The following is a 72,089-nucleotide window of genomic DNA, read 5'->3' as shown; positions in this document are numbered from 1 at the left end:
TGATCCAGAGTAGTTGTTGTTGCTTTGCTGTCGTGAGTGGCTACCCCTCACTGAGTCTGTAGGTGCTCTGATACGTAACGGGATGAGAACTTTTGTGGCTATTTTCTATTCCTTACGTATTTGATTATGAATTTTTATGAATAAGTTGTTAACGGAATTTTATGAGATGTTTTGATGAGGCCTTCGTGCCAAGACTATTTTATGATGTTGAACTAAATCGCTGCGAAGTTTTGAACTAATATGTTGATATTTTTGGAAGGATAATTAGTTAATTATTCTATTTATGATTTTAAGAAGTGTAGCATTCCGTTCATGTGTTGAATACTTTGATATATGTTATGAAATTTTTAAGTTGGGAAAACGGGGTGTTACAATTGGTATCAGAGTCGTATCTTGTTGAGTAACAGTTTAATACTGTCTTTTGTTATTCTAATTGTTGTTTGTAGTGTAGATTTTTGAGATGGCTAGAAGAAATTATGCTGCTATTGCTGCTGCACTTGAGGCTGTAGCTCGAGCTGTAGAACAACATCCACAAGTTGGTGTTGGTAACGATGGAGTAAGAATGTTGGAAACTTTCTTGAGGAATCATCCACCAACATTCAAGGGAAGGTACGACCCTGATGGAGCTCAAAAGTGGCTCAAAGAGATTGAGAGGATCGTTAGAGTGATGCAGTGTAGCGAGGTGCAGAAGGTGCGGTTCGGCACGCACATGCTAGCTCAGGAAGCTGATGACTGGTGGATTAGTCTTCTACCTGTCCTAGAGCAAGATGGTGCTGTTGTTACTTGGGCTGTATTTAGGAGAGAGTTTTTTAGCAGATATTTTCTGGAGCTGAAGCAGGGATATATGTCAGTAACGGAGTATGCTGCAAGGTTTGTGGAGCTTGCTAAGTTTTATCCACATTACACCGCTGAGACTGCTGGGTTCTCCAAGTGCATAAAGTTCGAAAATGGTCTGCGTGCTGATATTAAGTGGGCCATTTGTTATCAGAAGATTCGTCAATTTTCTGAGTTGGTGAGTAGTTGTAAAATTTATGCGGATGATACCAAAGCCCATTATAAGGCTAGGGGTGAGCGGAGGAATAAGGATAAGAATCGTTCTAAGTCGTACAGTACCCCGGGTGAGCATAGGTTGAATGACGAGAGGAGGCCCAAGAGGGAAGAGAATCCTGTCGAAATAGTTTGTTACAGATGTGGTGAGAAAGGTCACAAGAGTAACACTTGTACTAGTAAAGTGAAACGGTGTTTCCGTTGCGGTGAAAAGGGTCATACTGAGGTAGATTGCAATCATAATGATATGGTTTGCTATAACTGTAAGGAAGAAGGTCATATTAGTTCGCAGTGCAAGAAGCCTAAGAAGGCCCAAACTGGTGGGAAGGTTTTTGCTTTGACTGGTACGTAGACGATGCATGACGAATCGCTTGATTAGAGGTATATTTTCGAGGACGAAAATTCTTTAAGTTGGGGAGAGTTGTAACGCCCCAATTTTATTTAATTATTATTGGTTGATTTAAAGTCTTTTTATAAATGATTTTAAATTATTATGTTGATTAAATGGTGTGTAGCTATTTTATTAAGTAGTATTATTTTATTATTTATTAGAATAAATCTTGATAATAGAATAAGATTAAGTGGTGGGGCTGTTTTGATATTTTAGAGAGTTTTGGGGGAAAAAGAGAAATAAGATATAAATAGGAGAAGACCTAGTTTAGAAAAGTTAGTACGTAGGACCAGTTTTGGAAAAGGAGAAAAGTCAAGAGAAGAGAGGAGAACCTTCAAGAGAGCTGCGATTTCGATTTTGCTAAGGTAAGGGTGAGACTAGCATTCAATCTTATTAAGTCTGTACTTCTGATGATTAATTTAACAAGTGTATGATTAATTTAAAGAAGTTGGAGAATTAGGTTAAAGTGAGGAATTGATGATTAATTGATGAAAAGTTGATAGATTGATGTAGATACTGTTTTTAGACCTTAGATAATCCATAGGGTGATTACCGGAATCAAATTTAAGGTTTAAACCATGTGATTAAGTGAATTTTCATAAAACCTGCACTTCTGCCCGAGCCAACATTCATTGCTCGCCTCCCGAGTGATGATCCTCGCCATAGCGAGGGATGATCTTCATCGCTCGCCTCGCGAGCCATGCCCTCCAGCTCGCCATAGCGAGCAGTTCGCTCGCCTAGTGAGTGTGACCAGAGAGTCAACATGATTTTGTAGTTTTGACCCTTAAATTGATAATTGGATGATTCTGAGTGCCTGAACATGTATATTAATGGATAGGCAAGTTTTTAGATTAAAATTGAATCTGAGAAAGTTTAAAGATGGAATTTTGAGTGAAGAATGTCAAACTCCCGAGAGCACCCTGTTTCAGTTCGCCATGGCGAGTTGTGAGTTCGCCATAGCGAGTGCCCATTTTTTCGGAACTCGCCATAGCGAGTAGAGGCTCTCGCCTCGCGAGTCCTTGTGAGACAGGATGCCTTGTTAGGTTAAATGTGACCTTTGTCGCACGAGTTGATGTGAGTTGATCTTAGAGGTAAGAAACTAAGTTGTTTATCCTGCTGTTATTGTTTCAGTAAGACTGATTTATATGAGTTGATGTTAATTATAATGTGATATAATTGTATATATATTACTTGAGTTATATGTGAATATTGAGATGTTGATGACTTGCATTTGATATTGTTATATCTTGAGATGTTTAAGTGTTGCCTATGTTGATGTTGTTGGTTATGTGAAATGTTCATATGCCTTATGTAGAAAATGTATGATGTTTAAGTTGTTGATGCTTTTCATTAATATTGTTATGTTGTGAATTTCTTGTACTGTTTCTGTTGCTGTTGCACATTGATCAAGTTGCAGGTGTTGGTCTAAGTTGTAAAGTTGTAAGTTGTCTTTCCAAAGTATTGGAATCTTAAGTTGTTAATGTTGTCTAAGTTGTTGAAGTCGTAGTTGAAGTTGTTGTTTTATAAGAGGTGGTGTACTCTTACGTTGTTGTTTTATAAGAGGTGATGTACTCTTACGTTGTTATTCTTTAAGAGGTGGTGTACTCTTACGTTGTTGTTTATAAGAGGTGGTGTACTCTTACATTATTGATCTTTAAGAGGTGGTGTACTCTTATGTTGTTATTCTTTAAGAGGTTGTGTACTCTTACGTGGTCGTATTATAAGAGGTGGTGTATTCTCACGTAGTGGTGTTGTCAGGTTGACGTTGTCGTTGATGAATCGTTGAAGTTGTTGATAAAGACAAAACATAGAATATTAATGATTATGTTGTTGCTTATGTTATTATAAGATGATTAATATGTTGTTGCTTATATTATTATAAGATGATGAATATGTTGTTGTTATATTATTATGAGATGATGATTATGCTATGTGTTAAAGATGATATTTATGATGTAATGATCTATGTTGGTTGAGTTATTAAGAATTATTACATGAAGAATTATTATTACTAATAGATGAAGTTATTTATGTTGTTAAATATAATTAATGAATTATATGCTTGATATTATTGTTTTGTGAAATCTCACTCCTTCTGCTTGGAAATGTTGCTCTTCGTATGAGTAACTTGCAGGTGATCCAGAGTAGTTGTTGTTGCTTTGCTGTCGTGAGTGGCTACCCCTCACTGAGTCTTTAGGTGCTCTGATACGTAACGGGATGAGAACTTTTGTGGCTATTTTCTATTCCTTACGTATTTGATTATGAATTTTTATGAATAAGTTGTTAACGGAATTTTATGAGATTTTTTAATGAGGCCTTCGTGTCAAGACTATTTTATGATGTTGAACTAAATCCGCTGCGAAGTTTTGAACTAATATGTTGATGATTTTTGGAAGGTTAATTAGTTAATTATTCTATTTATGATTTTAAGAAGTGTAGCATTCCGTTCATGTGTTGAAGACTCTGATATATGTTATGAAATTTTTTAGTTGGGAAAACGGGGTGTTACAGTAATGGTGTAATTATTACCAAGATAACAATAAAGATTTATATTTTAAAGATAAAATTTCTATTAAAGCATTCCTTAATCAATATCCTTACGACACTAGTTATCAAGAACTTCAAAAAATAAGAAAGAGTTGTTGTCGTTTTTTTTAAGGAATTGTTGTCGTTATTATGGGGATATCTCTATAAATTATTGCATGCAATAAAAGAAAAAAAAAATTAAAAAATTAAACATCAGTATCAAGCCAGCTCAATTATTGTAATAACAATGATTTTTTACTTTTCATTAACCAGAGACCGAATATTTATTTACTTTCACTAACCCATTTTTTATGTTCTTCTCAATTATCTTCTTATATATTAAAGTTAACCCGTAAACCCTAATTTTGACCTAAACCCTATTGCATAATTTTACTGTTTTAACCCTAATGCTCACACCTAATCTTCTATTTTCATGAACAACCTAATGCTCACACCTAATCTTCTTATCTTCTTATATATTAAAGTTAACCCGTAAGCCTTAATTTTAACCTAAACCCTATTGCATAATTTTACTGTTTTAACCCTAATGCTCACACCTAATCTCTTATTTTCATGAATAACCCTAATGCTCACACCTAATCTTCTTATCTTCTTATATATTAAAGTTAACCCATAAGCCCTAATTTTAACCTAAACCATATTGCATAATTTTACTGTTTTAACCTTAATACTCACACCTAATCTCCTATTTTCATGAACAACCCTAATGCTCAAACCTAATCTTCTTATATATTAAAGTTAATCCGTAAGCCCTAATTTTAACCTAAACCCTATTGCATAATTTTACTGTTTTAACCCTAATGCTCACACCTAATCTCCTATTTTCATGAACAACCCTAATGCTCACACCTAATCTTCTTATATATTAAAGTTAACCTGTAAGCCCTAATTTTAACCTAAACCCTATTGCATAATTTTACTGTTTTAACCCTAATGCTCACACGTAATCTCCTATTTTCATGAACAACCCTAATGCTCACACCTAATCTTCTCATATATTAAAGTTAACCCGTAAGCCCTAATTTTAACTTAAACCCTATTGCATAATTTTACTATTTTAACCCTAATGCTCACACCTAATCTCCTATTTTCATGAACAACCCTAATGCTCACACCTAACCTTCTTATATATTAAAGTTAACCCGTAAGCTCTAATTTTAACCTAAACCCTATTGCATAATTTTACTGTTTTAACCCTAATACTCACACCTAATCTCCTATTTTTATGAACAACCCTAATGCTCACACCTAATCTTCTTATATATTAAAGTTAACCCGTAAGCCCGAATTTTAACCTAAACCCTATTGCATAATTTTACTGTTTTAACCCTAATGCTCACACCTAATCTCCTATTTTCATGAACAACCCTAATTCTCACACCTAATCTCCTATTTTCATGAACAAAGCAAATCGGCATCGCTTTATTTCCCCTATTTCTTCAAAACAAATCGCCCTATTTCTTCAACAAAACAAATCGCCCTATTGGAATAAAAGGGTTTTGAAAGATTATAGCAACATTTTTTTTTGTTAATATTACACTTTTCATCCAAATTAGAACTTAACTCTCTTTGTTAAATATCTACCACAAAATGCACCAGAATTTTGCAATCTATATAAACAGGTAGAAGAAACATTTCAACAAACAGTTAAAGGGTATCATTTACGGTAAAGGCCAAATATTCGATAAAAGGAAAATTATTTAAATAAAACATTTTACATGTTGAGGTTAAGAATGAGCTGTTTTTAGGTACATAATATAATATTAACATATAATTTTTACAAAAGAATGAAGTAACATTTTGTCAAAAAAAAAAAAGATGAAGTAACAAACCAATAATATAACATTGACATATAATTTTAACAAAAGAATGAAGTAACACACAATTGATAAAAATTAATACTTTTAAGATGAATAAGTGTGGTGTCTGAGGTTCGAATTCCAACATCTGCATATATTTGGGACCACATATTTCATTCTCTTTGATATGCATTGAGATTTGTTTTTGTCTACTACATCTACAATGTATATGTCCGGTGCGATAGCACGGGTGGAAAGTCTAGTTATTTCTTTATTTTTCTTGGCTACATGCTCCTCAATTTATTAATGGAATAATTATATTTGTCCACCTTTTTCTTTTCATACATTGATTTATGTGATTTTTTCCATTATCTCTTTTCTTATAACATCAACAACATATTACATATATCATTTTACTCGCTTTGTTTCTTTCTCTCTCTTTTTTTTTTTTTGGTATATGTTTCTTTCTCTCTCTAACGTAGTATGATTTGAGTGTTCAAAAATTATTTTTCTTACTTAATTTTTTTTTTTTATCATTTGCTTTATTAATTAGACATGTCTTCAATTTGAAGAAGTAAAAAATTAAAGTAGAATTATTTCTGAAGTCCAAAAACTCTAGCTCAATTTACGAAATGTCAAAATAGTAAGAGCTTATTTCTTAAGTTTGTTCACATATTTAATTTTTTATTTTTGTAATTTTAAATTTATATTATATCAATATAATATATCAATTTGAATGAATGTTGTTTGTTATTTTTGTACAAAAATAAAAACTAATCAGATGTTGTAAGGGAGGCTCGAACCCACAAAAATACTCATTTGATTTATCTACCACAAAAATCAAGGGATTAACAAATAAATTACTTAATAGATGGTAGGGCTAGGCAATGACGATCCCATAGCATCCTTTTACTTTTGTTAATAAATGACGTGGCAACATATAAGAAATTCAATTTGAATAATAACAATAATTAAATAACAACGAAAAGGGGTAACAATAATGCATAATATATGCAAGATCATGGTTCAGACTTTACACTACTTGACGAAAAAAATAAAATAACAAGGGAACGTTTTTGTCGTTAATTTCAAGCTATCTCTATAAATTGTCGCATCCTATAATCAACTAATGCAAGTCGAAGCTAATATTCACAGAAAACAATTAAAGTTGTTCTTTCTTTCAATCAAACAATGGCTTCTGTTAAGCTTGCTTTGGCTGTCATCTTTCTTGCTGCATTCAGTTTGTATTTTAACTTTTCTTCTCACCAATATATACCATGCTCCATGCATTTTTTATTTTTCTATGTTAGAAACACATGAGAAATTAATCAAAATCAACTCCTAATTACTGAAGTAACATTTTAAATACTTTTATATTATGTACATAATATAGAAGTTGTTGTCACGAGTTCAAGTCCTGGAAACAGTTTCTTGTGTAAAAACAAGGTAAGGCTGTGTACAATACATCAAATAGTGGGATCCCTTCCCAAACCCTGTGTATGTGGAGGAAGCTTTAGCGTACCGGATTGTCCTTTTTTTTTTTATAGGGTTAATGGTGCTTTACCCTCCTGTAATATAGGTCATTTTTTGTTTTCCCCCTGTAAAATATTTTTTTTGATTTACCCCCTGTAAAATATATTTTTTTTGGAATACCCCCTAATAGGTCATAAAAAAACGACTTTATTATTTTACTTTTTTTAGAATTTTTTCATTTTTTTATGACCTATTAGGGGGTATTCCAAAAAAAAAAAAAATTTTACAGGAGTAAATCAAAAAAAATATTTTACAGGAGAGAAAACCAAAAATGACCTATATTACAGGGGGTAAAGCACCATTAACGTACATAATTAAACCATATCAATTGTCATATGTTGCATACAAGCATGTGTAAGTATGTGCTTGTATTTGTTCCAACTTAACTTTAACTGACTGACTCTCTCATTTTCAGTCATATTTCCGATGAAGAAGGTAGAAGCATGTTCAGGTGGCCTTTGTTCTGTATTTGACAAGAACTTCCCTCGTTGCGAAGAGAACCCAGATTGTCAATGTATCCCTTGGGGAATATTATACGGAAATTGCATATACCTTCCTACCAAGGAATCTATTGTAAAGGTGGTCGAAGAACACCCAAACCTATGTCAATCTCATGTCGAATGCACCAAAAAGGGAAGTGGGAGCTTCTGTGCTCGTTATCCCGATTCTAAAAATCATATCGGCTGGTGTTTTACCTCTAACGCTGAAGCAGAACGCTACTTCGAGGTTGGCTCTAACCCTGCAATAAACAACTTCTTCAAGAATATGATCTCTAACTCCAATGAAAAAGGATTCTTGAAGATGCCTGTAGAGATTTCCACTTGATATATCATGCATCAACATACTACTTTTAATAAAGGAATCTTTGTTTCCAACTAATCAGTTGGTTTTCTTAGATATCCATCTGAATTTAAATAAGTGTAGCATGTTCATGAGTGTGTGACTAATATATGTCATCACTGTGTAATATAAAGTAAGGTTACCATTCTCATTTCTCTTACTATAATTCTTACGTTGCCTACAAGAGTGCTTGAAAGAAAAAAATAGGAAAAAAAAAACAAAAGGGGGCTACTATTGTGTCAATAATATCTAGGCTTAATAGCAGTTTTACCCCCCTAATTTTTCCAAAGTTACGATTTTGGCCCCCTAAAAAAAACTACAAAACCGCTCCCTAAGTTTTGCATTTGTGGCAGTTTTGGCCTCCAATGCCAATTTTGACTCGGTCTACACTGATGTGGCACCCTAAGTGAGGTGCCACATGTTATTTTTTTTTACCAAAAATTGGGCTTGGGGGCCAAAACTGCTATAGTTGCAAAACTTAAGGGACAATTTTGTAGTTTTTTTTTCTTAGAGACCAAAATCACAACTTTAGACAAGTTAGAGGGCTAAAACTGCTATTAAACCTAATATCTAATATTGTTACTTACTACATTATCTTTAATATTTAATAACCAACACTTTAAAAAAATTAAAAATAAAGTACTACGGCGTAGCCTTTTAACAACACTGCAGCTAACTATTTGTACTGCATTGTACATTATATAAATATGTTACACTATTAGTAGGGGACATATAATGCACATTTGTAAGATGAAATTTTATAAAGGAAATTTCTCAGAGAAGTAAAACTTATCCCGGTGAGCTTAACTCAGTTGGTAGGGATATTGCATATTATATGCAGGAGTCGGGGTTCGAACCCCAGACACTCCACTTCTCCACAATTAAATTGTGTGAGCTTTAGCCAGTAGACTACTTGACCAAAACAAAAACAACTTAGACTTAGAGAGTTCAATCAAGGCATGCATCCGCAACGCAAGAAGAGTTTCCTATTTTGATGGTTTATTTAAAATACCCCAAACAAATCTCTCTCAGTTGTATGCAGTTTTCTACCGCACATTTCACTCCCTCCTTTGTGACATCGTTACAATTTTCAAGTAATAACTAGCTACAAACCCATCTTCGCACGGGTTGAATTACCTTTTTTCGAAAATTATTAATTAAGCATATTCTATAAAAATATGTAGTATTGTATTTGAAAATAATGTCAATATAATCTCTTACCAAAAATTCTGAGTTGAAGTATATAACTTGATGTTAATTACCAGCTATACTATTATGTTTATACACATCAACTTAGTTGTAAATAGAATACTACTAATATAGTAGTAACATTATAATAACATACCAAATTTACGATGTGTCCACCATGATGGTTAATTTAGAGTACAAAATATGGTTGGAAACTAAACCAAAATATTCAGATTTCGTGATCAAAACACAAGCTCTACAACACAGATTTTAAAGTACTCATGCATTACGGATTACGAAATTATATTTCCAAAACTACGTGATCATCTTCAATTCCAAAACTAACCACTCTCTCCTGTTGTTTACTAGATGCGGATATGCTTGACATACATTTTGGTCGGTGGATCCTCCAAATCAAAGATCAATAAGTCATTCTCCTGTAAGCCGCGGTCTATGACGAAGTCAAACCATTCACCACCCAAATTTTTCTCAGCATTCCTCCTGTCAGCAGTCCTAACCTTGCAATTATATGTCTTATGTGTCTCCACATCTTCCAAAGTCATCCTTAGATATTTCCTTTTCAAGACCCTTTTGGAAATTTGATTAGGAAAATGCTAGGTGGTTCATCAAAATATATTGCAGTGGAAAACATTCATTATTCAACGTAATGGCACAACGGCCTCAACATAAACAACTTATTAAAATTCCATTATAGGTGGTTCATCAACATAAAATCATAGAAATACGTAACACATGGAAAAAAGCAAGATCCTCATCCCGTTACGTATCAGAGCGACCCTAAGACGACGCGTGAGAGAGTCAACTCACTTTAACAGCTATTCCTGATTATCTGCACGTTACCCACGTAAAGGCAACATTCAAACAGAAGGGGTGAGATTTCACATTCAATAATAATAAGCATATAATTCATCAACATAATTTAACAACATAAACAACAACAATTAAACAATGTTAATGCTTCATATAATTTCTCAATAACAACTCATTAGTAATTGACAACTTGACAACAACGACAATGCAACAACAACGACATCAAGTCGACAATGCAACAACAACGACATCAAGTCGATAATGCAACAACAACGACTTAAACATGCATGTGGTACCAATCAGGGCATCAAGCCCCCAACTTGTAGAGCATAATAGGCTCACATGGCATAAAGCCCCCAACTTATAGAGCATAGGCTCTCAGGGCATCAAGTGTAACACCCCGTTATCCCAAAGCAATTAAATAATAAATAAACATCAGAGTATACCACCAAAACGGGCATGTCACGCTACTTTTCAAAATTTCTTAAATAGAATATAAAACTATTTAATGAACAACAAACTTTAATAGTTCACCAAACTTTAATAGTTTCACCAAAACCTTGCAGCGGAATATTTTCATTAAAAACAACAACAAACATCAACTATTTAATTCTCCAAAAAATCCTAGCAGAAAGCCTCATCAAAGTAATTCAAACAACAATAAAGGCTACATCAGCATGTTCCAAAAATTGATACATAGGAATGAAAATAAACAAGTAAATCCCACCACGTACGTATCAGAGCCCTAGACACTTGAGCCACCACCTACTACTCAGGATCACCTGCAAGTTACCCATAGGAAGGGCAACATTTTCAAGCAGAAGGGGTGAGATTCACAACAATAATATAGATATAAAAATTCATCAATTGAATCTAACACCCTAACATAATAATAATTATTCAATATAAATATATATTTCATGATCAACACATCAACAACAATGGTATTTACAACCAACAACAATGACTCATGCAACTATTCGACAACACCGCTAAGACTCCTCGACAATACGACAATGCATGTGGTACCAATTTACAGGGCAGAAGCCCTCACCGGATATTGAATGGTTAAAGCATTCATCAGGGCATAAGCCCTCACCGCTTTGAACAATTAAAGTGTTCCAGAACATGAGTCCTCCCGCTTTGAACGACAAGGCGTTCCAGGGCAAGAGTCCTCCCGCTTTATATGCTTATGCAACTGACTCCACTTGTGTATATCTACATACAACTTAACAATGCATATATGTATATATGACTCACAACTCCATAAGTAACAACATGTACGATTTATTTAAATATAACATACATCACAGTCATCCACAGATCATTATAATCAATCCAACAATTTAGAAAAAATGCACAATTAATCATAATCATGCTCATACATCAAGCTCAATCAACATTATTCAATTAAAGAACAAACAGCTCAGATACTGGGCAACTCGCCTCGCGAGTACATCTACTCGCTATGGCGAACACAAGAAAACGGGTTACTCGCTGTGGCGAACTCAAGGCAAATGAGAAAAAGATGCTCTCGGGAGTTTTGACATTTTTCTCACTAAATCTTCATTTTTAAGCTCCCCTATTCATCTTTTTAATCTAAAAATTGTCCCAGTCCTCTCTAAAATCATTTAGGCACTCAAAACTAACCAAAATACAGCTTATAACAACAATTCAAAAATCATGATCTCACAGGCACTTGCTCGCCATGGTGAGTGGTTCTGCTCTCGAGGTGAGCCATGAAGTTGCTCACTCGCGAGGCGAGACAAGCTACTCGTCGGGGCGAGCGATGAACATCAGCACGGGCAGAATGCAAGTTTCTCCCAAAAATCCCATTTTCCTCAAATTCACTCCCCAAATTAGTTTACAGATATAAAACTAAGTGTTGTATGCAACCAGAACCTATTTCTCACATCAAAACAACAATCTCTACACTCAATTCACTCAAAGACCCATTAATCCAACATAAACCCCAAAATTCCCAACTCTATCATAAACCTGTTAAACCCAAAATCAGAATTCAATAACTATACTACTGAAGCAAACCTCACCCTTACCTTAATTCAGAAGGACAAATGCACAGCAATTCAGGTTCACTTGGTTCTTCTCCCTTTTCTCCCAAAACTTTGTTTTCACGTAAAACTGCTTCTGACTTCTCTTTTCCTAACTCCCCAAAATATAACTCCCCTTTATTTCATTTACTCCCCCTTAATTCGATTAATTCCTAATTAACTCCCCAACCTCCAAAATAATATTAATTCACACATAATTCTAATTATATTAAAATAAACTATATAATAAAATAATACACACCACATAATCAATAATAATCATTTAAAATCATATAATAGACTCTAAATAAATCAAAATAAATAAAATAACGACTAGGGCGTTACAACTCTCCCCAACTTAGAAAAATTCGTCCTTGAAATATTACCTCAAGCAAACAACTCAGGATAAGACTCCTGCATCTTACTCTCCAGTTCCCAAGTCAAACTTTCACGAGTTACTCCACACCAAACAACCTTCACTAGAGGTATATCCTTGCCTCTCAACTTCTTCACCTCACGGTCTTCGATTCTCAACTGTAAGGTTGTCTCTAACCTGCACATCATCTCTCGGAATAACATGCGAAGGATCCGCTACATACTTCCGAAGTTGCGACACATGAAACACATCATGCAAATTCGAAAGATGTGGTGGCAAACCCACTCTATATGCCACTGTTCCAACCCTCTCAGATATCTGATACGGACCAATGAACTTTGGAGTCAACTTCTTAGACTTCAATGCACGTCCTACACCCGTCATAGGAGTAACTCTCAAAAACACATGATCTCCCTCTTGAAACTCAAGGGCCTTCCTACGCTTGTCATGGTAACTCTTTTGTCGACTCTGCGACACTTTCATTTTTTCTCTTATCATCTTGACTTTCTCTGTAGTCTGATGAATCAAATCCGGTCCCAACAACACTCTCTCCTGACTCGAACCAACACAAAGGAGTCCTGCACCTCCGACCATACAAAGCTTCGAACGGTGCCATACCAATACTCGAATGGTAACTGTTGTTGTACGTGAACTCTATCAACGGTAGGTGACTATCCCAAGCTCCACCTTGCTCAAGTACACACACTCTCAGCAAATCCTCTAATGATTGGATCGTCCTCTCCGACTGACCATCTGTCTGCGGATGATAAGCCGAACTCAACCTCAACTTCGAACCCAAGGCATCTTGCAAACTCTTCCAAAATCTAGAAGTGAACCTCGGATCTCTATCCGACACAATATTCGATGGTAAACCATGTAGCTTCACAATATTATGAATATAAATCTCCGCCAACTGAGCTACCGGATAACTAATATTGATCGGAATAAAGTGTGCCGACTTCGTCAATCTGTCGACAACCACCCAAATGGCATCATGCCGTCTCGAAGTGTTCGGTAAACTCGTCACAAAATCCATAGAAATGTTGTCCCACTTCCACTCCGGCACATCCAACGGTGTCAACAACCCTGCAGGCTTCTGATGCTCAACCTTAGACTTCTGACAAGTCAAACATGCATAGACAAACTAAGAAACATCACGTTTCAACCCAGACCACCAAAACAGCTTCTTCAAATCATGATACATTTTTGTAGCTCCCGGATGAATACTTAAGCTACTCTTGTGACTTTCCTCTAAAATCAACTTTTTCAAATCATCGTTATCAGGAATACAAATTCTTCCTCTGAACCTCAGCACACCCTGATCATCAACCTTGAAGTCACTATCTTCAGTGTCATTACCAACAACCATCAAATCAATAAACTTGACATCCACTTGTTGTGCTTCTCGGATACTATTCAAGAAATCACTGTTAATCTTCAACATACCCAACTGTACACTCTGAGGTGACAACTCACAGACAAGACTCAAGTCTCTAAACTGCTCTAGCAACTCAAATTCTTTTACCATCATAGCAGACATATGCAACGTCTTCCTGCTCAGAGCATCTGCAACCACATTAGCTTTACCCGGATGGTAATTCAAACCAAAATCATAATCCTTCAACAGCTCTAGCCATCTTCTCTGCCTCATATTCAATTCCTTCTGATCAAATAAATATTTCAGACTTTTGTGATCACTAAATACTTCAAATCTGGAATCGTACAAATAATGCCTCCAAATTTATAAAACAAAAATCACCGCAGCTAACTCTAAATCATGTGTAGGATAATTCTTTTCATGATTCCTCAACTGCCTAGAAGCATAAGCTACCACTTTACCATCTTGCATTAAAACACCACCTAAGCCCAACTTGGACGCATCACAATAAACAACAAAAGGTTCTTCCGGCTTCGGTAAAATCAAAATAGGAGCAGTTGTCAACCTTCGTTTCAATTCATTGAAAATACTCTGACACTGAGCATCCCACACAAAAGACTTACCCTTACAGGTCAACTGAGTCAACGGAAGTGCTAACTTCGAAAATCCCTCGATGAACCTGCGGTAATAACCAGCCAAACCCAAGAAACTTCTAATCTCAGTCACTGACTTCGGGGTCTCCCATTGTGATACTGCATCAATTTTCGATGGATCAACTGCAATACCACTACCAGAAATAATGTGGCCAAGAAAACTTACTTCACTTAACCAGAACTCACATTTTGACAACTTGGCATACAACTTCTTTTCTTTCAACACTTGCAAGACGATCTTCAGATGTTCTGCATGCTCTTCTTCAGTCTTAGAATAAATCAAGATGTCATCAATAAACACAACCACGAATTTATCCAGGTAAGCATGGAAAATTCGGTTCATATACTCCATAAACACACCAGGCGCATTAGTAACACCGAAAGGCATCACCTTATATTTGTAATGACCATATCGTGTCCTAAAGGTCGTCTTCTGCATATCCTCATCCTTCACCTTAATCTGATGGTAACCTGACCTCAAATCAATTTTGCTGAATACACGAGCACCCACTAACTGATCCATTAAGTCATCAATCCTCGGAAGTGGATACCTATTCTTTATCGTAACCTTGTTCAACTGACGATAATCAATGCATAACCTCATGCTGCCATCCTTCTTCTTAACCAACAACACCGGCGCTCCCCACGGTGAAACACTTGGTCTTACAAATTTCTTATCAAGCAAGTCCTCCAATTGTTTCTTCAATTCAGCTAACTCGGACGCCGACATACGATAAGGTGCCATCGACACCGGCTTCGTTCCTGGAACAAGGTCAATTGAAAATTCAACCTCTCTTTCTGGTGGCACATCTGGAATCTCATCAGGAAAAACTTCTGGAAATTCATTCACAACTGGCAACTTGTCAATCACAGCTTGATTTTCCAATGACAAGTATGCCATCAAAGAAAACATCAGAATTCCATCACGCTCCAACTGCTTCAACTGTTTAGTAGATAGGAACTCAGCTCCACTCTCTTCTTCAGCAGAAGAAAAATGCACCGTCTTGTTAAAGCAATTGATATGAACTCGGTTATACTCTAACTAGTTCATCCCAAAAATCACATCCATACCCGTCAACGGTAAACAAACTAGGTCGACTTCAAAGTCTCTACCAAACATAGACAACAGACACCTTAGACAAACAAGAGAAGTAGTTACTGAACCCTTAGCTGGAGTTTCAACAACCATTTCTCCTTTCATATCAGATACAACTAGACCCAACTTATATGCACAATCAACAGCAATGAAACAATGAGTATCACCAGTATCTATAATAGCAATTAAAGGAGTACTATTAAAGAAACAAGTACATCTGATAAGTCGGTCCTCATTAACTGTCTGCATACCAGTTAAAGCAAACACCTTACCACCTGTCCTAACCTTCTTCGGCTGCGTACACTGCGAACTGATATGACCTTCCTCATTGCAGTTATAACAAACGATGTCCCCACGCTTACAATCATCTAGAGTGTGTCCCTTCTGACCACACCTGAAGCACTTCTTCTCATCTCTATCACAAACGTTACTCTTGTGGCCTTTCTCACCACACTTGAAGCAAACTATGTCAGTAGGAGCATCTCTCCTCTTGGGCCTCCTCCCATCATTTAACCTCTGCTTACCCTTGTCAGCAGGAGCACTATACGGCGTCGGACGACTCTGCTGTCCCTTGCCTCTACGCTCACTCATCACCTTGTAATGAGCTTTCGTGTCCTCCGTCTCCGCAGTATAATGAGGGTAGAACTTAGCAAGTTCCACAAACTTCGCAGCATACTCCGTAACAGACATATCCCCCTGTTTCAGCTCCAGAAATTCAATCTTCTTCTTACCTCGGACATCCTCCGGAAAGTACCTATTCAGGAATTCTCTCCTGAACACAGCCCAGGTCACCACAGCACCATCCTACTCAAGCACAGGTAACAGACTTACCCACCAGCAATCAGCTTCCTCAGCTAACATGTGCGTACCGAACCGCACCTTCTGCACCTCTGACACTACATAACTCTGAAAATTCTTTCAACCTCCTTGAGCCACTTCTGAGCTCCGTCAGGGTCATACCTTCATTTGAAAGTTGGTGGATGATTTCTCAGGAAAGTCTCCAACATCCTAACACCATCGTTACCAGCACCAGCATTCGGTTGCTGTCCTACAGCTTGAGCAACAGCCTCAAGTGCAGCAGCTATAACAGCGTCATTTCTACCAGCCATCTCAAAGTTCTACATAAGAAACAACAATTCAGAACAACAACAAAGACAACATTAGAGATGACACTCTATCCTAGGTGGCTCAACACGACTCTACTACTTGGCCGGATGGACCAACCTGCTCTGATACCAATTGTAACACCTTGTTATCCCAAAGCAATTAAATAATAAATAAACATCAGAGTATACCACCAAAACGGGCATGTCACACTACTTTTCAAAATTTCTTAAATAGAATATAAAACTATTTAATGAACAACAAACTTTAATAGTTTCACCAAAACCTTGCAGCGGAATATTTTCATTAAAAACAACAACAAACATCAACTGTTTAATTCTCCATAAAATCCTAGCATGAAAGCCTCATCAAAGTAATTCAAACAACAATAAGGGCTACATCAGCATGTTCCAAAAATTGATACATAGGAATGAAAATAAACAAGTAAATCTCATCCCGTAAGTATCAGAGCCCTAGACACTTGAGCCACCACCTACTACTCAGGATCACCATCAAGTTACCCATAGGAAAGGCAACATTTCAAGCAGAAGGGGTGAGATTCACAACAATAATATAGATATAAAAATTCCTCAATTGAATCTAACACCCTAACATAATAATAATTATTCAATATAAATATATATTTCATGATCAACACATCAACAACAATGGTATTTACAACCAACAACAATGACTCATGCAACTATTCGACAACACCGCTAAGACTCCTCGACAATGCATGTGGTACCAATTTACAGGGCAGAAGCCCTCACCGGATATTGAATGGTTAAAGCATTCATCAGGGCATAAGCCCTCACCGCTTTGAACAATTAAAGTGTTCCAGGACATGAGTCCTTCCGCTTTAAAAGACAAGGCGTTCCAGGGCAAGAGCCCTCCCGCTTTATATGCTTATGCAACTGACTTCACTTGTGTATATCTACATACAACTTAACAATGCATATATGTATATATGACTCACAACTCCATAAGTAACAACATGTATGATTTATTTAAATATAACATACATCACAGTCATCCACATATCATTATAATCAATCCAACAATTCAGAAAAAATTCACAATTAATCATAATCATGCTCATACATCAAGCTCAATCAACATTATTCAATTAAAGAACAAACAGCTCAGATATTGGGCAACTCGCCTCGCGAGTACATGTACTCGCTATGGCGAACACAAGAAAACGGGTTACTCGCCGTGGCGAACTCAAGGCGAATGAGAAAAAGGTGCTCTCGGGAGTTTTGACATTTTTCTCACTAAATCTTCATTTTTAGGCTCCCTATTCATCTTTTTAATCTAAAAATTGTCCCAGTCCTCTCTAAAATCATTTAGGCACTCAAAACTAACCAAAATACAGCTTATAACAACAATTCAAAAATCATGATCTCACAGGCACTTGCTCGCCATGGCGAGTGGTTCTGCTCGCGAGGTGAGCCATGAAGTTGCTCACTCGCGAGGCGAGACAAGCTACTCGCCGGGGCGAGCAATGAACATCAGCACGGGCAGAATGCAGGTTTCTCCCAAAAATCCCATTTTCCTAAAATTCACTCCCCAAATTAGTTTACAGATATAAAACTAAGTGTTGTATGCAACCAGAACCTATTTCTCACATCAAAACACCAATCTCTACACTCAATTCACTCAAAGACCCATTAATCCAACATAAACCCCAAAATTCCCAATTCTATCATAAACCTGTTAAACCCAAAATCAGAATTCAATAACTATACTACTGAAGCAAACCTCACCCTTACCTTAATTCAGAAGGACAAATGCACAGCAATTAAGGTTCACTTGGTTCTTCTCCCTTTTCTCCCAAAACTCTGTTTTCACGTAAAACTGCTTCTAACTTCTCTTTTCCTAGCTCCCCAAAATACAACTCCCCTTTATTTCATTTACTCCCCCTTAATTCTATTAATTCCTAATTAACTCCCCAACCTCCAAAATAATATTAATTCACACATAATTCTAATTATATTAAAATAAACTATATAATAAAATAATACACAGCACATAATCAATAATAATCATTTAAAATCATATAAAAGACTCTAAATAAATCAAAATAAATAAAATAATGACTAGGGCGTTACATCAAGCCCCCAACGTATAGAGCATAATAGGCTCACGGGGCATCAAGCCCTTAACTTAATATGAATGATTATACATTCAACAGGGCATCAAACCCTCAACTTTAATGAGTATGCATGGACTCAATAACCAACAACTTAGACAACTTCAACAACTTATACGACTTCAACAACTTAAAACAACAACTTACAACTTAGCGACTTTGACAATAACTTGCAACTTAACGAAATTAACAATCAACAACAGCAATGACAGCAACAATAACAACTTGCAACATAACAACATTAACAACAACAACTTGAATGATATGAACAACAATATTTCTATATCATACAATATTCACATAATATATGTATCTCAAATTATCCAACAACAACATTCATATTAATTCAAACTCACTGAAAGACAATACAATTATAAACAACTTTCATTCCTACCCCAAGGACCAACTAAGAACGTCACGTGCGACAAAGATCGCAAGAACATTAAATAAGGTTGACTGCCACTGAGTAACTCGCGAGGCGAGCCACTCTACTCGCTATGGCGAGTTCAACAAAATGGGCACTCGCTATGGCGAACAAGGTACTCGCTGTGGCGAGCTAAAACTGATGGCTCTCGGGAGTTTGACATTTTTCACTCAAAAATCCCATTTTTAACTTCCCTATGCCCAATTTTGATCTAAAAACTTGCCTAATCATTTCTAAACATGTTAAGGCACTCAAAACCATAAAAAAAAACTTGACCCCAAACATTAATTCACAAAATGATCATTTTCTCACTTGACAACTCGCTGTGGCAAGCGATAAACTTGTTTACTCGCGAGGCGAGCAAGGATACTCGCTATGGCGAGCGATGACGATCTGCTCTACGGGCAGAACACAGGTTTCAGCAAAACTCTCCCAATTCCATATCCCAAACCCTAAAACTGATTCTAATCATTGTACTATGAATAATCAAAGGTCTGAACACTGTTTCTACATCAATTCAACAGATTTCTACTATTAAATCAACTAATTACAACTTCTAAACCTAATTCCCAAATTCCCAAAACTACAACCTACAACCTGTTAAATTCAATTTTCAGAATCATACACTTAGAATTAGTGAAGGTTAGTCCCACCCTTACCTTAGATTGATTGATCGCAAGGTTCTACCGCTTTCATTTCTCTTCTCTTGGTTTCTCCCAAAAACTGCTTTCACGTATTCTTCTTTTTTTTTTCTTTCTAAATCCTAACTCTTCCTTATATACCTTAACCTATTTTATCTTATTTCCACTTAATCCACTAAACTCTTATAATTTCCAAAACAGCCCCTACATAACAACTTACCACATAAACAATTAAGTCATATAATTAGACTCTAAATTCAACAAAATCATAAAATAAATAAATAGGGCGTTACATTTGTTATGGCCACCAAGACCTCTGCGCATAGCACGTGCCCAAGCTTGATAATTGGACGTGTTCAGCTGAGACTTGATTGAAACGGAATGGTATCCATCACTGGGATGAACATAATAGGGTGAAGAAAGATCTTGTATTGAATCTTGATTACGCACCATAGTTCATTGATGAAGAATCAAGAAGGGTGCAGAAGAACGAGGAAGAAAATGGAAAAGAAAACAGAGAAGATTGAGGAATCTTCAACAAGAAAGAAAAATCAAGAAGAAAAAAGCTTGAGATTCACGCATCCATTGCGGAAATGATGCGTAACTGAATCGTGACCACCTTCTACCAAGAGAAGGCTTCGGATACCCTAATAACAAACTCAAACAAACAGAGAAATGAAGAGAATAGAAAATGGAGAAAGTTTTATTATTGAATGGAATGAATGGGTTACAATGTGTAAGCACTTATTTATAAGCTAATGAAGGGAATGAATGGGTTACAATGTGTAAGCACTTATTTATAAGCTAATGAAGGTACATTATATCTATCATAAGCTAACTACACAGTAGCACTATTACTCTAACTGTCAAACAGAATTACAGTTGGCATAGTAAAGTTTGTTAGGGTTTGCTCAAGTTACTTGCATCGCAAGTAACTTCTTCTTCCTCTTTATTTTGTAACAAAGATAGTGTGAAAAAGCAAAATCCAGAACATGAGATTATTTTTGTAGAAATTTTAAAGATTGGTTAGTTTCTCATTTGCTTAAATCATCTTCTCCCTATAACTAAAACCTTCCTAGCTAATGTGACCTTTCAAAGAAAATTCCAACTTCTCCAATTTAGCATGAAGTCGCTGAAGTAATATAACAACTAAAATTAATTTTTGACATGAAAAAGAAATGAAGGAAAATAACTTTCTAAATAACACAGCCAATACGCACTTCTAACTGAGTGATGACCATTTTCATTATGATTATCATCATCTCTGAATGTATTGAATAAATGTGTCTCAATTAAAGTATTTGACTTATAATATAGATCATATACATAAATTATTATATAAATATGAAGAAAAAAAAAATTACTTATATTTAAGACCAGTAGTAGTACTAATTTCAAACGATATCAGTTTTTCTCCTTTAATCGACTCAAGGTCATTGATGTCATCACAAATTTTTATTGTTGTTTTTTATATATAGAGCTTCATATATTAAATATATGAGTAGGGTTTCGAATGTTATACTTTCGCCAGGAGAAACATAATTTCTGTATTGTCATATATTGGAACTGTGTTTCATTGTTTGAAAGTTAATCTGTTGTTGCATTTGATATCGTACTACAAACTATAACATGTTTGAAAGACTAAACTTCATTTTTCGTCCCCTATTAAAAAAATTGGCAAAAGTGATCCATGTTTAGGGAAATAAGCTCTTTTAACCCCCTAACAAAAGGGAAATAAAATCTTTTGCGTCCTATATTCAAAAAGTTGCGATTATAGCCCATGTTTTGAGGCACGTGACGTCTTCTCAGCAATTTTGGAACGAAAGGGACCAAAATTGTCATTTTTCTTAAATAGGGGCCAAAATCGGAGCATAGGAAAGACACATAAAGGGGTGTGAGAAATATATTTGCTTTCAGGGTTAATAGTGTTTTTCACCCCTGTAATATATGTCATTTCTGGTTTTCGCCCCTATAAAATTTTCGGTTTGATTTGCACCCTCGTAATTTTTTTTTTTTTTTTTCGGAAAACATCCCTAATAGGCCATTTTCATATATTTTTTTTCAAGAAATTTTGGTTTTTGAATGGCATATATTACAAGGGTGAAAAACACTATTAACCCTTGTTTTTATGTTTGTTGGATTTTTAGCCTGTAATTTCTAAGCTGGTCACGCACATGACTAACTCATAATTAACACAAAACTCAAATGTATTTTATTTTCCATGCATGACTCAGAAGCTATTTTTCTATGAGTTGGAAAGTAACTTTATAAAAATAGAGGTGAAGTGAGGCACAACTCTTGTATTTCTAAAAGTAGAAACTATTATAGTAAATAAAAAGCCTTGCCTTAACACCAACGTACCATAAATATAACTCATGTCCCAAACATGAAAACATAGTCAAAGAAGAAAACACAAATAACCACCATAACGTAATTCTTTTAAACAGATAAAACTTCTTTCTTCCGAAATACAGTCTATAACGAAGATCTTTTTTCCTAACTCGAAAGAGCAAAAAACCAAAATAATTTTAACTTTCATATATAGTTTCATATCCTAAACAAAACTCGACAATAGTTCTTCGATGAGTCTCTAATCTCTTCTGCATATCTACTTCAACAATGTTTAAACTTCATCATAAATGACAAACTTATGTTTATACTATAAATTTAGTATCAAACAAACAAATCCAAAAATAGATACATTTAAGCATGTAGATGAACAAAAAAATGGAAGATTATAAACATCCGGGCACTAAAATATTCATCATGAATGTGATCTGACATCAAACATTCTTGCTTTTCGAGTGTTAATGTCATCATTAGATTCTTATCCGAAAGATCATTCGTATAAATCAGAATAGTATTTTTCATAAAGAAACAAAATCAAGACAATAACTTTACTAACATGTAAAGATTACAATTGACTCATGCATGAAATCTTTCATTCTTAAGCTATATGCCTTATTTACTTTATATTAGCTTTCAAGTTGAATCAAAATATAAATTATGGCGCTGCCTTGGTGGGCATCGGCATTCTGTCATCCGGCCATGGTGTGGCCTTTTGACAACACTGAAGCCAACTATTTGTATTGCATTGTACATTATATAAACATGTTACACAATAACTTAGGCAATTATAATTCAAATTTGAAAGATGACATTTTAAAAAGGAAATTTCTCAGAGAAGTAAATCTTGAAACAAAAAGAACTTACAGTGTTCAAACTTCAGCATAGCAATTTCAGAATACTAGCAAATATGGCATCCACGACGCGAGAATAGTTTCCTAGTTTTGTCACTTACATGGATATACCGCAAATTAATCTCTCTCAATTGTGTGCAGTTTTCTAGCACATGTTTCACTCCCACTTCTGTGACATTATAACAAAATTCAAGTAATAGTTGCAAAAGCCCACAACAATTCTTTGAGATCGCATAGAGTGTTTTATCATTAACCTTTGTTTCTGACAAATTCAACACCTCCAGCTCGGGAACTGCAAAGTTCATTCCATGTAGTTTCACACTTAAACATCCAGTTAAGTTCAAATGTTTAAGCTTATAACATTTCCTTAAAACTTGAGAAATACCTTGAGATATGTTATAGCAATGACCCAAATCAAGTAGCTCTAAGTTGGGGAAAATGGAAGCAAGTATTCTGATGATTTCATCACTTAACCGGTAATTGTGAGCCAAATAGAGAGACTTTAATTGAGGGTATACACCAAACTCAACTAAAGAATCTGAATGTCCTACGCTCGCTTCCCCAGTAGCCGTGCATTTCATTTTGATTTCAATAAGCGAAGGACAGTTTCTACCGAGTGAAAACAAGGTTGTTTCTGTGAGATTACGACAAGCATTAAGGTTTATAGACACCAAATTACTAAGAAATAGAGAGAAATCAACAACATGTTGATCATTAAAACTAGTGTTACAAAGTTCCAAATGTTCTAGCAAAGGGAAACAATCAACAATGGGTGACAGATCCATGTCACAAAAATCAGCGGCGCAACAAGTGAGAGAGTTCAAAGTTGTAATAGTTTGCAAGAAAACTTGCAACCCATATGCAGGAAAGCGGCATCCGAATGGGAGTTTGAGTGATTTGAGTTTCAATGGGAAAATTGAGATTTGACAGAGAAGATCGTCAAGGTTGTGGTCATCATAGAAGTATGTGAGGTCGAGGGTGTTGAGGTTGGTGAACCTTTCGAAGAGAATAGGGAGGAAAGGACGTGTTTTCACTTTGACTCTGAGAGAAAATAGAAGACTGTTGGTGATGGAGAGGAACTGTTTGGAGACGAGGGAGAGAGAATTCAAGCAAGATTTGTTGTTGTCGTTGATGATGAATCTGAAGACGCATTCCCAACACTCATCGGGTAAATAGAAATCTGAAATTCTCTTCCTCCTTTTCGTTCGATTTTCCGGTGAAGATTTCACGGAAGAAGTTCTTTCCTTCCGTTTCATTGGATGGTTTGAACGAAGCACGGTTTCGGTAAGGGTTTGAAGATTTTCGATGAGAACAAAACAAGAGGCAATTTTTGCCCTAAATACTGTTCGTTCCTTCTATATATAATTTTACCCCTTCTTAATTTGGGAACTTTTATGGTACACTCACAATTTTGAGTGTACGGTACTGTTATTTCACAAAATTTATAAATTAACGATCACTTTAATGAAATAAAAAGGTATTTGTTAATATTTATATTTTAGAAAACATCATTTCATAAGAAAAACCATCATTTCATTGTTTATAAGTATCATATTAAAAAATTTACATTTTGTCATAAAAAATAATCAATATTCATTGTTATGAGTAATAAAAATTCTTAAAAATTAAATTTTATTTCGTCGAAGCTTTTGGTAAATAAAATTTAATTATCTTAGTTGTCAATGATAGAAAATAATTATTTTTCTTCAAAAAAACAACTCATGTATTATTAATTTTACGATTTGGTGTACCGATACACCCAAATTTATTGGGTGTACCATAGAATTTGCCTCTTAATTTTTTAACACGTTATCAAAATTATATCATGTTGTGTCTTTTGCTTCAACGTCCCCCTTATTTTTCTCTATTGAAAACAAATTAAAACAAACTCACTTAGTAAAACACACTAACTCCCCCTTATTTTTCTCTATTGAAAACAAATTAAAACAAACTCACTCAGTAAAACACACACTAACTGAATCTTTTTTTAAAGAGAAAACAAATTTAAATTTTAATCCCAATCAAAACAAATTTTTCTATATTTTAACTTCTAAATATCTAAAGAGACTAGGGGCATTAGACCTGTCTCAGGTACAACCTAAATTGGGGATACAACATAATAAATCAGATCAAGTGGGTCAACCCTAATCAATTCTAAAATAAATCACTAATCACGGACGCATCCCAGCGAACCAGTATAGAGACGTGGAACGGGGTTAAAAAAATATGAAAAGTGAATATTTGTGAAAAACAAATAATGGATCGACGTCAACACGGTATAAAAAATATGACTATAAAAACACTCAAAAATGATAAATGAGTCATTAAATAATATAGTTGTACAATTCATACACTGGACTTATAACGACAACTTTATCAATAATGAAATTTTTAATATTTTTACATATTTTAAGTTTATCACTTCATAATATTTAATAACAACTTTTTTTTGAAGGAATTTAATAACAACTATTTCAATGATTTTATCACGGAAAAATTATTCTTTAAAAAAATCATGAGAAAATTACACTAACTTCCTCTAAGGTCTTCTTAATTAACACAAACACCCTCTATTTTTTAACTAAACACTAATATCCCTTATCTTTAATCAAATTGACAAGCACTTCATTTATATTATAACACGGTTCAAACTTTGTTAGTTCCATTTTATTGAGCAATTAACTTCTTCATATGAGTATTGTCATACCCCATTTTTGACCTAAAATTCTCATATTTTATTTCGTCTTTTAAACTGGGATTTTTCGTCGCTTCAGACGAAATTTCGACAGAGATGTATTTTAAAATATATCATTTTGTGGTTCTGAAGGCGACATTTTTTTATTTTATTATTTTTTTATTCAATTTTATGATTGTTTTTATTTTATTTTATTTTATTTTAATTTGTTTTTATTATTATTTCTTTTTTAATTTCAAATTTTTATTTCTTTTTTAATTTCTTCTGTTTTTTCACTTTTATTTTATTTACTCTTTTATTAAAACCATTTTGTCCAAAGAGGGTCCATAAGATCCAAAACAAGCCTCAACCCACTCAGCCAAAACCACATATCCAAAACAAACCGTGAAACAAATCTGATTTCAAGGTAGAAAGAGTTTTTGCGTTGTTATTTTAAAACTTAGATCTAGGCCGAGTAGCTCTTTTTTTTAAAATCTAACTTGAAAAACTGAAAGAGGAGAAGTAAAGGGATGTTTTTGAAACCCTACAAATAAATGATAACCTTACCTTAAATCAAGGGACGTCTCCAAGGACTAAAAGGCTAAACCCAACCTATAAATGCTAACTCGTGGCATTTATCAAGATACACTCGCTTTTAACCCTAGATAGCTCTATCACACATCGCGCTTACTGACTTAAGTGTCAAATGTGTGCATGTACACCACCCCATACGGATAAGAAGAATTATGCGGACGAAGGTCCTACATCCAAAAGTTACACTTCACAACCATCTAGGTGTTGGAACAAAATGTTTTTAACATTACCCTTTGAGAGTTTTGATGATAACAAGGTATTAAAAATTTTCAATTGGATATGCTAATATTTGTTCAAGTGTGGAGGACCATAGACAAAAATTTTACATCTTAAATAGGTTCTGGAAGAACAAAAGAGAGCAAAGGAATCAACAAAAAGGAAGCTTGAAGCATCTGAAGAGAAGTGCTCCTGAAGTGATGACGTCATCAGAAGCAAGTTCATCATAAGCTGAAGATCACCAGAAGCTCTAATTCATCAGGAGATGCAAGACGTAAAGCTTCAAAGGCTGTTCAATGGATTTAATCTCGTCTAAGCATTGCAGAAGACTGAAAGAGTGAAGCAACGACTATTTTGAAAGGATTTGAAGACATTGGATGCTTGTTCTTTTAAGAGCGTTGACAAAGTACAATTGTACGAAGTGTACAACCACTATCTCCACTACTCAGTTTGTGTCTCTGCAACAATGTTCCTTCACAATTGGAATGGATTTGAAATTGATCCTTCAGAGGACAATAACCATATCAGGCAAAATATCATTGGTGATTGATCAAAGCTTCAAACGACTCTATTTTGATGTGCTGGAAATTCACAACGTCTCTTTCACAACTCTATATAAAGAAGTGAAGACTTAGAGATTGGCAAGGACTCAACAACAATTTACAAGTGCCAAAACTCTGCTGAAATTGTTCTGCACTCAAAAGTTCACTTACAATTTCTTATCAAAGCTCATATCTTAGAAATTCTAGAGTCTTAAGAGTCTGTATCCGATTTGTATTGTGAACACCACTGATTGTATATCAAGTGTTCAACCTCAAACATTTTTCTTTGTAATTCTGTTTGAATTAAGAAGTCTCTTGCAGTTGTGCTTGAGCATTAGAAGTCTCTTGATTGTGTTTAGGAGCATAGGAAGTCTCTTGCAGTTGTGCTTGAGCATTTGAAGTCTCTTGCTAGTTTTAGCAGTGAGCAATTGTAATCAGATATTACATAGTGAACTCTCCTTGGAAGTGCAAGGGGGGCAGGACTGACTTCCGATTTGTGGAAGGAACCTGTATAATTTCTTTGTGTCCTTCTTCTCTCTCTCTGTTTTTATCCGCTGCATCTAGTCCTGAACATCACTTCAGAAGTAGAACTCTATCTGCTTCTGATCAAGTGTTTTCAGCTTATGAGAAAAAAGAAGAAAAAGTCAACACAGTTCAACCCCCCCTTCTTGTGTTTTTCTCACCTTCATACTTGAAGATGAGTGACAAATCTACTGCTAAAACCATGTTTAAGTATTTATGTTCTAATTATGAAGGCAACAAGAAGGTTCAAGAAGCTAAATCTACCATGATTGTTCATCAATATGAAATGTTCATGATGAAAGAGAATGAAAGCATTGAGGCTATGTACTCAAGGTTTCAGACTCTAGTCTCTGGACTTCAAATTCTAAAGAAAAGCTATGTAGTTGTTGATCATGTGAAGAAGATTCTAAGGAGCTTACCTGCTAAGTGACCTAAGGTGACAGCTATTGAGGAAGTTAGAGATCTAAACACTCTCAGTCTTGAAGATCTCATAAGCTCTCTCAATTAGTTGAATCAGGAAAACATGTTACTTGAATCATTCTTCAAACACACCCATAACTCATTTTACACCTTTGTTTCAAATCATCAAATGTATGATTCAAACCATTTGAGAGTTTTGAGTTTATTTTGTGACTTACCTTGATCTAAACTGTAACACTCCGTTTTTTCAACATAAAAATTTCATAACAATTATCAGAGTATTCAACAAATAACGGAATGCTACATTTCTTAAAAATCATAAATAAGATAATTAACTAATTATCTTTCCAAAAATCATCAACATATTAATTCAACTTTGCAGCGGAGTAAATTCATTAACATAGATAAGTCTTTGGCACGCATGCCTCATTAAAACATCTCTTAAAATATCCAAATTAAAAACATAAGCAATACGTAAAAGAATATAAAATAGCTACAAAAGATCTCATCCCGTTACGTATCAGAGCATCCTAAGACTCAGTGAGGAATAAGTCGCTCACGACAGCAACACCAGCAACCTACTAACGATCACCTGCAAGTTACTCATACGAAGTTTCCAAGCATAAGGGGTGAGATTTCACAAAACAATTGTAACACCCCGTTACCCCAAAGTAATTAAATAATAATTAAACACACATCAGAGTAAACCCCAACGGGCATGTCACACTACATTTTCAAAATTTCTTAAATAGAATATAAAATTATTTAATAAACATCAACCTAAACAGTTTCATCAAACTTTGCAGCGGAATATTCATCATTAATAACAACAGCATAAATGTGTGATTCTCCAATAACAGTCTTGGCATAAAAGCCTCACCAAAGCAAAACCATAATCCAATAATTCAAACAAACATAGGGCTACAACATCAAGTTCCAAAATATGATACATAAGGAATGATAATAAAATAAAATAAACCCATCCCGAATGTATCAGAGCCCTAGACACGACACTTGAGCCACCACCGACTACTCAGGATCACCTGCAAGTTACCCATAGGAAGGGATACATTTTCAAGCAGAAGAGGTGAGATTCACAACAATAAAATATATATATTAAAATTCATCAATTGAATCTAACACCCTAAATATAATCAGATCATCATCATATATGTATAAAGATATACTTCATAAAACACATCATCACCATCGAATCAATTCATCATAATATATGTATAAATATATATACTCATCAAACAACATCATCATCCTCAATATGGCAATCACAACCAACAACACCGACTCATGCAAATGACATGACCACACTGACTCATGCAACTGACATGACAACACTGCTAAGACAACACCTTAGACTTCTCAATAAATGCAAATATGCATGTGGTACCATATTCAGGGCTGAAGCCCTCACCGCTGTTTGAATGGTTAAAGCATTCATCAGGACATAAGTCCTCACCGCTTTGAACAACAAGGTGTTCCATGACATAAGTCCTCCCGCTTTGAACGACAAGGCGTTCCAGGGCAGAAGCCCTCCCGCTTTTATGCATATGGGACTGACTCACTTGTGTATATCTACATACAACTCGATCAAATGCATATATATGTATATGACTCACAACTCCGTAATGCAACATCATGTATGACTTAATTCAATAGAACATACATTCCAGTCAACAACAATCATCATAATCAATTCAATAATTCCAGAAAAATGTACAATTAATCATAATCATGCTTAAACATCAATATCATTCATCAGCATTCATTAAAGTAACAATCAGCATTCAAAATTGGGCAACTCGCCTCGCGAGGAAATATGCTCACCATGGCGAGCTCAGGAAATGGGTTACTCGCCGTGGCGAGTTCAAGGCGAACAGAAAAAAAGGCTGCTCTCGGGAGTTTTGACATTTTTCTCACTAAAACTTCAATTCTAAGCTTCCTATTCATTTAGGTACACAAAACTAACCAAATTACGGCTTATAACAACAATTTGAAAATCCAGAATTTCACTCACTAACTCGCCATGGCGAGTGGTTCTGCACGCGAGGCGAGCCATGAAGTTGCTCACTCGCCTTGCCGAACAAGGCTACTCGCAAGGCGAGCGATGAACTTCTGTACGGACAGAATGCAGGTTTTTCCCAAAAATCCCATTTTCCTTCAATTCACTCCCCAAATTGGTTTACAGATGTGAATTAACTTGTTGTATGCACTCAGAACCTATTCCTAACATCAGAACAACCATTCTCACCCTCAAAACTCAATAAATCACCAAAAACATACATTCTCAATTCTAACATAAAACCTGTTAAACTCAAAATCAGAATTAACATCTATACTACTGAAGTAAACCTCACCCTTACCTTAATTCAGAAGGACAAATGCACAGAAATTGGATTCTCTTGGCTCAACTTGGCTCTTCTCCCCTTTCTCTCAAAACTTGTCTGTTGTACGTAAACTGCTTTCTGACTTCTCTTTTCCTAACTCCCTCAAAATATAACTCCCCTTTATTTCATTTACTCCCCCTTACTTCTATTAATTCCTAATTAACTCCCCAACCTCCAAAATAATAATAATTCTCACACTATTCTAATTAATATTAAAATAAACCATATAATAAAATAATGCACACCACGTAATCAACAAATATTATTTTAAATTATATAAAAGACTCTAAATAAATCCAAAATAAATAAATTAACGACTAGGGCGTTACAACAATAATATTAAGCATATAATTCAACAATTATATTTAACAACCTAAAATCATCATAATATTCATCCTAGATAATAATATATCATATATCACATCTTTAATAGTTCATATAAAGAATTACAGCTTCAACAACTTGGCAACTTAAACATCACATCGTAAACATCATCAAAATTGTAACGCCCTCTCTAATTATTTGATTATTTTTAATGAGTTTAGAATATACTTATATGATCTATATGATTTATTTTGATGAGTGATATTTTGTTATGATATATGTTGGTATTTATTAGTATAATATATATGCTATTTGATTTAGAAATATATATATATATATATATATATATATATATATATATATATATATATTATTTGATTTAGAAATATATATGTAATTTGATTTAGAAATATATATATGTTATTTGGTTTAGAAATATATATATTATTTAATTTAGAAATATATATGTTATTTGGTTTAGAAATATATATGTTATTTGATTTAGAAATATATATGTTATTTGATTTAGAAATATATATATATATATATATATATATATATATATATATATATATATATGTTATTTGGTTTAGAAATATAAATGTTATTTGTTATAGAAATATTTATATGACTTATGTGGAAGATGTATGATGTTTAAGTTGTTGATACTTCATATTAATATTGTTATGTTGTGAATTGCTTGTGCTGTTTCTGTTGCTGTTATGAACTGCTAAGTTGTTTATAATGTGATTTAATGATTAAATGCATTACTCGAAATATTATTCAATTATATTAGGAGCTTTGTCCTCCGCAGGATTATTAGTATGAATAAGTTGATGATGAACTCCAAATTATTGGATGTATAAGTGATAAGTTGATTAAGGTGTCTTGTTGATAGAGTCCATGCATTAGCATTCATTGAGCTTTGTCCTCACCACGATTAGGAGCTTTGTCCTCCGCACGTTTAGGAGCTTTGTCCTCCGCACGATTAAAGTATATTAATACTTATGATGACGATTGGTACCACATGCATATAAGTGTCTAAGTTGCATTGTCGCATTTGTCGAGTCAAGGTCGTTGTTGATGAATTATCATCCATGAGTTGTTAAGTTGTCGATGAAATATCATCTATGAGTTGTCGAGTTGTCTTCTACCCATGTGTTGTTAAAGAAGTACCTATGAAGATTATACGATGTTTATGATGTGAATTATATGATGTTGACTAAGATGTTGCTATGTTGTTTAAGATATTGATTATGATATTGTTATGTTATTATGATGCTATATGATGAATATGTTGTACTATATATGATTAATTATTATTAAGTGAATATTATGTTATGTGTTGTTCATATCATTATAAGATGATGATTTATGTTGTGTCGTATATGATTATTATTGTAGTGAGATGTTGATTACATTGTGTTGTTTTAAAGTTATTAGTGATGATGATTACATGATGATATCTATGAGTTGTTAAGTGTACTTGATGATGGTTATGTTAAAATTGATAAGTTGTCTTTTATTCATGAATTGATAATGAGATGTTTGATGAATAATTATTATTATGAATTAATGATGTTGTTATGTTGTATATGAATTATGATTTAGATGTTGTATATGAATTATGATTAAGATGTTGTTATGTTGTATATGAACTATGATTATGATGTGATGATCTATGTTGTTATGATTTGGTTAATATGTGTTATATGATGATGTTTATAATGTGATGAGTATGAAGTAAATGATAATTAGAAGTTGTTTGAACTATTAAGAATTATTACATGAAGAATTATTATTACTAAATGATGTTATTTATGTTGTTAAATATAATTATTGAATTATATGCTTGATATTATTGTTTTGTGAAATCTCACCCCTTCTGTTTGCCCACCATGGGTAACTAGCAGGTGATCAAGCTTAAGCTGTTGTTGTTGCTATCGTGTGAGGTTTCTCTCGCGTGTGTCTTTAGGTGCTCTGATACGTAACGGGATGGGAACTTGTTATTGCTTTTCTATTTCTTACGTATTGTTTTTGAAGATTTACGACTATGTTTTTAGATTGGATTTTTATGAGATATTTATGAAGAGGCCTTCATGCCAAAGACTGTTTTAGTTATCGAATAAATTCCGCTGCGAAGTATTAAAGATTTTGTTATTGAATTTTAAAGATAAATAGTTATTTATTCAATTTATGATTTTAAGAAAAGAATGTGACATTCCGTTTACGTGGAAAACTCTGATTATTTTTTTGAAATTTTTATGTTGGGAAAACGGGGTGTTACAAAAATCAATATCATAAACAACATAACAATGTCATAATCATAATTATTCATAAGTACTTCATTAATAACACATGGATAGAAGACAACTCAACAACTTCATAACAACTCATGGATGATAATTCATCACAACGACTTTGACTCGACAAGTGCGACTCCGACTTGAGTATGCAACTTAGACCTCTTATATGCATGTGGTACCAATCCAGGACATCAAGCCCTCAACGTGTTTGAGCGTAAATAGGCTCCAAGGCATCAAGCCCTCAACTTTATTTGAGCGTAAATAGGCTCCAGGGCATCAAGCCCTCAACTTAAGTGAGCAAATGCTCCAGGGCATCAAGCCCCAAACAATGAAATGCTAATGCATGGACTCGACCTCTTAAACATCTTAAATTGACAAACTCTTGTATAATCCAATAATTTGGAACTTCATCTTAATCAACTTAGACCGACTCAAATGCAAGTCAATCAATGTCTCAATTATTCACATATAATTCAATTAATGCATATACAATTATATCACAATATAACAACATCAAATCATAATCAACATCAACTTAAACATCATATATACATATAACACTTCATCAATCATGGACAATATCGTATTCGCAACATATACATACATATACTAATTCATCAATCATAAACAACATCATACTCATAAACATATACATTCATATAACACTTCATCAATCATGAACAATATAGTATTCACAAACATATACATACATATACTAATTCATCAATCATATTCAATTATTCACTTAGACCTACGTGCAGTAATTTGACCATAACTCAAGTTCTATAAATTCTTTTGAAGTCAAACCAACGGCATTAGAAAGCTAACATTCATACCTACAACTTTTGTGTTTACACCTAAGACCAATTCTGTACCAATCAATATCAGTTTTCATTTCAAATTCGGACAAAGTTGTGCTGAAATTCATAAAAATTAATTGTGACCTACGTGCAGTAATTTAACCATAACTCAAGTTCTATAAATCGTTTTGACGTCAGACCAACGGCATTAGAAAGCTAACATCCATACCTACAACTTTCGTGTTTACTTCTAAGACCAATTATGGACCTATCAATACCATATTTCATTTCAAATTCGGGGCATAGATGAAAAGAAAAATCAGAAAAAGCAACCTATATTATTCAACTTCACTTTCATTCAAAATCATCACAATCATCACTCTTAACCCTAATTCTCAAATTCTCAAAAACTAAACCTACAACATGTTAAATACAATTTTAAGAATCATAGACTCAAGATTATTGAATGTTAGTCCCACCCTCCCTTCTCTTGGCTTTTTCTCCCTTTTCTCCAAAATTGATCGTACGTTCTATTTTTTTAAACTAGGTCTCTCCTATTTATAATCTTTTTTCTATTTTATCTTATTTCTCATTCTCCCCCAAAACTCTCTAAAATCCCATAACAACACCTAAACTTAATATTATTTTATTTTCAAATCTTATTCTATTAAATAATATAATAAGCCACCTAATGAATCATATAATATATAAATATATTCTAAACCTATTAAAACAATCAAATAAATCAAATAATTCAAAGAGGGCGTTACATAAACCCTACACCTTAAAATACTTCTTACCACTCATTTTCTCACTCATTGAATCAATTTGCTAAATCACTCTAATGTCTCTTCTCTCTCATTTTCTACAAACCTCATCATATTAATCACTTTTTCTAAGAACACTTGTGGGATTTGAGATCTATATTTTTAGGGTGTTATAGGGAAGTTGTCGGTTTTATTTCATTTGAGGATCTTGGTGGAGCATCAAGGATTTAAAGCATAAGAAGTTACTTTTCACCTCTAAATGTAATTGTGCGGGTTGTTTCTCAAACAATCAAGGTCAAAGGGGATGAAGTGGAATCGTAGAAAACAAGATTTATTGGGTAAGAAGGTTGAAGGATTGCATGCTATCTTGATTTGAAGACCTTGAGATTCATCCAATTTCAAGGAGCTTTAAGATTGGAGGCATTTTGAGTGATTGCATAATGTAGAAAATTTAGGATAATGGTGATTCATAAAATTAAGAAACCTTTATAATTGACTCGCGTAAACATTTTCAACATTATATTGAAAGCCCGTAAAATATGTGTTTCTTTCTCTACGAAGAGAGGATGTACCTCTAATGAGGAGGAAAAGGGAAAACCTCTATAAATTTGGTGTTCTTGTTTCCCTTACTCTTTAGTTTCTGGAAATTTAATTTGATGTATGAAAATGAATTAATTAGCTTAATTTCTATATGCTTCGGGATTGAATAAATTTTAAAATCTATTTTTAAGAACTTGTTGATTCATCAATTCAATCACCTTGCATACTTGAACTTAACTTGTTGGTTAAATCATCACATACGTTAAAGTTGTGTAGTTCTTGTGTCAGTGATTTCTTGTTTAAGGGTTAGGCTTGGTTTGAAATAGTTATGGATCAAGTTGTTTATTGTTAATTGATTGTTAAGTAATAATTTAAGTGTGAGTTTCTCGTTCCTAATTAAATTATTATTGTAGCATTGCTTAATTCTATGATTGTTACGGCTTGTGCATAATCCAACATAGTCATACGCTTTCAAAACATTTTTTTAAAGTAATCCAAACGATGTTAAGAACGAAAGAAAATCATTTAAAAATGAAGACAGTTCATTTGAATCATTTGTCTAAAAATTCTAAATTCTTTATAATTTTTAATTATCACATCCAAAAACACTCTTGGTTTTTATTTTTCACTTCTTTCATGAGCTTTTGACTGCGGTATAAGGGACAAGCAGTTTAAAATATCTAAACATATCAAAGAGAGAGGATAACACAAAAACGTTTGTGTAGGAATGGTATTATTGGATGGATCTTTTTATTCAAATAGTAAGTGGTCTTCTATAGTGAGAGGTATGAAGTGGTCTTCTACCTTATAATTTGCCTACGACTTGATCTCAATCTTTATCCAAATTACCAATTATAGAAAGTAACACATTTTATCTGAAAATGTAATTGTTTGATAAGATGTGGTATATGTTGCAATAAAAAGATGAAAAAAATAGTAAAAAATATAAAACACATATGAACATAAAAAATAAAAATAAAAACAAGCATGTTCTTTAATTGATGTTTGAGAAATAGTTGCAGAAATTAGGATAAGAATGTGATATGTAACAATAACATCAAGATAACCATTCATTCAATCAAACAACATTTTGTCCCTCAAATTCCAACACTTTTAGATTTAGATCATCTCTTTGTACCATTTCAGGTATATCACCATGTTTTCACTCTCATATTACCTTCTTCCAAGATCTATAATGTTCATTCTATTATATATGAATTGTGTATTGTGTTTGTCGGATTCGGATCCTCTCCCACGGTGCAGCAATGAAACAAAAAAAAATGTAACTAATTTTTTTTTACAGTAATTGTTTTTGCTGCATTGTGGAAGACGACGATCCAACCGAGTTTGTTTTGGTATAATGGTATGTGTGAGTTTCCTTTTTGATGTCATTTTTAACCTTATCTCTACGTTATTATAATTATTTGAAATTTAAAATGTTAATCTTTTCAAATATTTTTTTTTGTTATTACAAAAGGTGGTGATAACATGGGAGACAATAGGTCAAGGTATGTAAAATTGACCAAAGATAAAGAACAAGCACCATTTCAAGACATTACTCCTGGAGAGCTTAACCAACCCATTGATATTCAGGTAATCTACCTATTTTCATTATTTATTACTTTCATGTTTTTTACAAATATTCATGTTATGATATAGAGTTTTTTTATTTGCATTGATCTCATTTATAATTGATATTCTATTTTTGTAGTTAAATACTCGTAGATGTCTTGAATGTGGACAAGTTTTACCGGAAGCCTATCAACCCCCGGCTGATGAAGATTGGACAACTGGAATCTGTGGTTGTGTCGAAGATACTGATAGTTGTAAGATTTCTTTATTTTTCCGTCATCAAAATTTACTCATATATCTAGAATATTGATACTACATTCTTCTCTCGAGCATTATCATGTGCTCCATGATAATTAATCTTAATGCATGTGAGTTATTACAGTGCATGGTTCTAAATTGCAATTGCAGTGCAATTGCGTTTAGTTGCGAAACTTAATATTGTAGTTAAATTTAGAAAGATGATGATGCAACTGCAATTGCGATGTAGTTCCTAAGATCTCTAAAATCTTTATATTATGGTCGCAATTGTAGTTAGAGATTGCGGTGTAGAACTTTGTGAGTGTTTCTGGGGGAGAAGGTTTGAGAAGATTTTGGAAAACAATAAACATGGATGATTTCATGATTAAAAATAATTATTTAAGTGTACAAGTTTGTGTAGGAAAGCTTTGTGAGAGGGAAACACAAGAAGGGATGATTCTTGAAAATGAGTACAATATTCGCAGAGACAACTAATCAAAAGCTCAAAATAATGTTAAAATAAATTCACTAAGAAATAAGAGATTTGGTTTTTATAATTATTTTAGTGTGTCATTATAATTTAATTGTTTGTATTTAATATACATTATACCCTTATACATTATATCATTTCATTGTCAAAACTATTTTATTAGCTTGAATGCAAACTTTGGTATTTAGATAGCGTGTTGGATACTCTTTTGTCTCGGTGACAACTTCTTTCATGATTTTCTTGGGATCTTTAAGAGAGTCCCACGACATGAAATAAGGTTTGAATATAAGCATAAATCAGGACAATCTTCATATCATATGACGATTTTGTAAGTATTGAGTTAGACCCAATCTATATTTAAAAAAAAAAAGGATTTCTTGTAAACTTCGTAGACCGAGACCTTCTACAAGAAGTTTCATGTGTGTTTCTATTAATTGACAAAATTATCAAGTTTTTTCGGTGCAAATGGAAAATTAGGTTAATCTGCTATAACAAGTAGCTCTTTTCTACAATGTATAAATTACGCTAAGTTTTTCATTCTTTAAAGTTTTCACTCGTATAAGTTAAAGGACCATAGTGAAACATAAAAAATAAAAAAAAAATAAAAAAATAAAAATGAACCAAACGGTCTCATGTTTTGAATTTATGGAACGAAAGTAAAATAAATAAAAAATCAAGGCACAACATCATGAAAAGTGTAATTTAAATCACGTTAAAGTAGGGCTCTGTATACAAGACACTAAAGAAGACAAGGGGGGCAACTGGGGTGCAGGGACGGCAGCCCCCACGATATGGTTTAGGATTAATATCGTGAACTTAATATATATTCCTTGTAAAATTGAAACCCTAATTCAAGCACCATTAGCCAAATTGAGTTATCAAATATGTTGTTCATTGTTTTTTACTTTCGTTCTCTTATTTAATCTGTTGTTACTAGTTGTCGTTCTAATAACAACAGTGATGAATTTTGATGATGCAATTATGTTGAAGGTTGGACAGGACTGTTCTGTCCATGTGTTCAATATGGAAGAAACATTGAAGCAATTAATGATGACATTCCTTGGACCAATGGATGTGTTTGTCATGCAATTTGTGTAGAAGGTGGAATGGCACTTGCAGTAGCAACAGCATTTTTCAATGGAATTGATCCTGAGACATCATTTCTCATTGCTGAAGGCCTTTTTTTCTCTTGGTGGATGTGTGGTATTTATACTGGTCTCTTTCGACAATCTCTTCAAAAGAAATATCATTTAAAGGTAATTTTCATAAAAGCGAGCTTCGATACAACAACAGTGTCGTCGTGATTTTATCAATCTCATCATCAATCTAAACACGCACCTTAAAATGTCTTTTGCTAAAACCTATATCTTATGAAACATGATCACTAGTTACTATAGTCATGAACTTTATACTCATAAAAATATGACATTGATAAATGGGTTAAATATGTTTTTGGTCCTTATAAATATATCAACTTTTCGTTTAGTCTCTTTAAAATTTTCCTTCAACTTTTAGTCCTATAAAATTTTCAGTGACTACTTTTGGTCTCTATTTTAAATTTAATTTTTGTATTTTTAATGATTTTGTGCAGAAATGTGTAAAATATTCTAAAAAAATTCCCAAAAAAAATTAAATTTTTTTAACAAAACACAAATTAAATATGAATTTTTAACCTTAAGAAAATATAAAAATTCATATTAAATTCATGTTTTGTTAAAAAATTCTAATTTATTTTGGGAAAGATTTTTATAATATTATGAATTTTTCTGGAAAAATATGAATTCTACATATGAGTTTACTTTAACAGAGGGACCAAAAGTGAAGATGGAAAATTTTAGATGAACTAAAATGAAAAGTTAACATATTTATAGGGAACAAAAACATATTTAACTCTCGATAAATTGAAATAACTTTAGCCTATCCATCACAAAAACAAAAAAAAAAAAAACTATTGGTTTTATATTAAGTAGAATGGGTGTGGTGTAACTAGCATAATGTTGGTAATTCTTTCTCAGGACTCACCATGTGATCCTTGTATGGTACACTGTTGTTTGCATTGGTGTGCTATATGTCAAGAGCATCGAGAGATGAAGAATCATCTATCATCTGATAATACTAACACTGATGGAACTATTACCAATCCTCCTCCAGTTCAAGAGATTAAATCTGATTTGAACAATGAATCTACATCCTCTGCAAGTTCTTCTACAAAGGATCATGAACATAATAATTTGGAGATTCAACCTGTTTAAGATATTTTACCTAGATATATATCCAAGATTATAATAAAATTCATTGTCCTCATTTTTTATTGAGCTATTAAAATAGTTCAATAGCTATCTATATATAGAACTAGTTAAAATGCTATTTTTTTTCATGGAAGAGTTAGAATACTGTTATAACACAAAAACCTTAAGGTGGGCAAGGCTACATGCATAGCAAGGTATGCCATCAATAAGGCAAATTTGCTTGATTCTTATAGATAGTTTGACATGTTTGGAAATATTAAGGATTGTTTGCTTTATAATCAATGATGTATAATGAAATATATAGTGGGCTTTGGCCAATCATTTTCTTTCCCTAAGTTGGATTTTTGTTTGATTTCTATTAAAGGTTAGTTACATTTTGTTGTACTATAAATTCATAATTGTATAATGAAATACACAAGATTATCTTAGAGCAGATCCTTAAGATTGTAACAAAAAAAAAAGAGCATGATTCTTTAGATTCTATGTTTTTCTTTCAATTTGTTTTACTTCTTATCCATGTAGACAACTTTTTCATAGCAAGCAGCTTAAACATATTTAAAAAAAGTTCTACAATGTTATACCAACAAACTATTTCTATAACAAAAGATAAAATTTAATCAAAACTATTTTTATATAAGTTATAAGTTATTTTCATAAACTACCTTAGAGAGCTTATGGAAATAAGCTAAAAACAGCTTATGTACATGCTAGAGATTGTTTCAATAATCTCTCCAAAACACTTTCAAAAATTATTAAGCTAGTAGAGAAACTCAAATAAACAAATCAAAACAGGCTTTGTTAAAACAATTAGCATCATCCTCGTGAACTTAGCTAGCTCAGTTGATAGGGATATTGCATATTATATGCAGGGACCGGGGTTCGAATCCCGGACACCCACTTCTCCACAATTAAATTATGTGAGCTCTAGCCACTAGACTACTAAAAAAAACAATTAGCATCATAATCAACAAGTCATCTAACAAACTAATTAGGAAAAGTATAGATTTACTAAGAGACTAAACCAATATACTCCCTTCGGTCCTGTTTACAAGAGAAAGATCATTCTTTTAGATACATCGAATAATGTATGTATCTAGTCAAGAACTTAAACCAAATACATAAATTATTTAATGTATAAGTAAATTGTTTCTTGTAAATAGGACCGGAGGGAGTACAAAACAATTAACATCACAATCAATTTTTCTTTTTCTTTATTTTTTTGTTGACACGTATGGTTATCAATCAATGTATAATGACTCAATTGAACCAACCCTACATGTCAATTTTAGACACATAATGAGAAATGATAAATAGACACACAATTTTAGACACATATACAACACCATGGGCAAAACAGTAATTTTGGTGTGAACTAGAGGGGTAATTTGGTAACACCACTCCCTTATTCTCATTTTCATTTCTCCTTCGAGAATTGTTGTTCCCACATATAGTATGGCTGTGCCACACGAGTAAAATACGAAAATGCCCTTCGGTAGTAAACTGCCGAAGTTCTTAGGAAACCGGCGGCAGTTAACTGCCGAGGAAAACCTCGGTAGTTAACTGTCGAGGAAATCTGGACATAACCAGAACGCAGAACCAGAACCTCCCATTTACAAAAAAACATTCAAAATTCTCAATTTCTCTCCAATCTTCACCAAATCCATTTTCACGAATTGTAAGCAAATCAAGTGCACATTATCACAAGTAAGTTGTGTCAATCATTTTAATGTTAATATTAATTTGTTTATGTTAAGTTTTTTAAAAAAATTGAGTAGTTTGCATGTGGTTAGGTTTTATAAATGAATTGACAATTTCATCATTGCATGTGTAGTTTATGTATTGATAAATGAATGTAGTTGTTGCCTATGTAGTTTAAATCATAATGTGGCTTTGAATGGTGGCAAATGAACACAATTTGAATATGTTTTATACTTTGCACACAAAGTGTTTGATAAAATGTCTCAATGACAATTTTATTGATTATTTAGTTAGTTTAGTTATGGAAATGATAGAAATGATGTTAATTATAGTTTGGTTAAGTTTATTTTGATTTTTTAGTTAGTTTAGGTTACACGAGAATTATGTTCATTGTTGTACTTTTAATGAGTTTAATTTTGTTTATGTTTAGTTTAGGTTGAATGTGTTTATGTTTATGTTTAATTAGGTTTAATTAGGTTTAATTATGTTTAGTTTAGTTTAGGTTTAATTAGGTTTATGTTTATGTTTAGTTTAGGTTTAATGTGTTTGATTAGGTTATTGAAATGATGTTAATTTTTTTTTTTTTTTTTGTAGATATGGCCGATCAGGACCCCATTGATCCATCGAAGATGATTGGTGGTAGGCGTGCCATGACTCAGAGCCACCGCAGGGAGAGGCAGAGCGGCCACATCCCAAAGAGGGGTAGAGGTCGGAGGGGAGATGGCTCAGGAAGCTCTCAGGCTACACAGCCTGAGGAGTCATAGGTTGTTGACCCGTCACAGCCTGTTGACCAGACTGGGGTGGAGTACCTGAACTATCAGGATCAGGTACAGCATGATGTGACGGATGGTGGATATGACCAGGATCATATACCACAGCAGCAGGATGCAGGAGACGAGGATGACATTGCAGCAGCTGCTGCACCGGAGGTGTTACCTACGGACCCTCCCTTTCCTGGTGGACCGGCTGACTTGTCCTTGCTCCACTCTTATGCCGGTCATGTGGCGTTGCCACTCTGGTATAATTCAAATAATGTAAGTGTATTTTTTTTAATTGTTTTTTCTTTATGTTAAAATATTTTCTTTAATTTAAATGTGTGTTTGTTTAATTATTATATCCACTTTTATATGTGTTTTTTTTAATTGTTTTTCTTTATGTTTAATTATTTTCTTTAAATGTGTGTTTGTTTTAATTATTATATCCACCTCTATATGTGTTTTTTTTAATTCTTTTTCTTTATGTTTAATTTTTTTTAATTCTTTTTCTTTATGTTTAATTATTTTCTTTAAATGTGTGTTTGTTTTAATTATTATATACACTGTTATATGTTTATTTTTTTAATTCTATTTTTTATGTTTAATTGTTTTCTTTATATGTGTTTTTGTTTAAACCATATTTATTTTTCTATTATTTCAGGTTCGTAAGACCTGCGTGCTTAAACCGATTAATCATGGGGCCAAGATTCTCACTCTCGGACGCCCTAACGGGAATGAGAATTGGTTTTGGGATGCGCTTCAGCAGAGCGGGCTACATGATTTGGTTTACTTAGGGTACTCCACCGTGCCTCATGCCCTGCTGCTGACTTTATGCGAGAGGTGGCATCCGGAGACCAGCACCTTCCACATGCCGATGGGGGAGATGACTGTGACATTGGATGATGTCGCATGTCTCACGCATCTTCCTATTGAGGGGCGGATGTTGGATCATGGGAAGAAGATGCCCAAGCATGAGGGAGCGGCACTGCTGATGACGTATCTGGGTGTGTCCCAGCATGAGGCTGAGAAGATCTGCAACCAGGAGTACGGTGGGTACATTAGCTACCCGAGGCTGAGGGACTTCTATACCTCGTACCTTGGTAGGGCCAACGTATTGGCGGGTACGGAGGATCCTGAGGAGCTTGAGGAGCTGGCGAGGGTTAGGACATACTGCGTCCGGTGTTACCTTCTGTACTTGGTCGGATGCTTGTTGTTTGGCGATAGAAGCAACAAGCGCATCGAGCTGATATATTTGACGACCATGGCGGACGGCTACGCAGGGATGCGTAATTATTCCTGGGGAGGTATGACCCTCGCCTACCTATACGGCAAGTTGGCGGATGCATGTAGGCCTAGACACAGAGCGCTTGGGGGGAGCGTGACACTGCTCACTGTAAGAAAACTTAAAATTTTATATTTATGTTAACTTTATTTTTTTGTTAACTTTTATTTTTTTGTTATATTTTTCTGTGTGTAATAATTTATAAATGTTATTTGTTTGGTTTGTGCAGGCATGATTTTTGGCGCATTTTCCAGGATTTTTCAGTGTTGATCTCAACACTGACTACCTGGAAAACTATCCGGTTGCAGCGAGGTGGAAGCTCCAGAAGGGTCATGGGGAGGGGATCACGTATCGGTCACTGCTCGATCGTATACAGTTAGATGATGTATGCTGGAGGCCGTACGAGGAGCATAGAGAGATCCAGGACTTCGAGGAGGTTTTCTGGTATTCTGGATGGTTTTGAGGGTGTACCATCACTTGCCCGAGAGGGTTTTGAGGCAGTACGGATACGTGCAGACCATCCCCAGACATCCGACTGATGTTAGGGACCTCCCACCGCCTTCCATTGTGCAGATGTTCGTCGACTTCCGCACTCACATGCTTAAGGCGGACGATCGGGGTGAGCAGGCAGGAGAGGATACATGGCGGGTGGCGGATGGCTATGTCATATGGTACACTAGGGTGTCTCACCCTCAGATCTTGCCACCTATTCCAGGAGATCTTCCGAGGCCTGCAAATGAAGAGCAGATCATTGCAGAGCAGTGGGAGCGGTATGAGGCGAGAAGCTCGCCTGACACCTATGACATGGTTAGTGGAGCTGTTGCCTACGCTGATGCGCAGTTAGGCCAGGAGGAGGTCATGAGCATGACCCCTCAGCAGTGGTTTGAGGCCATGACCCATAAGAGGGAGCAGATCGCGCCGATTTTGACCAGGAGGAGAGCCCAGAGGCCGAGGAGGAGGCACCATCAGCAGGATCAGGACCAGTAGTACTATTTTCCTTTTTTAGGACTTATTTTTTAGTTTTAGTCTTTTGATGACATTGAGTTATGTATATTTGTATATTTCTACTTTTGATGACATTAAGTTGTGCATTTGCACCAATATTTTTTTGCTATTTCAACCGTTATGATGAATTTTAAACGTTTGTGTAAAAATCCGGCTTTCAAAATAATTTAGAATGACATTGAAATGTTTTTTAGAATTATGAAGATTTAATCGGCATGAAAATTAAAGTTTGTTCTTGTAACTTCATGTATTGATAATAAGCAATTTTCAATGAGACGTGATCGTTACTTTTTTTCTAGAGTGTACTAGTAGTATTTTATTACTAATGACAAAGTTTTAGTTGTCTAGTCAAATCTGAACACTACTATATAATATAAGTGTCCCGTTGATTTGCTCGCAATTCGTGAAAGAAGATTTGGCGAAGATTTGAGAGAAATTGAGAATTTTGTGAAGATTTGGCGAAGATTCGCAACAATGCAATAGGATTAAAAAAACTTACTTGTTTTTGTGATTGAAATTGGCTTGTAATGTCTTCAAATGACTCAAAATCGCAACTTGGATACTCAAAAACGCAACAATGGAGTTTTGGAAACTCCTATGTTGTGTTGTTCTTATAACATTTTCCTCGGCAGTTAACTACCGAGGTTTTCCTCGGCAGTTAACTGCCGCCGATTTCCTTCAAACTTCGGCAGTTAACTGCCGAGGAAAACTGATTATGCAGACAGTGGGTTCTGCATAATTCTAGACATTTCCAAGCCATTTTTTCGGCCAGTTTTTACCTGTAAATAAACCAGAGCATTTCCAAAGGCTAAATAATTCATACAAGATTGAAACTCGGTCATAATCAAGATAAATACAATATCTTTTACAATTGTTCATAATTAAATTAAACCGACATTTTGGTTAAAATTAAACAAACGTTTGAAATTCATCAAAACATTACAAAGTGTCCATAATTAAACTACTCATTACACATCATTAAATTAAATCCCTACTTACATTCAACGCAATTGCATATGGAACGAACATACATATATAATATATTATCTTCCACCATATTCCGAAACATAAATCCGACGTCGCCGTCGTCGCGAATAAGCAAAGGCATATAGCTTGCCGTTTTCCATGCGTATTCATCTCTATCTTCTCCTAGGTCTATGCATGGCATTTGACCAAACAAGTGACGTGTATATTGATTTTCACCAAGATGCTCAAAATAAGTGTTAAGTTGTGCCTTCAAATTGTCAAGAGAGTCCGTCGGCGTTATCATAACCTTAACCGTCTTTTTAAACGCGGAGTACCTAACCTGCCCTTCAATTTGTGCAACCTCAGACATGTCTCACTTGAAAATTTTTGTAACAAAAGAATCATATATTAGAACAAAATTAAATGGAATGTAATAACGAATAAATGAAATGCGTAAACATTAAAAAGCTATAAATAAGTATTGCATTATGTTCACCACATAAAAGTCATATATATATATATATATATATATATATATATATATATATATATCAATATAAATTTCATAATGTTAGTTATATATTGGGCACCAAAAAATTGGCGTTACAATTTCGACCCCAAAAAATACATCGGTGTAATTTCTACCAAAAAAAAAGAACTAACACCGACAAAAAAATCACTCATTAAAGACCAAGTGATTGGAGAAGATCAAGTGACATAGAATCTTCCTCATCTTCCGCAATAACTTCAAATTTTGGCTTTGGTTTTTCGGGAGTGTCCAACAAAATAGGCGCCACTTTGTTTGACTCCTTTTGTGGTTTGGACGGTTTGTTTCCACTTTCAATAGCCATGAGCTTTCGGAACAACTCATGTTGATCCAAATACTCATCTTCCCAAGTCACCGCATCTTCTTTCTTGTGATTGTGCCACTCCGTAGATGATGGAGGTAGTGGACAACCATTTCTTCAAGGAAATAAGCACAAAATGATTTGGAATTGCCCCAAGGCACAAGATGGGAGTTTTTTTATTACCCGGCGGTGGTGGCCCTCTTAGTGGGAAAAACGATTCCGACTTTCCAACTTCAAGATTTGTCAACACCACCACACACATTTTGTAATAATTAGCAACAAGGTGTCCCATGTCCGGAAAAGTTAACCACTTATCAACAAGATGTGCACAAGTTTTTGTATTTGCGGGAGGATGTAATCTGTTTAAAATGTAGTTATAACGATCCTCACCCGCAAATACTTCAACAAAATCATCTCTATGATCCATCAACTCTTGAATAAGATGTGTACGGATCATGAGATGATTTTTTTCGGTCAAGCCCATGAACTCGGCTATAGCCCGAAATCCGCAATGTCCGTCGCCGATAACATCCACCACTTTTTCAATAAATGGAAGCATGAAGCATGACATATAATCAATAGGACGCATAACCGGGATAGCCTTAGGCTTTGGATACCGAGTAGGTGGTGGAAGTGGGGAAAGTGATGTTTTACCAAGACGAGCACCTTTTTTCCTTTTATACGATGATGTTGTTGGTGATGGTGACGGTTGGCTATCCGGATTTTGGGAATCAACAACCTCCCAAGAAGAAGGGATCCGACTAGTCGATGTAATTTTTCCTTTAGACCTCGCAATGTCGACTTTTTTCTTTGCTCCCTTGGTTGGTACTTTTCGTGGTGGTGCAGACATCAAGGTGGTTTCAGGAAATGCCAACTGCCGCAAACCCTCTTTGACCTCAAGCTTCATTTGGAAAGGGAGTTTCTTTAGACGTTCTACAATAGCCTTCAACTCAACCTCGACACAAAAAGTTACTTCATTACTTTCTTCACCCATAGATAACCTAAGCCAATGGTGGTATATCTCATCCAATAAAATTGGCTTCTCTTGAAGGAGTTTAGTACCAATTTCGCATGCACATGGTAGCCCGTAAGATGTCCTTTGAACACAACCACAAATGTCATTGTCCATGCACAATGTTTCCCTACAACGTGTCTCTTCCAAAGCAATGTTGTCCAAAGCATATCTAGACACATGACCACCTAACCCCGAGTATAAAGTGACATCTTTGAATCTATTTTCCAACACGCAAACGCTGTGACCAAAGGATGTTTGTATAGCGGTGAACTGAAGCAACAACATGTCATGTATTTTCTCCCAACAAGTACCCAAATCATCCACACTATTGTCCAAGTATTTCTTCAACAAAGCATGGGCCGATTCGACCCTGTTTGTGGTCCTGCAACCAAGATGCAACACATGGTCTGTCCATGCCCTCACAATTTTGTCCTTCACTTCATTCAAGGTGGTCATGGCATAATCTAAAAAAATTGGGAAATCACTACATGAATCTTTGAACTCCACTAATGCATTTGCATATAACTGTTGAGTGGGCGATTCAACCATAGCTTTCCATGCCTTCATTATCTTCTTCACCACATCGCGATTGCTCACCTCTTTCCCATCCTTTTTAAAGCCCAAAGGATATTTACAATCCAAGACACACCTTTGTTTAACATTAGCTTGCACATGAAAATAACAATTCATTGCATAACTTTCCGGAAAAACATGTGCAACCGCTTTCATCAAAGACATATCCCTATCGGTAACAATCACCTTAGGCATATTCATCTTTGACGAAAGAAGTTTACGCAACATTTTTAAAACCCAAACAAAGTTTTCTTCTTTCTCATGTGTCATAAATCCAAACCCAACCAAATATGTCAAATCGGTTGAAGTCACCCCAACTACCTCAAACATTGGCATCCTATACATGTTGGTTTTGTATGTGGAGTCCATAACCAAAACCGTTGGAAAATTGTTAAACAACTTAATGGATGTTGGATGAGCCCAAAAAATATCTTCAATAGTATTACTTTCAAGTTGTGTTCTTGAGTAATAAGTATAGTTGTGCTCCTTGATGGGATAAAACTGCAAGTGCACGGTCTTACCGAAGTAGTATGAAAAGAGTATCGTTCCGATAGGGAGTTATGAATTCAATCAACTTTAGATAATGATTAGACTAAAGGTTTATAAGATAGAAAAGTTTGGGTTTTTAATTAAAAGCAAATAATAAAATAAAAGATAAAAGCCTTGGGGTTATTGGTTCATCCTAACGACAAGTCCTTCTCAAACCAAACTATTAAACTTATAACTTTATGTTAGACCTAATTTCTCAAGACAGTTTCTCTTCTGTTCCTCTAGCAACCAAACCTATTTCGCTGACTTGATTACTATTAGATTTTGGTTCCTCTAACAACCAAGCCTATTTCGCTGACTTGATTGTTATTAGTTCCCTTTAAGATCGAAACTATATGTCTCAAAGATTGCAAAGCCTATTTCGCTGACTTTGCAATCTTTACCTAAATTCACTTGTTCGAATATCAAAGCTCCACTTTCGTTTTATGAATTGATATTTGAGATGATGGATAAACAATTATCAAACCCTCCACTTTCGTTTCCACAGTTTGATAATGGTTGATCCATGTTAAAGCGGTGAATTTAGATAAGGAATTAGGGTTACATAAGATTAAGGTTTAAAGTTTGGTTTGATTAGGATTATGTCATTAGACTTATCCAACAATCCCAAGACAAGAGAAGTCTACTCACTGACGTTCATTGTAGACAAGAAGAAGAAGAGAGATAACATAAAAGTAAATAGCAAGAAAGTAAAATGAACTTTTATTAGAAAGACAATTGTCACATATTGCATTCCAAGAAAAGATGATTATTTGTGATGGATGGCTACTCTATTTATAGCATTTATTCGACTTAAAATCTAAGCTATTACATTTGGGCTAAAAATAGAGTAGCTTAAAATCTAAGCAAAAGCAGCAAAAGAGGCATTGGAAGGTGGCACGGCCGTGCCAAGCCTAGCATATTTTGTCTTCCGAATCTTCGTATTTCTGCACCGAATCAGCTCCAATCCTCTTTCTTTTGCTCCAAGACTCAATCCATCCAATATTCATTCCTGAAATATAAAATATGCAATTGTAGTAATATAATTCAAAAAGGAAATATTATAAATATAAATATAACTAAAATCTAAATAAAACAATACTAAATATTATGGATAAAATAGATATAATAATGACTCATCAAACTCCCCCACACTTGAATCTTTGCTTGTCCTCAAGCAAAAGGCAAAGACATGGCAGCAACAAAAGGATTAATATATGACACCTTAAATAAAAGCTTATGTCTCCCTCGAGGTTTCATTTCAATGTACACTAATCACAACTTCAAGCATTCCTTGTAAACTTATTCAACCCGACAACAAATCTCAAGTGAGTGTGTGTGTGTAGTCCAACCCTTTTCTTGCTCCTGTATAAGATAGATATTATGAGGAACAGGTTCTAACCTTAACACTAAAATGACCGAGAAAAATCTTTTCTTCATTTCATATAAGAGAAGTGGGAGAGTTAAGATAGACTTGATGAATTTATACATTTGGGAGCTTGTAGATGCCTAGGGGCTATCATTTCACATTGGAAGTCCGTGAGGGGGTATCCTTTGCTCCAAGTTTCTATGATCACCCTAAGTAGTGCTACAACTTGTTTACTTCACTTAGGAAGTTCCTCTTTTTAGAGGGTTTAATTCAAGCACAATTTGTTTGAGAAGTCATCACCACATTTAGGAAGTCAGTGAGAGGGTATCCTTTCCTCCACGTGTGGTGATATCCTTCCGCCCCATTTCGGTTTACACATTTCATCACATTAGAATTATTCCCACACAAACTTATACTACTTTTACTCTGAAGATTTTAAGGGTCCAGGTTACCATTAGAGCTAGAACGTGTTCCTTAAAATACCTACTCATACACTTACTCAAGGATTGCAACTAGGTGCTTTTTTCATTGGAGAATTAATTTCACAATAAAATTTGATGTGGGTATAGCAAGAATACTTATAACACAAGAAATCACTTTCATGTACAAGAAACGACCATTGAAGAGACAACAAAAAAATTATGCCATAATAAAAAAATAAAAATGAGCTGCTTATTCATGCCTTTTACATTAAAACACAACAAAAGAATAAAGTTCAAGGGAGTTTGAAAACACTACGACTAAAGACACTTTATTAGGCTCCCCCCACACTTAGGAGAAGCATTGTCCTCAATGATTCAAAATAAGAGAAATAAAGAAGAAGAAGAAGAAGAAGAAGAAGAAGAAGAAGAAGAAGAAGAAGAAGAAGAAGAAGCAGGAGGAGGAGGAGGAGTAAGAGAAGAGAGGAAGAGGAAAGCTCACATTTTTCATTGAGTTCTATAGGGAGGACCTTGGAGGTGAAAATGGTGCATCATGTTCCAAAGCATTTGGTTATTTTCTTCGGATATGCGGTTGCCCCTTAGGACATCATTCCTTAGTCCCGATAATTCAACACCTTGCCGTAGTTGCTCGGTGCTTATCCTTTCAACCTCGGTTTGCATCCATGTCCATCTTTTATTATCATTGTTTCCTCCGGTTTCATGGTCATGGTGATCCTCTTCTTGGTGCAAGTGTGCACCTTCCTCTTCAATAATGTGCTCTTCATGTACCTGCGAACTATCACCAACATACAACAAATTTTCTTCCACCTCGGTGTTAGTCCGAGATGGGTTAGAAAGTATAATCAAAATAGGCACGTTGGGTTTAAGTGTATAGGCCATGGGTGGTCGAGGTTTTATGAAGTTCAAAGAGATAAGGGCCTCTATGTTAAGCCTATTGTTTCCCTCAATCTTGTTAATCCCTTGGTCTTCACCCACTCCCAATTGCCTAACTATGTATATGATGATACCACCTACCACTATCTCTCCCCTACCATTAGACCTATTACCGAGATGGGAAAAGTAATCAAGCATGGAAAAGTAAGTGTTAACGGGGTGGTTGTTAAGCATAGCCCACAACATGAAGAGTTCATCAGTTCTAGTGTTCCCCAATTCAATCCTACCCCAAATTGTGCAAGCCATAACCCTTTGAAGGTACCTAAGCACAGGGTTGTGAATGCTGCTAGCTTCCTAGAAAGTTAAACACATTATCGTGAATGCCTACTACATTCAAGCTAAAAGAATCAGGATATCTACAAGCATGTATAGATTTAGAGATGAGAATTTTATACCTATCCCTTTGCTTGTTGTCCTTGAATTGTATTCCAAGATTCTTTGTTGTAACTTGCTTCTTTGGGGGAGGTCCTCTTGACGAGCTCGCAACAACTTCTTTACCACCTCTTTCGGAAGCCATAGCCTTGACCTTGGTTGGATTTAGCGTGGTTGTGTTTAGGGAATGTGCTAGTGGAAAGGGTTGGTTTAGTGATGGGGAGAAGGTTTAAGTGAGTTTTAGGGGTTGGATTGTGGAAATTGGTGATGAATTTGTGGTTTTTGGGTGAGGTAAATGAGGGCTATGAATTTGGATGATTTTTGGATGGGGTGGATGAAAGTGGTTTTTGAATGAAAGGTTGTGGTTGGAATGGTTTTTTTTTTTTTTTTGTTATGAAGGTTTTAGAGAGAAGATGGAAGGATGAGAGATGTTGGTTTGGTGAATGAGGGAAGAAAAATAAGGTTTAACCTTACCTGGGGTCGGGCACGGCCGTGCTGAGGTTGGCACGGGCCGTGCTAAGTTCCTGGGTTTGGCTTGGTTTTGGAGAGGCAAGGTCTGGCACGGCCATGCCAGTGTGAGCACGGGCCGTGCCAAGGTTCTGGAGACCGGAACTTTAAAAATTTTCTTTTTCTTGAATCATTCTTGGACAATTACCTACAAAATAACTTAAAACAAAAAGAAACAAATAAAACAAAAACAATTAAATGCGTGGGTTGCCTCCCACGAAGCGCTCGTTTAAAGTCATTAGCTTGACGGTCAAAGGGTTTCTCTATCCTATACCCAATCTTTCACAAAGGGACAATGACATCAAACTGACATTATCCCCCAAATCACACATGGCTCTTTCTATAATCTCGGATCCTATGACAGATGGTTTAGAAAAACTCAGAGGATCCTTAAGTCTAGATGGCAATTTGTCTTGAATGATTTCAATAAGTTTCCTAAACTGCTCATCTAGTTTAGACTCATCAAACCCTTGTGGGAAAGGAATTTTTGGCTCATAAGGTGGTGATATGTTAGGCTTTTCACTTTCTATCACAACTTTCTCACTTTGTGGCTTTTCACTCTCTACCTCTAATTGTTTACCATCCCTAAGTGTAACATCATTCGGTTGACCCTTTGGGTTAGCCTTAGGTTGGCTCGGAAGGATTATGGAGGTTTGGGAGGGAGAGGCTACTTGATGGCCGACGTGAGGGATTTGAATCTCTATCATTTTGTTGTGAGTACAAAGAGAATCTACTTTTGAGGAAAGCCTATTGAGAGAGTCCTTCAAATTTCTAGCTTGGATTTCAAATTCTTTGTTGTGCCTAGAGTTATCTAATACAAGATTTTCTAGCAAAAGTTCCAAGTTGGATCTTTGAGGGATTCCTTGGTTATTTTCAAAATCAGGTGGTGTTGTTTGTTGTCCAAAAAGATTTTGAGGGGTTTGAAAAAATTGATCGTTCCTAAACCTTTGATTATATTGAGCATAGTTTACTTGCTCAGGACTTCTAACAACACTACCTAGTTGATCAGCATGACCAAATATTCCATAACAAGGAGGCAAAACAGGGGAAGGAGCCTAAGGATAGTAGTTTTGAGTCATGCCTGAGATAAGAACGGTTAAAGATAAGAAATAATAAAAATAAAATAAAATAATAAAATAAGGAGAAAGGGAGATATATATATATATATATATATATATATATATATATATATATATATAAAATAAAAATAAAAAATAAAAAGATAAGAAAAGGAAATAAAATATTTTATAAAAATAAAAAAATAAAAAAATAAGAAAAGGAAATAAAATATTTTATAAATATAAATATATATATATATATATATATATATATATATATATTATTAATTTTTTTATTTTATAGACTAACCACTATTAAAAAGTTAATCAAATTACAATAACTCCCCGGCAGCGGCGCCAAAAACTTGATGGGATAAAACCGCAAGTGTATGGTCTTACCGAAGTAGTATGAAAAGAGTATCGTTCCGACAGGGAGTTATGAATTCAATCAACTTTAGATAATGATTAGACTAAAGGTTTATAAGATAGAAAAGTTTGGGTTTTTAATTAAAAGCAAATAATATAATAAAAGATAAAAGCCTTGGGGTTATTGGTTCATCCTAACGACAAGTCCTTCTCAAACCAAACTATTAAACTTATAACTTTATGTTAGACCTAATTTCTCAAGACAGTTTCTCTTTTGTTCCTCTAGCAACCAAGCCTATTTCGCTGACTTGATTACTATTAGATTTTGGTTCCTCTAACAACCAAGCCTATTTCGCTGACTTGATTGTTATTAGTTTCCTTGAAGATCGAAACTATATGTCTCAAAGATTGCAAAGCCTAATTCGCTGACTTTGCAATCTTTGTCTAAATTCACTTGTTCGAATATCAAAGCTCCACTTTCGTTTTATGAATTGATATTTGAGATGATGGATAAACAATTATCAAACCCTCCACTTTCGTTTCCACAGTTTGATAATGGTTGATCCATGTTAAAGCGGTGAATTTAGATAAGGAATTAGGGTTACATAAGATTAAGGTTTAAAACTTGGTTTGATTAGGATTATGTCATTAGACTTATCCAACAATCCCAAGACAAGAGAAGTCTACTCACTGACGTTCATTGTAGACAAGGAGAAGAAGAGAGAAAACATAAAAGTAAATAGCAAGAAAGTAAAATGAACTTTTATTAGAAAGACAATTGTCACATATTGCATTCCAAGAAAAGATGATTATTTGTGATGGATGGCTACTCTATTTATAGCATTTATTCGACTTAAAATCTAAGCTATTACATTTGGGCTAAAAATAGAGTAGCTTAAAATCTAAGCAAAAGCAGCAAAAGAGGCATTGGAAGGTGGCACGGCCGTGCCAAGCCTAGCATATTTTGTCTTCCGAATATTCGTATTTCTGCACCGAATCAGCTCCAATCCTCTTTCTTTTGCTCCAAGACTCAATCCATCCAATATTCATTCCTGAAATATAAAATATGCAATTGTAGTAATATAATTCAAAAAGGAAATATTATAAATATAAATATAACTAAAATCTAAATAAAACAATACTAAATATTATGGATAAAATAGATATAATAATCACTCTTCACTCCTCCAACTTCGAGATTAGATATTGCAACGGCTTCTTGTCACCCCTATTTGCCTTCCATATTTGTTGACGTTCATTGTACACTTGCTTCACATTTGTCATGCAATGTGGTCTTTGGTTCTTCAAATGTATCAAAATATTCCTTGGAAGCATCTTGCTCTTTGTCAAGTCACTTACAATCTTCTTGTCGTCCTCCTTTAATCTACCGGCAAGAATGTGTCCTTCTAAAGCCGGCTCCATGGGATGGTTGTGAACTCCATTAAGAATGTTCAACCCCATTCCTTTGTTTGCTTACTTTGATATCCACTAATCATGAATAAGCAACTGCATTTTCTTGACCCCGTTCTCGCATGCTTCGGTTTTTTTTTCGGAACTATATGACTTCCACTCCTTTCACACACTAGCCGGAACATTGGATTGATCAAGCTTGATCTTTGTGTGACAATTGTAAATCCCGCCTTATTTGCTTGTCGACGCACCCACTCAAGCAATTCATCTCTATTTTTCGACTTAACGTCGTCTGAAAAAAACTTAGCCGTGTCGACCTCGTGGGGTTGAAATGGAAGTACACCGGAGCCGCCAACATACTTTGAAGCTTCAACATGGACGGAAGCTCCATCTATGTTTGTTTTCGCTTCAACATTAGGCGGTTTGACATCTCCGGAATTTTCGACAAAATTTTGTTTTGTCTCTCCCGTAACATCTTTCGCATTCTCTACCATTACTATAATTATACAACATATAAATATGAATTAACAACTAACTAATGTATAAACATCAATGCCATGATGAATTAAAACAAAAAAAAAAAAAAAAAAAAAATTGAAAACTGGCAGTAGCTGCCATTTTTCGTTGTGAAAAAATTTCACCAAGAGTTCCTCGGCACCTTACTACCGAGGTTTTCCTCGGCACTAAACTACCGAAGTTTTCCTCGGCAGTTAACTGCCGAGGATTCCCATGACATGGTTCTACGTAACTCACGTAGATACCCATAAAATAATAAAAAAATCAATCGAATAAAATGCATAATACCTATTTTTTTACGTCAAATATGTGTTGATACCTCCTATGCTTGATGCTTGAATGATTTTGGATCAATGATTGACGGAAAAAATAATGAATTTTACTAAAAACTTCGGCAGTTAACTACCGAAGGGCATTTTCGTATTTTACGGTGTGGCACAGCCATTTTGGGAACAGCAACACTCTTCTCCTTCTTCTTCTCTTCCCGTCAGTCAATCTCTTCTTCTCTCCAGTATCTGCAATCACCGTCCTCGTCATCACCACCACCATCACCGTCCTCGTCATCACCACCACCATCACCGTCCTCGTCAGTCACAACCGCCGCCGTCCTCACTGCACCTTCTCTTCGTCCAATACTATCAGCAAACATGCATTTTCGAATTATACCTTCAAATCGCTCTCTCCTTTCAATTTCCATCTTCACCTCACACTCTCCTTCATCTTCTTCTCCTCTCAGGTACACTTCTCTTCAATCTTCTCTCTATTAATTACTTTTTCTTTCTGAAGCACGGACTCAGACACAGACACTCTAAAGATTAGCACATACAACAATTTGTACAAATAACTAATTACATATCGGTGGTGTGTCTGGTGTTGGATACCGACATGAAGCACGGACATTCATCGGGGGTTATATGTGTCTCGGTGTCAGACACGCACCAATTACACTGAATTATCTGATTTTCTCGGATTTTCAGCAGTGTTGACGTATCAGTGTCCGTGTCGTGTTCGATGTCCGCGTCCTTATCCGTGTCAGACATCATCATATGCACCTTTACATCATAAGTGTCTGTGCTGCATAACATTTTTATTTTGTAATAATAATCATTTTTCCCCCAAAAAAATTCAGGTGCTTCTGTTCTGTTCAAACACAAAAGATCAACAATGAAGTTGAACAACAGCAACAACCCAGGTCAAGAAACAACAGCAAAACAGCAAAAACGATAGCAAATCTGATAAACTACAAACCTTGGTCAGATGAGCTATTATCATCCTTCACAACATCACTCTCAAAAACCACTGTTTTTCAAACACTTCGTCATATTAAGGTACCAACAAAAGCCTTTTTGTTTTTCAACTGGATACATGAAAAGGGTTTCTCTCATAATCCTCAAACCTATTTTATAATGTTAGAAATTCTCGGTCGTGAGAAGAATCTTAATATAGCTAGGAATTTTCTTTATTCTATTGAGAAAAGGTCTAATGGTGAAGTTAAGCTTGAAGATAGGTTTTTTAATAGCTTGATTAGGAGTTATGGTGAAGCTGGATTGTTTAAAGAGTCTGTGAAGCTTTTTGAGAATATGAAGTTGATTGGTGTTTCGCCGGGTGTTGTTACGTTTAATAGTGTTTTGTTGGTTTTGCTTAAACGAGGTAGGACTAATATGGCGAAAGAGGTTTATGATGAGATGCTTAAGACTTATGGTGTTAAGCCGGATACGTATACGTATAATATTTTGATTCGAGGGTTTTGTAAGAATTCGATGGTTGATGAAGGGTTTTACTTTTTTAAGGAAATGACGAGTTTTGACTGTGATCCGGATGTTGTTACGTATAACACGCTTGTTGATGGTTTGTGTAGAGCGGGGAAGATTAAGGTAGCACATAATTTGGTAAATGGTATGAGTAAGAAATGTAAGGATTTGAGTCCTGATGTTGTTACTTATACGACCTTGATTCGAGGGTATTGTAGGAAACAAGAAGTCGATGAGGCTTTGGATATTCTTGAAGAGATGAATGGTAGAGGGCTTAAGCCGAATATAGTTACGTATAATACTTTAATAAAAGGACTTTGTGAGGCACAAAAGTGGGATAAGATGAAAGAGATTTTGGAACAAATGAAAGGCGATGGTGGATCTATTCCGGATGCGTGTACCTTCAATACACTGATTAATTCACATTGTTGTGCAGGAAACCTTGATGAAGCTTTCAAGGTTTTTGAAAACATGAAAAAATTAGAGGTCTCAGCAGATTCTGCCTCATACAGTGTTCTGATACGGACTTTATGTCAGAAAGGGGACTATGGTAAGGCAGAGATGCTTTTTGACGAGTTATTTGAGAAGGAAATTTTGTTAAGTAGCTATGGCCCTAAGCCGCTGGCTGCTTCTTATAAGTGTATGTTTCAGTATTTGTGTGAAAATGGGAAAACAAAGAAAGCCGAAAGGGTACTTAGACAGCTAATGAAAAGGGGCACACAAGATCCCCTATCATACCAGATAGTGATTTTGGGGCATTGTAAAGAAGGTTCGTACGAAAACGGATACGGGCTTTTGGTATGGATGCTGAGGAGGGATTTTCTTCCTGATATTGATATTTATGACTACTTGATCGATGGTTTTCTTCGGAAGGATAAGCCTCTCCTTGCAAAAGAGACGCTAGAGAAAATGCTAAAGAGCTCATATAAACCACAAACATCTACTTGGCATTCTATACTCAATAGACTTTTGGAACAGGGTTGTGTTCATGAGTCTGCAGGTGTTATTGTCATGATGTTGGAGAGAAATATTAGACAAAATATAAACTTTTCAACCAAATGTTTACAGCTACTTTTTGATCGTGGACTACAAGATAAAGCATTCAAAATTACTGAGTTGATTTATAAGAATGGATTCTGTGTTAAAATGGATGAAGTTGTTCAATTTCTTTGCAACAAAAGAAGGGCATTGGAAGCATGCAAACTGTTGCTTTTTAGTTTGAAAAATAATGAGAATATCGACATTGGTTTGTGTAATATTGTTATTCTCGATCTTTGTAAACTGAACAAGGCTTCAGAAGCCTTTAGTTTATGTTATGAATTGGTAGACAAAGGTTTACATCAGGACTTGATATGCCTAAATGATCTGGTAGCTGCTTTAGAGGCAGGGGGTAGAACAGAGGAGGCTGCATTTATATCAAAGAGAGTACCAAGACCCGAGCTTAGACAGATCTGAACGAAATAATAGCTCTAAGATGTCGAGGACTAATAAAATGTAAGTCACATTCACTGCTTTTTCACTCGTCTGTTTTGAGTTTTCCATTTCAATTATTAAAAGTTAATATTCCCATTTCATTAAGTAGAGTAGAATATATTAGTTTGACGTGTATACTAATGTCGTATGATACATCATCAGATTAAGAGGCTAAAGTCGATGCAGATTGGGGAAGCTTTTGTTCGTGAGTAAATGAGCACTATGCCTAATATGCAATTCAATATGGACTCTTCTGTTGCTTCCTGGGACCATGGCTGATTAAATATTGGTAATATGTTTTGCCTAATAATTACTGCATTTGTATATTTTTCCTGGGAATATAAGTTCAACCTTTTTTATATGCTTGGTTATTGTTAATAATCATACATATAATTTGATTTCAAAATAGAAAAAAAAATTACTTTTTATTTCTTTGTTCATTTTTATGTTTTTTATATTTTATTTTTTTGCGGTTCCGGTTTATCTGAACGTGTGAGAAAGATTGGAAGTTAGTCTTTTGTGTTAATCTAATAAATCTTTTCATTGTTCATATATTTCTTTGGAAAATGGTTTCAATACTAATCAACTTTTCAGCATCTAACTTTTATTTAATCAATCTATTACACGCCACACTTGTGAATTCAAGATATAAGTCTTTCTCGATGTCAAATCTCGAACCGTCTACCACAAGGTTGAAGATTTAACTTACAACCAAATGACCGCACCTGAAACAGGCAGATCTGAGTGTTTGAATAGTCAGAAAATAGTTTTAGTCCTTACGATCAGGGGATTTCTAGGATCTAGCAACATGATATTTTTTAAGTTTAAGATAATTTCTTTGAAAATAAACTCAGTTTTAATATCTGGAGACTTGATCAAATATCTTGGTTTCTGATGCAGATCTATATAACTTTATCAATATTGATGCTGGATGTTTTGAAAATGGTGTCACGGCTTGGGGACTAATAGAAAAGGATCATAAGGGTGATGTTAACTTTGCTGCAACTCATTCAGAAAATATCAGAACATCCCCTTTATTGGCTGAAACTCTTGCTCTAAGATGTTGTCTTGATTGGATGATCTCCTCCAACCATCCAGGTTTTGTTATTATTGAAACAGACTCTGAATCTACTGTCAAATGTCTGCAGGGAAAGCTGAATGTAGCAGAATTAGATCTAGTTATCTCTGATTGTATCCATTTTCTTTTTTTACTACCAAATGTAATTGTTGCTTTTATTAGTAGAACCAAGAACAAAGCTGCTCATGGCTTGGTTGAAGTTGCTGTTAATTTAAGCTCTAGATCTTGGGTGGGTTGTACTCCTGATCAAATTGCAGCCATTGTTTGTAAGAATTCTCTTTCTTCTAATTGAATGAAACTTTCTTCCCGTAAAAAAAAAACAAAGATATACATGAAAAATTGAATTTATGATTTAACTTCATTGCATGGTAAAAGGATATTGCTTAATGTAAAGAAATCTTGAATATTGAGGCACAACAGCAGCAGCCCTTCGAACTTCTTAGTGTGCCAAGATCTTAAGAAATCTAAATAAACCTGTTTGAGAGAATGTCCTGTTTTCGCTTAATAAACCTGCTGATGTTGATTCTTGTGATTGAACAAGTTTTGGTGTTGCTCGGTGCTATTAAGATCCGAAGAAGTTTACTTCATGCATAACACACAGAAACACCGACAAGATACAAGCTCAACAACAAGAGTCAAAGCCTTAGAGCGACTCTTGATTCAATCAACAACACTCTTAAGATAAATCATTTCAAATGATAGACCATTTAACTCCAAATCTCTATTTATATTTAACCCATACTTTTCTATTCTACAATTAATCTACCTTATTTACCGGTACTTCTGAAGTTCGGCCTAAAGCCCTCATTGTCTCAGTGAAAATTAACAATAAATGGAGAATGCATCCCTCTGTTTCAATCTCCCAATTTCTGGATGGTTCCTTCTAACGACCTACTGGACTAACTGTTGTCCTGACTGTTCTAATAATCTTTTCTAACAGATTGTGTCTTCTATAGTTATTATATTCACATATACACTAATGCCCCAACCCAAATGAAGTAGTACATTATCTAATGTTGGCTAAAACATGCATTCTGACTTAAGCTTTTTTTATAGGTAAATAAATGTTAGTAAACCTTGATAAACTTGATCATGTTTATTGTTATAGTCAAGCAAGTTTTGGTGTTGTTCATGATTATAATACTAAGATGCAAAGAACTATTAACTAATGCTTGGTTATGATTATGTGTCTTTTACAGCTTATTATTTTCTTATACCAGTCCCTCTTCAGTGTTATTGTTTAGAGTCGGTATATTATCTTGGGAAGTGTTGGTCTCATGAATGGTTAAGACCAGACCGAATTGCTTGAAATGGTGGAGGGTGAGAAGATGATAAGTAAGAGAATTGCTTGAAGTGTCATGTCGGATGAAGCAACAAGGTCGCAAACGCCGAATGATGAAAAAACGTAGTAAATTAGTTCCTCATGCAAAACTTTCTAACCCTTAACATGATGTCTCTACTGGTATCTTCTGCCGCGCGAGTTTCACATTGTTTGACCATATTTTTGAGACGTTGGCACGAAATCTGTTCAAAAGTTCAATCTTTTTCCATTAGTTTTTATTTTACTTTTACAAAACCAAAATGGTAGTCTTAGTTTATGTATTACAGGACTTGTGATGTTGTCTTTGCTAATCTTAGTCGTTTAAGATTTTCTGTGTTGAAATTAAGAGTTAAAACTAGTATATTTTTGTTGAAATTTCTCAGGTTCTCACATTATTGTGTTTTCAAGTCTAAAGTGCATGCATATCCTCGTTGGGTTTAATTTCTGAAGTGAATACGTTTATGTTTCCATTAGGTTTCTCGAGTAACAAAAATAAGAAGAGGATGTCCGTCCATCCATCCATCGTAGATTTTTTTTTTTTAAGTAGTATAATAGTTAGAAATTCACCTTTTACAAATAGGATGTACAAGATTTGAACCCGACCCCCTATATATATTATGCAATGTCCCTAACAACTGAACTAAACTCATCAGGATTAAATCTACTATAGACTTAAAGAAAACAATTTGCTACCAAAATTACAAAATCATCTTTCCACTATAAAATGATGACATGTTTCCTTTTCTATTTTTTTTTTTTACAGATAACTTTCTTTTTAAAAATAAGTAAGTTATTTTCATTCATTATCAAAGAATAAAATAAAAATTAATTTTTCAACTTTGTCTTCTTTTTATGTCACTTTACTTATATTCTGTAAATGAATCACTAAATAACGTTGTGAAAGATATAATCAGATAGTTATTTAACACTAATAAAATGATAATATTTATAAAACACATACCAATTATCAGGTCAGACTGACCTTTCTCCATCCGAGTGATGAATGGTTAAGACCAGGCCGAATTGCTTTAACAAGGTCTGAACATGTATAAGAACATCATAAGCACAAGTGAAAGTAAAAGACTATGGTAGAAGATATGAAAAATGTCAACCAAAAGTCAACTCCTTGGATCAAAAGAAAGGTAATCACTTAGACTCTGAAGATCATTAGAGTCTAAAGATCATAAGACCCTGAGGAACCCAGAAGCCACGTCAGATTTGTCTTCTTCTGTAGTTGTCTCAATCAGAAGTCTTGATAGAGACAGCTACAGAAGAAGACAAATTTATAGTTTTATTTTGAGTCGAAATTAGTCTTATCCCTCATACACATATATATATATATATTTTTTTCTCTGTCTTTTTCCACAACTTCTTTAGATTAAACATTTTTATCAAGAACACTTCGAGATCTAGTTTGATAGTGTGCTATAGGATAATTGTATAACATCAAAGATCTAAAGGAAAAGAGGCACTTTCTACCTCCAAAGAAAATTTTGTGTGTGTGTGTGTGTGTGAAGGTTGAAGGGGGCCGAAGTGAGGTCATAGCAAAAAAGATTTATTTGGTAAGAAGTTTGAAGGATTGCAAGCTGACTTGAGGTTCGAAGACCTTGGGATCATCTAATTTCAAGAGAGCTTGAAGATTGGATACCTTGGTGTAACTACTTAGTGTAGAAGGTTTTATGATCAGTTGATTTGTAAATTCAAGGAACCTTTGTGATTGACTCTGCAAAATTCATCATTCCAGTGGAATACCATAGAGATTTTCTTTACGAAGAGAGGACATACCCCATAGCGAGAACGATTGGGGAAACCTTCATAAATAACTGTTTTTTCTCCCTTCTCTTAATTTTTTGGTTAGGTGATTGAGAAAAATTTGTAAACTTAAATCGATTCTTCAATTACTTCTCATTATTGGTAACCCCTCTTCAATTGATTCATCATATATCAAATAGTTTAGTTTTTGTGTTTTTATTTCTTAGGTTTAGTCGTCGTTTGATTTTGTGCTAGGATTTGTAATTTGATTGTATATTAAAGTTTGATTGATTAATAAGAATTCAATTGTGAATTGCTTGTTCAAAGTTGAATGGAGCTATTAACATTACTAGATTAGTTTAATTGAAATAATTGTGTAAATTCAAATATTCAAATTCGCTTTCAAAACATGCTTTCGATAAAAAAAATAAAAAAAAAAGTCAAGAGGAAATTTATTCACCCCTTTAGATTGACATTATATACTTCATATTGATCAACAAATGACATCAAGAGTCTCGTCTTTTTGGTTACGGTTTAACCACCAAAAGAGTTGATATAACGAACAAAGATCCTAAATAAGCGTACGACAGAGCTCTTGTTATTAACGACGTCAATCATAATTATTTAAACGAATATATAAGTGTACATATCTAATCTGTATATGTCGATCGTTTAAACCTTATCCAGATAATTTGATCAAAAAACTTACACACATAATCAAAGATTCGGTTGCGGTGTACGACTCATTTATCAACCCGACCGAACCGACCCACATATTAAACTGACCCGTTAACATTTCATCGTTTCCCTGTGTTAAGGGTTTAACCTTCCATTTCACGAAAACTCTCTTCAAACCCAAAACCCCCATACTTCACCACCACCATGACACGCTTCTCCAAATCCTCCGCCCAGCGCCTCCTCTACGCCCTTACCTCCACCACCACCGGTGCTCCGTCCCTCCTTGCCGCCACCTCCCACCTCCGGCACTTCTCATCCGGCAACCTCGCGCGAGCAAAAGCAGCCACAACCGACAAAGAACCATGGTGGAAGGAATCAATGGAAATGATCCGGAACATAGGGATTTCGGCGCATATTGATTCCGGTAAGACGACGTTGACGGAGCGAGTTTTGTTTTATACCGGAAGGATTCATGAGATTCATGAGGTTAGAGGGAAAGATGGAGTTGGTGCGAAGATGGATTCTATGGATTTGGAGAGAGAGAAAGGGATTACTATTAAATCTGCTGCTACTTGTTGTAATTGGAAAGATTATACGGTACTTACTGCCTTCATTCTTGCTTTGTGATTAACTAGTTTGTGTTTGTTTTCATGAATTCTAGTTGAATTTAAGTGAAGTGGAGTGTGTGAATTTTGAAGGGGATTTAGATTCTGTTTGGTAAAGAATAGCAAGTATAAGCTAGCTTACGGCAGATAAGCTAGCTTATAGCAGGTAACTGATAAGCTATCTTATATTGGATAGCTGGCTGTTTGAATTGATATTGTTTGATAAAATTAACGGTTAAACTATGGTAAAGAATAGCAAATACACCCTCCGGTCACAAATATAAGCAAAAATTCATGTTTTAAATTCATTCAATAAATAATGTATGTGACCTTTATTGTAGACAATATACATCATTTATTGAATGTATCTAAAACATAAATTTTTGCTTATATTTGTGACCGGAGGGTGTAGCTTATAAGTTAGCTTATAGTGGATAGTTGATAAGCCAGCTAGCTGATTGAATTTAGAGTGTTTGGTAAAATTAGTGGTTGAACTAGCTTATGAGTATGAAATGACATAAAAAGATATAATTAATTAATTAATTCTTTTTTCTGATTAAGGCTAAAGGGTAAAATTGACATAAAAAACGATAAGCTTTAAGCTACTTGAATTAGTTCATCAAAAGACGCTATAAGCAAGTAAAAATATGCTATAAGCTCGTGAGAAAGTAAGGGTTAGATCTTTTTTAGTCAGATGAGCTGATAAGTTATAAGAAATAAGCTCTAAGCTCATACACGTGGCTTGCCAAATAGACCCTTAGATCCTTTGATTTAGGCTCGGTTTTGTTAGTAATAGCGGATAACTTATAAGCTAGCTTATTGAATCTGCAGTGTTTAGTAAAATTAGCAGTTGAACTAACTTATATAAATTATTTTCAAAAATACCCTATCTTCTTTTTGTACTTTGTTCATACTTGCTTTGTAACTAACTATCTTATGTTTGTTTTGATCAATTCTAGTGAATAAACCGTAAATTTAGTCCCTAAACCATCACACTCTCTCTCGAGTGTAGCGTGTTTGATTAAGTGGTGAAAAAAATTTGATTTTGAGTTAATTGATTCTAGCTAAAAATGAATTTAGGGTAAAGTAATTTATGTTTGGATATATTTCCATAAAAGTGGGTTGAACCAAACATTTCATTGTAAAAATCAATTTTAGAATGGAAAGCTCTAATTTCTAGCTTCAAGATTAAATCAATTCTACAAGCAAAATCAATTCTACATGAGAGTAACCAAACAGGTCAAAATCAATTCTTCACTTCTAGAATCAATTTTGGCTCCTCCAAAGTGGAACCAAACATACACTTAGTACTTAAACTATCTAAATATAACAAGTAGAGTCCCTAAAGTATACAAAATCTGTCAATTTGATCCTTATTTTTAAGATGTTAGAGACTAAATTGTTGAAATTTCAAATACTTTAGGGACTAAATTGATGAATTTCATATGCTCCAAGGGTTCTTCTTATATGTATGGGAAAACAACATTTTTTGTCCCAAGAAGTTTAACTCGCTGTCACATTTTCTCTTTTATTTGTAATTTTGGACCTTAATTTTATTTTGGTAGTCAATTTAGTCCAAAAAATCACTATCGAAAGAGGAACTAGAGGTATTTTTGCAATTCCAATACATTTAGGGACTATAGTGATAGAGCCTCACACATTTGGGGACCAAAATGGCTTTTTTCCTATATTTGTATAGGTTAGGGACTAGATTGGAGAGATGTGATAGTTTAATCAAACTTTAGGTGAATCTAAGTGAAGTAGAGTGAGTAAATATTGAAAACTTGTACGCAATTGTGGTGTCTAATCACTGCAAGAGCCATATGGGTGACTAAACTCTCCCTTAATAATTTGAAGTTTTATGCTTCTGCATTTTTAGATATGAATTGAACTTGAGACTACAAAGGCGGGGTATATGAGTGCTCTTTTGTTACTACTATCATTATTACTGTTACTGTTACTGTTACTATTGCCAATATCAATGATTATTGTAAAGAAAAAAAATGACTAAACTGATTAAAGTAGTCATGAGTCTTTTCGGAGCATGGATTTGGATAAACGACTTAGTTATTGCTTGCACAATAAGCATTTGTCTTATAGGATATTATAAATAAGCTATTTCTACAATCGAAGAGACACATATCAATTAACACTTATCTTTTCGGAGCATGGATTTGGATAAACGGCTTAATTAAGTGCTTACACAATAAGCATTTATCTTATAGGAGATTATAAATAAGCTATTTCTACAATCGAACAGGTACATATCAACTAACATTTATCTTATAGGAGATTATGAAATAAGCTGAAAATAGTTTATGGACATATCTGTTTTATCAGCTCTTCCTTAACACCCAAAAGTACTCTTACTTAACAAGATAGGACTATTAAGCTCTTCGAAATTTTTCCGTTTGTCTTCCAAAATTTAGGGTAGTAGGGGTTGAGAATTGAATGTCGAGTAATTAATTTTCCCTTGTTTTAGGGAGGAATTTGAGATTGGAGTGCTGTACTGTTATCTTAGTCAGTGTTTGTTAATTTTGGTGACTAATTGTCGTCATAGAGGAAGGATAGCCGTTGAAGATATTCTGTTTTTAGTTTTAGTTATGCATAATTGAAATTGGGAAATTATATAAAGATTACTTATTTTTCCTGTTTGCAGTATCCACTGGAAGTTACAACTTTTGTTATCAATACTGGAAGTTACAACTTACATTGATGTATTCTTCAAACTGCTTCTGATAATGTCTTTTCCTTTTGGTTATTTACATTGAAACTTCTGTAAAATGTTTCGTTGCAGATCAACATAATTGACACACCTGGTCACGTTGATTTCACCATTGAGGTCGAGAGGGCTTTGCGTGTCCTTGATGGTGCCATTCTTGTTTTTTGTAGTGTTGGTGGGGTGCAAAGTCAGTCCATTACTGTTGATCGGCAAATGAAAAGATACGAGGTTCCAAGACTTGCATTTATCAACAAGCTTGATCGAATGGGAGCAGATCCATGGAAAGTTTTAAATCAGGTGTGTATGAGATTTATGGGGATCAGCTAAGTTAATAGGTTTTATAGTTATATTCCCATTTACACAAATTTCGTTAGCTTGAAAAGAGATGTCCATTGGCATTTATGGAGGTCAGCTATAAAATTTGTTTTCTGACATGACAACTTCTACTATTTATTTATTTATTTGTTTATTTATTACGACCTCCATCCCTAAATATAGGACCCCTTTGAGTAAATTGTTTTAATTAAAAAATTTAGTTATGGTATTCAATTTGTATTGTTTTACAAATTTAACCTTCGTGAGAGTGAATTAGATAATTTTTTCATTAGAGTAATTTTTTGTTGTTGAAGGAATCAGGGTATTTATTATAGATTGCAGAAAAGGATGTAATATAATTAGGGCTATATTGGTAATAAATAATAAGTGCAGTTTAAAATTTGAAAATGGTCTTATATAGAGGGACAAGAAAAAAAAACTGAAGAGGGTTCTATATTTAGGAAGATAGTAATGATTAACTTTGTTGTTTTTTAAAATTCTTTCTCATCCTTTTTTTCGAATTGAAAGTTTTCCATTTTGAGACCTATTTTTTTTGTTTTTCAGGCGAGATCTAAGCTTCGGCATCATAGTGCTGCAATTCAAATTCCAATAGGTTTGGAAGAAAATTTTAAGGGACTTGTTGATCTTGTGAAGTTAAAGGCCTATTATTTTGATGGTTCCAATGGGTCTGTTTTCAAAATTCTACATTATTTTCTCCGAAGATTACGTCTTTGTTATATTTCTTCAGCTTACTCAAGTGTTTCTTATTGTAGAGAAAAACTTACCATTGAAGAAGTGCCTTCAGATATGGAAGCCTTGGTGGCAGAAAAAAGACATGAACTAATAGAAACTGTGTCAGAGGTTGATGATATACTTGCGGAAGCGTTTCTTAGTGATGAGCCTGTTTCAGATGTTGATCTTGAGGTGAGTGGGTAGCAGTCTTTTTGTCCTGATTTTTGTATGCCAATGATTTGTTTTATGGGAAATGCATCATACTATCCTACTTCTAACAATTAGTTTCTTGGCCCATCCTCTGAATGTGCTGTGGACCTTATGGTTTGAGCACTATAGCTGTGCCTAGAAAAAATGCTATAGACATGTCACAGTGTCAGATTGTAATAGTCTCACTATTTTAACTGAAAATCTATTCACACAGTTTGTATTTTCCATTGATTCACTAATCTACAAAGGAAACTGCTCATGTGCATGGTTTTGTCTGAAAATTTTATGAACGAGCATGTAACAGAACGCATCAGGTGCTTTCCGCCTATCTTGGTCCCTGGTAGGAATATGCTTGGCTTGCTTGTTTGATGAGGTGTGATCATTATGGTCCTCCTTACATTCAGGGATGGATATGTAAAATGGAAATGGGGTGGTCGCCAGCCCTCTAACATATAATACACTAGTACTCCTAAATATATATGCAGTGTTGCCCCTGTATCAATTAGAAAAAAATAGTGTTCGCTCCGTAAACAATTCTACTTGCACTAACCGACTTGCTGACAATCCACAAGAGCTCAAGATATTCAATCAATATATAGCTTTGTAAAAAAAAATTATAAAACAGTCGCAACAAAAATATTAGAGGAGTACATATTTTGCTGTATGGATTTTTCTTTCAATGAACTATATTTTATACGAATTTTTTTTAGAAAATTTTATACAATTCTTAATAGTAAAAAATGGGGAAAGCTAATATGGATCCGATTCAACAGTAGACCCTCATATATTTAGTAAATTTTAATAAAATATTATTTTTGTTGTCCTCCATTTTTATTATCATAATATATATATATATATATATATATATATATTTATTTATTAAAAATGGTAAAAGTTAGTTATTATCGATTTTATTTTATCATGTGTTATATTTTCGCCACCCTTAATGGTTTTTTCTGGCTCCGTCCCTGCTTACATTTCAAACCACGACTCTACAGCAGCAGGCCAAAAGGAGTAAGTGGCTGCACTTACCAATTTTTTACATGTGATCAAGGATATAATAGTCAAACTGACATAGAATGTGCATTAGAGGCAGAGCTAGTGGAATGGTAGGCATGATAGTTTTGGTGCAGATTAAGGCTCAGGAAGCTGGGGTGATGCACTTGAAGGTTTTGATCTGAAAAGTGTGCGTGAACAATTCATGTATCAGATCGAGATGGATATTCTGCTTGGCCCAGGAACAATGAGGCGAGCTGGGAAAAGAATGAGAGGATAGCTGACTGGGTTCTGAGAATATCTGATGGCCAAAACAGACACCATGTGCTATCCACTGTCACGTGGAAGAATGTACAGAACGTAGAATACACATGTGTGAGTTTGTGTTGACACTAGAGGTCTCTGTTGGTTGAGATTGGGCTTGTTGGCGACTTCCATTGTTGATTTGGGGGGTCATCAGCCAGTGGGATGCAGCCGTTTGCATGGCCCCTCCCGGTGATAGAGCACCTAAACTGGCGAAGCACAATGGTGTGATGGATTATTAAATCACTGATGCCATTTATAATTAGGAAATGGTTTGAGGCAAAACTGTATCTAATCGGTCCATATTATAATAAATATAAATATTTACGTTATATTATTAACTAGAAGAGGAATAATCTCCTATGTTGAGCTTTTAATGGAACTAATCATCTATCTATAAGTCAGTAACAACGAATAATTCTGATTGTACTTGTGCTTAAGTATAACATAAATTCTTTTAGTTTCTAATCTAGTGATAAATGAAAATCGCTTTTTAGGCCTCCACCTGCAGTACCTGTCCACATATATTTTAATTTAGTTTATAATTTCTGGTTATTATGTTTGTGTAGGGAGCCATTCGTAGGGCTACCGTGGCGCGGAAATTTATACCGGTATTCATGGGTAGTGCTTTCAAAAACAAGGTAGTCATTGAACTCACCTTCTGTTTGTAACTTCACATATACATTCATGCTGCATAGTGCTGCCTTTGCTCCTCCCATTTGGCAAAGTATGCATAGTATTCCATTAATTTTGACTTAATGATATGGTGGTATGATTATGATGCAATATAGTCTGGGTTTGAAATTGGTTCCATTTGTAACATTATTATGTGCAGCATTTCTGTGATACATCAGTGGCTATGCGTATGCATCCATGAACAATGTGCTTGTCTTTCCTTTTTCACCTCTTCTTTGATCCCTGATCTATCTCTCTTTTGAAAGTTGGACACATTTTTCCTATGTTTCAGAAATTATCTAAATTATTGTTTGGTTCATTTCATTTCATTTTCTTATATGATATTGTTTGTATTTTCTGAAAATTCTTCTTGCCTTCTTAATCTGATTCTGTCAACTGTGTTAATTATGAATCTTTTCATCATCATTTCATCTAGATGGCATCTTTACTCTAAACTGAAGTTTCATTCCCCTCCCCATAATATTATTTCACATGCATGCACACACACATCGGCATGCCCAACCACATTTTTCTGTATCATCCAAACTTGCACATTCTAGATACCACGCATACTGTTCAATTGTGTGAATCACTACTTCTCTAATATATATATATAATCTTCCTCTACTGTTACAGGGGATACAACCACTTCTGGATGGTGTACTTAGTTATTTGCCATGTCCAATTGAAGTTAATAATTATGCCCTTGACCAATCTAATAAGGAGGAGAAGGTACCTGATTCATAGAAAGTTTGTCCCTATTTTACGTTGATATTATTTTGCTTTCGTGATTATTGTAAACTTCGAACTGAATTTTAAGGCAAAATTTTTGAATCATGAATTATAGGATTCTCTATTAAAATTATACAAATTGTTTTGAATGTGTGTTCTTCATAAATAAATTTGCCAGAAAAGCAATGAAACCCTAAAGTTCAAATTAACATTTAATATAATCAAGATTTAAATTTTGGTAATAGTTAATCACTACATATTAAACAAAATGTTAATTCTGAAAGGTTTAGGTCCCATCTTCCTAATAAAATTATTTTTCAAATAGAAAATTAAGGTTTATGATTTGAGGATATTTTGTATTCAAAAGTTAAGGCAACAAGGTGGCTACCATTACACAAGCTTGGGATGAGTTTCTCAGCTGCCCTTGCTATTATTGCTTTTGAAAATGGGAAAATACCAAGTATAAAGTAAGTCTGGCATTCACAATCTCACGTTGACAGAACCCACCTGGACTTCAGGCTAGCTGATTATTTTTCCTGGAGACAATTTCTGCAATAAAATCATATGATTATGGAAATTGTCTTGGGTTGTATGCTGCATACTCATGATCTAGAGAGATTACAATTGTAATAAGTTGTGATATGCATGTGTTTCAGATACTGTTGTTGCCTTGCTATATATATATTTTTTATAGAAACAAAAGAGAAGTTACTGGTTATTGTAATAATCTTTACTTGTCTAGGTTGAGCTGCCTGGTAATCCTGATGGGCCCCTTGTAGCATTGGCTTTCAAGTTGGAGGAAAGTAAGTTTGGTCAGCTAACATATTTAAGGTACGTCTCACCTTTGGAGATGGTTAATTCCATTTATCGCATGTATATAGATATTTCAAATTTGCGGTAATCTTTCAGTACATTGCACATAAGCTAATGGATTGATTATTTGGTTGAAGAATTTATGAGGGCGTCATTCGGAAGGGTGATTTCATTATTAATGTTAACACTGGCAAGAAGAACAAGGTAAGTTTAAGGTCTTTCAGTGCTTCAGTTTGATTGCATTATTCTAGTTCGTATGTATGTATTTCCTTTACAGGATAGAGCAATGACTCAATTACTGATTTATTTTTCAAGTTTTTTTATTGTCAAAAACCATCTATAATATCGTTTGATCCAACTTTACAGTTTATTTTTATACAATA

At 34.5% G+C, this 72,089-nt stretch overlaps 6 protein-coding genes across 7 annotated transcripts in view; 5 read left to right on the top strand and 1 right to left on the bottom strand.

The window, feature by feature from the left end:
* The first annotated feature begins 6,930 nt into the window (after positions 1-6,930).
* Positions 6,931-8,306, top strand: LOC11427590 (albumin-1). Its single transcript, XM_003622486.4, has 2 exons — positions 6,931-7,024; positions 7,733-8,306. The coding sequence occupies exons 1-2, from the start codon at positions 6,976-6,978 to the stop codon at positions 8,140-8,142; spliced, it is 459 nt and encodes a 152-aa protein (XP_003622534.1). The 5' UTR covers positions 6,931-6,975; the 3' UTR covers positions 8,143-8,306.
* Positions 8,307-12,120: 3,814 nt separating this feature from the next.
* Positions 12,121-24,510, bottom strand: LOC120577021 (uncharacterized). The gene is made up of 5 exons (XM_039827910.1): positions 23,640-24,510; positions 23,356-23,546; positions 16,744-16,848; positions 16,325-16,426; positions 12,121-12,174 (listed from the first exon to the last, which is right to left on the bottom strand). Exons 1-5 carry the CDS (start codon positions 24,508-24,510, stop codon positions 12,121-12,123), a joined length of 1,323 nt encoding a protein of 440 aa, XP_039683844.1.
* Positions 24,511-36,626: 12,116 nt separating this feature from the next.
* On the top strand, positions 36,627-39,912 carry LOC11437234 (cell number regulator 6). Its single transcript, XM_003622480.2, has 5 exons — positions 36,627-36,643; positions 36,864-36,954; positions 37,073-37,187; positions 38,651-38,916; positions 39,676-39,912. The coding sequence occupies exons 1-5, from the start codon at positions 36,627-36,629 to the stop codon at positions 39,910-39,912; spliced, it is 726 nt and encodes a 241-aa protein (XP_003622528.2).
* A 3,370-nt stretch (positions 39,913-43,282) lies between these two features.
* On the top strand, positions 43,283-44,110 carry LOC120577122 (uncharacterized). The gene is made up of 2 exons (XM_039828147.1): positions 43,283-43,755; positions 43,874-44,110. Exons 1-2 carry the CDS (start codon positions 43,303-43,305, stop codon positions 43,877-43,879), a joined length of 459 nt encoding a protein of 152 aa, XP_039684081.1. The 5' UTR covers positions 43,283-43,302; the 3' UTR covers positions 43,880-44,110.
* An 11,880-nt stretch (positions 44,111-55,990) lies between these two features.
* LOC11436788 (pentatricopeptide repeat-containing protein At1g02060, chloroplastic) lies at positions 55,991-60,172 on the top strand. 2 transcript variants are annotated; one of them, XR_005643117.1, is made up of 4 exons: positions 55,991-56,286; positions 56,680-58,795; positions 58,937-59,063; positions 59,675-60,172. XR_005643117.1 is itself a non-coding variant. In XM_039828049.1 (3 exons), exons 1-2 carry the CDS (start codon positions 56,198-56,200, stop codon positions 58,754-58,756), a joined length of 2,166 nt encoding a protein of 721 aa, XP_039683983.1. In that variant the 5' UTR covers positions 55,991-56,197; the 3' UTR covers positions 58,757-58,795; positions 59,675-60,172. The 2 variants fall into 2 exon arrangements, 1 of the variants encoding a protein (XP_039683983.1); XM_039828049.1 differs by lacking the exon at positions 58,937-59,063.
* A 3,570-nt stretch (positions 60,173-63,742) lies between these two features.
* Positions 63,743-72,089, top strand: part of LOC11438554 (elongation factor G-2, mitochondrial) — a 16,316-nt gene continuing 7,969 nt past the window's right edge. The window contains exons 1-8 of the mRNA XM_003622478.4: positions 63,743-64,200; positions 67,006-67,227; positions 67,810-67,931; positions 68,019-68,169; positions 70,056-70,127; positions 70,798-70,893; positions 71,636-71,724; positions 71,844-71,910. Coding sequence (XP_003622526.1) covers positions 63,808-64,200; positions 67,006-67,227; positions 67,810-67,931; positions 68,019-68,169; positions 70,056-70,127; positions 70,798-70,893; positions 71,636-71,724; positions 71,844-71,910 — 1,212 coding nt within the window. The 5' untranslated portion in view covers positions 63,743-63,807. The remainder of the gene's footprint in view (positions 64,201-67,005; positions 67,228-67,809; positions 67,932-68,018; positions 68,170-70,055; positions 70,128-70,797; positions 70,894-71,635; positions 71,725-71,843; positions 71,911-72,089) is intronic.

The sequence above is a fragment of the Medicago truncatula genome, chromosome 7 (genome assembly GCF_003473485.1).
Source record: "Medicago truncatula cultivar Jemalong A17 chromosome 7, MtrunA17r5.0-ANR, whole genome shotgun sequence".
NCBI classification, from domain to species: Eukaryota; Viridiplantae; Streptophyta; class Magnoliopsida; order Fabales; family Fabaceae; genus Medicago; species Medicago truncatula.
The sequence above is the reverse complement of the archived record's forward strand: the minus strand, read 5'-3'. Positions and strand labels throughout refer to the sequence as shown.

What these genes read in the sequence shown, in the direction of transcription:
- LOC120577021 (XM_039827910.1), bottom strand. Translation starts at nt 24,510, where the DNA reads ATGAAACGGAAGGAAAGAACTTCTTCCGTGAAATCTTCACCGGAAAAT. An exon ending in TTGCTATAACATATCTCAAG is followed by an intron (nt 23,547 to 23,639) that starts GTATTTCTCAAG and finishes TGAACTTTGCAG; the next exon opens with TTCCCGAGCTGGAGGTGTTG. An exon ending in CTGGTGCTGGTAACGATGGT is followed by an intron (nt 16,427 to 16,743) that starts GTTAGGATGTTG and finishes GAGCTGAAACAG; the next exon opens with GGGGATATGTCTGTTACGGA.
- LOC11427590 (XM_003622486.4), top strand. Translation starts at nt 6,976, where the DNA reads ATGGCTTCTGTTAAGCTTGCTTTGGCTGTCATCTTTCTTGCTGCATTC. An exon ending in CATCTTTCTTGCTGCATTCA is followed by an intron (nt 7,025 to 7,732) that starts GTTTGTATTTTA and finishes TCTCATTTTCAG; the next exon opens with TCATATTTCCGATGAAGAAG.
- LOC11437234 (XM_003622480.2), top strand. An exon ending in ACCAACCCATTGATATTCAG is followed by an intron (nt 36,955 to 37,072) that starts GTAATCTACCTA and finishes CTATTTTTGTAG; the next exon opens with TTAAATACTCGTAGATGTCT. An exon ending in TGTCGAAGATACTGATAGTT is followed by an intron (nt 37,188 to 38,650) that starts GTAAGATTTCTT and finishes ATTATGTTGAAG; the next exon opens with GTTGGACAGGACTGTTCTGT.
- LOC11436788 (XM_039828049.1), top strand. Translation starts at nt 56,198, where the DNA reads ATGCATTTTCGAATTATACCTTCAAATCGCTCTCTCCTTTCAATTTCC. An exon ending in TCATCTTCTTCTCCTCTCAG is followed by an intron (nt 56,287 to 56,679) that starts GTACACTTCTCT and finishes AAAAAAATTCAG; the next exon opens with GTGCTTCTGTTCTGTTCAAA.
- LOC120577122 (XM_039828147.1), top strand. Translation starts at nt 43,303, where the DNA reads ATGTTGGATCATGGGAAGAAGATGCCCAAGCATGAGGGAGCGGCACTG.